A 72,089-nucleotide genomic window follows, 5' to 3' on the forward strand; every position below is an offset into this window, starting at 1 on the left:
CATTAGAAGGTATGTCACCACACCTGATCACGGTTGCAGGGAGAATGAGCCAGAGCTTGTGCATGGTAGGCAAGACTATGACATGAGCTGTACCTCTATCGCTGGGATGTTTACTAAGATTGTATTTTATTTTTCTCTTGTTCAATATTTTGTTCCAGCTGAACTATCTTCACTTCCCACGTGCTAAGCACCTGTGCTTTCTGTTTGCCGCAGGTGAACATTCTGGATTGACTTTGCTTTCTCTTTATTTTCTGAAGGTAAGAACATTAACTTTGGGGCTGGAAAGATGCCTCAGTTATTAGGGAACTGAATACTTTTCCTGAGGACCTAGGTTCAAATTCCAGGATGAACATGGCAGCTAACAACTGCCTTTAAGTCCAGTCCCAGAGATTCAACACCTATTTCTAAGCTTCAAGAATCCCAGACATATTTGTAGGCAAAACACCACACATATTAAAAAAAAAAAAAAAGCTCTCAATAACAATTGAAACAGAATGCTAATTCCCCATATTGCTGAGCTGCTTCTTCAGGCCAACCACTGCCCAGGCCAGGCTGACCAGGGCGGGGCTGTTCCTGCAATCAGCACCGGGGCTGAAAACCCAAGTATTCTGAACTAGGATGAGCTTCAGGCGGCTACTCACCCAGCACAAGTCCTACCTGGAAAACAGAACCTAAAACTGCCGGTCACAGTAATACACTGGATATATATGAAGTGTTAAATAACAGATTAGGAGTTAATAAATGTCACCGTGAATTACAAGGTCACCCATTTTCCCACACTTGTGGTGTTACATTTGTGAAACAGTAGTGGCCTATGAACATCACACACTCGGAGTTATAGTTAAGACTGAATATATTTTCCTAATTTTTTTTTTTCTGTTTTGTGAGATGGGTCTCAACTATGTGGCTCTTGCTGGCCTGGAACTCAATATTCTTCTGCCTCAGTCTCCCCAGATGGGATTACAGGTGTGCAAACCTGGCTATTTCCCTGATTTGGGGGAATAGTTCACTAGCAATGAATCAAACAAACAGGATTTTTTTTTTTTTGGAATTTTATTAAAATTAACACAATACTATTTTTTTCTTTTTTATTAGGTATTTTCTTCATTTACATTTCAAATGCTATCCCCAAAGCCCTCTATACCCTCTCCCCTCCCTGCTCCTCAACTCACCCACTTCTGTTTCCTGGCCCTGGCATTCCCCTGAACTGGGGCATATGATCTTCACAAGACCAAGGGCCTCTCCTCCCATCCTCTGCTACATATGCAACTAGAGACACAGCTCTGGGGGCATACTGGTTAGTTCATATTAACACAATACTTTCATTTGTACTTGAGAATACCAAGCCCTAGAAAGATAGTTTTTACCTGTGTACTATCCATTCTTCTGCCATACCTGGTAGAATATGCCCAAGGAAGCAGGACCATCAGACTTGCTCTGTGGACTCCTTTCAGCGGTTATGGTCTCCACATTGGATTCATCCATTGAAACTGAGAAAGAGTTGTTCACGATGGATACCTGAGCAGACGGGGGTCTCATCTAGAAGGACTGAGCCTACTTGGGCAGAGAGGCAGGTTCACTTTGGGACAGTAGGACATTGTGACATCAGCAGTGACGGTCTGAGTTTCCTATGATGACCCACCCAGTCCAAGCTGTCACTTGCTCCAAGCCCAATCCTCTACCATGAGTGTGAAACAGCTAAAGTCAGCAGATCCGCAGGGACCCTGAGGTGACAGACTGGCTCTGGTGAATATTCCTATTTTCTATTTAGAAGGTGACCCACACAAAGTATTACTTTTTATTATGAATTGGATAATGATGCCTAATTCCCTGAGGTTTTCCCTTTGTCCTGATTAAGGATTCCTCTTCGAATGGTTCAGAATGTGGAGGAAAGAGTCCCAGGCAGTCATTCCTTCAGCTTCACTGGTAACGTTTACTGGGGCAGGGGACAGCAAAGGCTTTATTTCTAAGCCTACTCTTATAATTTTGGTTTGAATTGGGGCCTGTGGCCACCACGGATTCCACGTAAGGCATGACGTCTAATCCTTAAAAAGGCTTCTCCCTTAAACATGTATCATTTGGAGGCTGAAAGTACAGAGGCACAGGTGTGCTGAGCACATGTGAGGCCCGGAGTTCAATTTCCAGCGTGTTCACACACACATACACAAATGCTATAATTCTGCATCAGAAACCTCTACATGGTATTTTATTCATGCTAAAATATGGTGCACCAGTCAAAGCCAGTACACATTTGTGGATCTGCAAGCCTGAGTACATACAGTAAGCCCATTTTATGTAAACACAGGACTGAACTGCATCCACCGACATGAGTGAGAAGCAGACTCACACCTCAGAACTGCAGTTGCGTATATAGAGCTACTCTGCAGGCTTCATTTTAGATAAATGAACTCCCAGAAAGGCTAGCAACCGGGCCTTTCAGATTTCTTCTCTCTCTGCTAAACACAGATTCTAGAATTATAGACTTGGTTTTACATGTTTCAGAAAACAGAGTTGCACTGATTCTTATCAGTGAGTGTTTACCTTAACATGAAAACTTGAAGCTTTTGCAGCATCATTTTCTAAATTGGTCTACCTTGGAATGTCACCTATCTACAAACACTATGCCATTATAATTATGGGTGTAAAAAGAATGTATGTATGCGTGTATGTAACATTAGATTTTAACCAGATGTTTTCATCTTTTTTTTTAACTGAACCAAAATTACTGCTATAAAAAATGTAGTTTTTAAAATTATGTATTTGAGGGGCTAGAGAGAGCTCAGTAGGTAAGAGAACTTGCCGCTTAAACATGGGCACCTGAGTTCAGACGCCAGCACCCACATACCTGTTGGGCACACTAGTCTGTAACCTCAGTACTGTGGGAGTGAGGCTGCCTGTAGCTTCCCTATCCAGGTTCAGGAGGAGACCCGGAGTGATAGAACACTGTGTCTCATCTCCTCACCGGCCTCCACATGCGTGCAAACGGTATGTGCACACCTGCACACAGCATAGCCACGCACAAACACACATTTCTGTATTTGAAAAAACAAACTAAAGTATTTGAAACAACATGTTAATGAGTACCTTTCTGTTAATCAAATATTGTAACTTATGCTTTATCTTCAGGAACCTTCCATTTAAAAAAAGTAACCAGGACAATTTTCGCAAACATGTTTATCTCATACAATCTCATATAATAACAAGAGTTAATGCTCTCCTATCATGTTTGGTTCCGTAACCTGGAAATGTAGATGGGTACAACTGCTGTTGCACTTATCATAAGAGCATGTATAAAATATGCATCAGCTAAGGAACATTACTGTCCTACTACAAAAGTGAACAGTATGGACACTATTGCTATTATTGTAACTTTTTTGAGCTAGACTGTTACCATGTGTTGTTGGCTGAGCTGGAACTTGTCATGTAGACCAGGCTGGCCTACACTTACATCAGCCTAGCAAGTGCTAAATTCAAAGCATGTGCCACTACACTGGGTCCAATTGTTACTGTGTTCTGTTAGAGAAACATTCCACTACTGAGCTGTATACCCACATCTCTATGCAGTCTTAAGACCAAGAAAGAGCCATTAGATTATTTTCTTTTAATTTATACAAATGCTACTGTGGTGTGTGTGTGTGTGTGTGAGAGAGAGAGAGGGAGAGAGAGAGAGAGAGATCTGCTTCTTACCCAACACTGAAAACTCAAGGATAAGCTGGCTTAGTGGGTAAAACAATTGCTGAATACACATCAGGATTTGAGTTCAAATTCCCAGAAAGCATGACAAGCAGGGCACATAGTTCATGCGCCTGTGGTCCCAGTACTACAGGGAGACGGAAGGTAGACACTGAAGAATCCCCAGAAGTTCAAGGGTCAGCCAGTCTGGCATATCAGGTGGAAAAGCAACAGGGAACAGCTTTAAACAAAGTTGATGGCATGGGCTGACACCTGAGGTTGTCCTCTGACCTCCATACAAATGTTATGGCTCCAATGGCCCCATATAAAAACAAAACAAACAAAATTACCTCAAAGATGGATGTGATCAGGTCTTCCTCTGCCCTGGCCTTGGAGGCAGATGATTATCAGTTGATGTCCTAAATCTAATCTAGGGGCCATAAAATTGCAAAGGAGATGCCCCCATTGCAGAAATCCAGAGTAGGAGATAAACTGTAGTAACCGAGAGAACACATTATAAGCAGATTGTCTGACTCTAGTTCCTAGATTTACTACTTGCTGTGTGACATTAGGCATGTTACTTACCCACTCTGTATTTCAGTGCTCCCGACAAAATGGGTATAGCTGCAACCTGAAGTTTGCTTGAGTGTTAGAGGCTTAGACAGTACAATACATGGGGGGGGGGGGTGTCCTCACTCCTGTGACCTAGTGTGCCAGGGACAAAATAAGACCAAGCGAGGAAACTTGGCTCTGAAACAGGAGCTGCATTGAGTGGGGGTCATGACAAAGGGAGTAGAAAGATGAGGGAGAGACCTGCCTATGACTCCAGACAGGCTCATGTTAGGAAAGTTCTCGGAGACTTTGAGGAAGAGACTTCAGTCTGCATTGCAGACAGACACCTCAAGTGTAGAAGGAAAAGTACAGAGAAGATGGGATGGGGGGCATACTTGCCTGCAATCCCAGGCAGCACTGCTGGCTGTTAGCCTGGGCAACATAAAGAAACCCCATCTCAAAAGGGGATGGAGAAAGGAGGGTCCCAATGAGAGATGAACCCTTATTAAAGGGCAGAGGAAGAATGCGGGTTTACTCAGGTGATGAACTCGGCGAGCTTAGACTAAGGGAGATGGGCAGTTCTGATATTTAGCTTATATGATGAAAAAGCAGGGGAATGCTGGTTTAGGGATACAATTTTGGCTTTGTAGAGCTTTGGGGGGGTCTGTGGAATGAGCAGAATTTGTGCTTAGGGCATGCCACTGCAGAGCTTTAGATAAGATTTTGGACTCACTGGGATGTGGGCAGGGTCTAGGAAAAAAGAATATATGAAGAGATTCAGGGATGGTTCCGGTAAGCCCACCACTGAAAAGCCAGAGTCTAGCTAGCAAAGAAAAATGATAAGTGAAGGGGAGAAGACTATAAATAAATCAAGTCATGAAAAAATATGGGAATTCTAGGAGGACGTGTTCAAATTCAGGAGAGAAAGAGGTCAAGTGGAACTAAGAATCACCCCTTGGAGTTGGCACTTAGGAAAAAAAGAGCTTTAAGAAAACCTACAAGCTATTGTTGCAATAGTCTAATGAAGTGTAGCAAGAGACTGAGTCCTCTTCGTTAATATTTTAAGTTGCTAGGCTGAGTTCCTAGAGAATATCCACAAGTGTGATCTAGTTTCACCCTTGCTACTTGGTATTTTCTTAGGGCCTAGTGAGAAGATGCCACATCAGCACACACACACTCACATTGATAGTGTAAAGAATGAACGGGTGACAACAGGTCTGCAGTGCCAAAGATCAGCCTCTGCAGGGCTCTGGGAGCCCCCACCACGTGGCTAGTTCTAAGCAGTAGCAGGAAGCCCCGAGGAGGCGTGACAACACAGTTGTTTTAACAGAAACTTTAAGATTGTTAGCTTCTAGGGGTGATCTGGTGTTATTTGCCGGTGGTAAAGGGAGACCCACGTTTGGTGATGTAGATGCGGATGACATATATGAACCTGGGCAATCTTGGACAGCTTTTTCCAAGTGCCGTACCTTTGTTTTATTTCCTCTCTCTGCAGGGAGTACTGTATTTCCTTCTCCTTGCAGCACACACGCGTCTTCTGGCCCACAACTCAGCAGCCAGGCTAGGTCAAGCTTGGCCCGTCCACCAGGCATGACAGTGGCTCTAGGCGCAATAGTCTCCCGGATTCTTCCAAAAACTTACCCGGGAACTCTGACGTGGAGCTATTAGGAGCGCACGGAGGACAGGACGCGGCCGTGACGAGGGCGCCCTGAGTGGGGGCGCAGGCAGGGCCCCGGCGCTTCGTCCTCACTGTGCCCGCGGCCGCCCGCCGCGCGGGTCTCAGCGTGTGTCCGCAGCCCGGGCTGCCGGGTCGCCCGGCCGCTCGTGCCACGGATGCCGGCAGGCCAGGCCGCCCACCCCGGGGCCCGCGCCCTCCGCCTCCCGCGGCCCGGCCGCTCCGCGGGCCGCCGCACTGCGCATGAGCGGGAGCCCGGCGAGCCCGTGAGAGGCGCCGCCGCCGCCGCCGCCGTCCATTCGCTGCGGAGCCGGAGGAGGAGGGGAGAGGTCCGGAGGACACCAACATGGTGAGGCACCGCGGCGCCGTGCTGCCCGGCCCGGGCCCCCGGCCCCGCCGCACTCCGCTACCGCTGCTCAGCCAGCGCCCAGCTCGGCCCGTCCCTCCCCGGCGCCGCCGCTACGCGAGGGCCGGGCAGCGGAGCGCGGCGGGGCCTAGTCGCCGGAGCGGGGCCGGGCGCCGGGCGCGGAGGCGTTGGGGGACGGCCCGCGCCCCATTGTGCGGCCGGGCGGCGCCTGGGCAGCGGGCCTGGCGCTGCCTGGTCCCGGCCGGGCCCCTCGGTGCTGGCGGCCCTGGCGAGCCGGCGTCGGCCTTGCCGGTCCGTGCTGGCGCCAGGCGCCCGGGAGTTGGGGCGGCTCGGCTGAGGCTCGGTCCCTGCGAGGGGACTGGGAGGCTCCGGGCTGCGGACGGAAGTGCAGCCGGGGGACCCGAGACCTGCTGCCTTCCGAGCGCCTGCTCTATGTGCTTGGGGTGGGAGGAGTAATTGCTTTATTATAGCAGTTAGGGACCATTTGTGATTCTTAAGAAACAGTTTGTCAAGTTGCTCCTCTCCTGGTTTTTGTTTGGGTGAGAAAAAGTCACGGAAGCTGGAAGACGCTGTGGTGAGCTGAGTCCTTTGTCATTAAGTACCTGGCGCTGCTGGTCACTGCTTTTCAGTTTGGAAGTATAAAGTCACACCTTGTTGAAGTTCCCGGCTGGCTGCTGGGAGAAGAGTAAAAGTGATGAGGTCCCTCGCTCCGGAGAGCTGAAAGGCTTCTTTGGGGAGGGTGTATGCCCAGTCTTGAGCCGTGGGGGGTTGATTTTCGCTCAGTGACACTTATATGGCCCCAGCCTTGGTGTCATGTGTTGATTATGTGTTTAGGTCCCAAGAGAGTCAAGATTTCTCTTCTGTGCTTACGTTCGTAAAACTTTATATTTGTAAGGAAGTTCAGGTTAGCGTTCGGATTGAGAGTACAGTAAAAGTTCAGAGACCCAAGAGAGAGTCTACAGGTTCTCCTTTAATTATTTGAACAGGCCTTGGATATTACTCCTGAACCCCCAAGAGTTTCCACTCTCTTACTGGGGTGTTTTCAGCAGGCTGAAATAATAGAGTGCACGTCTCCGATGGACATTCATCACGAGTATGTATGCAGTTTCCCATCAGGTACCTGCCCTCGAACCCAGTGCCTGCCAGTGCTCATTGGGAATATAGGGTTCATGCTGTTTCAGTGAGAGCTCACTTTGGGTTAGGACTTGTAGCCTTCTGTTCCTTTGGTTAATATTAAATCAGCTCATTTTGGAGCTTAGCCATACATCATGCAATCGTACTAGTTGTGGTTCCTGTTTGTTAAGATGTCCTTAACTTAAGGCACTTTCTATGCCTTTACTCATTTTCTGTCACATGTACTGTCTTGGTATGATCTTGTTCGTTTAGAAAGTCAATATGGGTCCATAAGAATCTTATAGTAAAAATATTTCATTATAAATTTATAGTTGTTTTCCTAGACGTTATTAAATAATTTGGTGAGACTTGTTAGGAGTTTTGTTTTTGGTATGTGTACCACAACTAATTTCTACAACACAAATTATTTTTATGTTTTAGGAAAGACATAATAATAGATTATCTCACATATTTTTATAAGGGGGAGGGAAAAAAAGCCCCACAAGCTACCTACCTCTCACACTCACACAGAGACCAAAAATAGCCCAGGGCTGGGATCAAACCTAGGCAGGGTTTCATGCTTGATGGGCAAGTGTATTTTAAGAAGTATTCAAAACATCTGAGTTTTTTCCCTTATTTATTAGATGTCAGGACAGGGTTTGTTAACTTCTAGAGTTCTACCAAGTTTAATAATTTTATGATTCCAATGATTTTTTAAATGTGTAAGATATATGTAGATGCTGTAATTTATTAGATTTTTATAAATTACACAAGCCTTTAGACCTACAGTGTCTTAGATCACTTGATATGTTTCCTCCCCCTTTACAGAAGTAGACATTGAGGCTCCAGAAAATTTGGAGGTTCAGGTTTATAAGATAGTTCAAAAATGTAACTAAGCCGGGCGTGGTGGCGCACGCCTTTAATCCCAGCACTTGGGAGGCAGAGGCAGGCGGATTTCTGAGTTCGACGCCAGCCTGGTCTACAAAGTGAGCTCCAGGACAGCCAGAGCTATAAAGAGAAACCCTGTCTCGAAAAACCAAAAAAAAAAAAAAAAAAGTAACTATTTTCTCCCAGTCTATCCTTTCTTGGTATTTGTGGTACATATAAATAAGTCTTTAAAAATCACATGAACTTTAGAAGAATGGTTGAAAATTGAATTTAAGATTAAATTATAATAAAAAGGAAAATAACTAGTACAGTAACTATGTTAAGTAGCAAAATTAAAATTAATGGGTTGCTAATTACTGCCTTAATGAATTTAAAATGTGTAGACTTTGAAATGTATACTTATATTTTCTGCAAGTAGCAGGCCCTAAAATGCAATGTGTAAATCTGTCCTGGGTTGTCTTTTAGGATTTGTTGCATATCTTCCGTATATCCACAAGTAAAGTTAAAAGAAGGTCTGATTGCTTTTGCTATTCATTAGGTATCTGCCATGTATCTCACACTGTGAGATATATCTGTATGGATCAGACAGAAACCTGGAAAAGTCAGACAGAAATCTAGGAAAGTCAAAAAATAAACATTGTATATATTTCTTTCCCTACAGTTAGGTGATACATGTTATGGGGGCGAGACAGTATCAAGGGAAGGGGATGATCACAGGATCACTAGGGCAGGGTGGTGGAAGTGTGGATACAAAATAACAAAATCGTGTTGGCAGGACTGAGAGATAACACCTGAGCTAATCGGGAGTCGAAGACTAAGCCTTGCAGAAAGGATGGGAAGAGCTTTTGTGAGGCTGGTAGCCAGAGAGCAGTGTGCGGCATGAGTTGAAGAGGTCACTAGAGCAGAGACGGGAAGTAATAGGTTGTGCTTTGCCTGGCGAACATTGGAAAGATACCAGAGTTTTCTTCCAAGAGAGACAGGAAGCACTGCGTGCTAAACTCTGAGTTACCGGTCTGGCAGTTTTTCTTTGTCTCAGGTATCCTGTTACAATATGATAGTCATTTTAAGGCAGTCTTTTACTTACAAGACTCTCATTAAAGTTTGGGTATTTTTAATGTGGGCTATGTATACAGAGTTTTGAATTCTGTTTCACAATATAATGGTAACACACCATTTCCCTCTAGCTGTTCTAGGGGTAATTAAAAAACCATTTTCTTAAATTGTTGGATGTTTTGGTGATTTGGTACATCAGTGAGTGTGTGCAGAAAACTAGGCTTTTAAGGAGAGAAGAAATTGAGATTGTGAGAACATAGTGCCTGCTAGTCTGACAGCTGATAACGATGTATCCTACTCCCACTGTGGAGTAGGCAGCATCACCACCTCCTGTCAGCAGAGCTGCAAATGTCTTGGTGGTTCTTAGCGATCTGAGCAAGAAGATCTGGGATGGGAATGAACAGAGACTACACACAGGGTCCTTAACTCCATACTTGATTCCTCCTCTAGTTCTCACTCCCCCCCCCCCCCCGTTTTACAAAAAGCAAGCAATATTTCACTACTGATATGGAATCTCTGGCTAGTCTGACTCTAGTTTCTTACATTGAATACAACCTAGTTGCTTCTATTTTAAATCAAATGATCTGATATAAATATTAAATATGTAATTGAAAATTAAAACTTTTGGTATATGGTGAAAAACATTGTAAATAAACTGAGTGTGGGTTGTTTTTTCTTTTTAAGTTGCAAAAGAGCAGGACTCACTCGAGTCTAGTGTCTTTTTATTTGGGTCTTTTAGGTTGGGGCATATATAAAGACAAATCAAGGGAAGCCCTTTTCACACACAGCTTTTGAGGTGCTAAGGCTTGTGCATGGTAAACAAGTATTCTGCCATTGCCTACAGCCCCAGCCCCAGCCCCAGCCCCAGCCCCAGCCCCAGCCTCAGGAAAGTCTCTCTTTAAAGGACATTTCAGTGCTGGGCATGATGATGCATACTTGTAATGGCAGCATGCAGGGAGGTGAGACAGGAGGATCACAAGTGGGAGTTCAAGGCTAGCCTGGCAACATAATGAGTTCGGAGACAGCCAGGGCTATATAGTAAGACCCTACCCTCAAAGCAAGCAAACAAATGAACAACAACAAATCAAAACATAAATAAATAGCACTCACTATGTAGTGTTCGGGCCAAGGTGGTGTCGGCCATGACAGTTGATGAAGAGAAACAGTACCAAGTGGGATTCAGTTGCTGTGTGGACAGAAACAAGTCCCTGAGTGGCTACGTGATTGCTTTGACACACTACTTAAGGTTCATACTCCTCAGCCAAGAGCAAGCACCCCAAAGCCATTTTCAATACATTTGTAAAATGTTTTAAAATTGTGGGTCTGCATTGTAAAAATTTAAGAGATTTACTTTTGAACAGTAATTTTCTAAAAAAAAAAAAAAAAAAAAGTATTGAGTTACACTTTGAATCCCTCACCATTGAGCACAGTGATCAGTTGAAGTATATACTAATTACCTCCTTGTTCGGTTGCTGCATTTTAATTTTTATTTACCACTTATGGGACTGAGTGTTGGTAGAGTGCTTTATAAAGCCTTGGGTTTCATTCCCATGACCCTATAGGCTGATGGTACATGCCTGTAATCCCAGCATACTAGAGGCCTAGACAAGAGGGTCAGAAGTTCAAGGGCATCCCTAGCTTTGTGTGGGACACATGAGCAGTCCCCGCCTTACATTTAGAGTGTTTACTGCATTATAAGTATTGTCTAAGATTTGAGTAGATAAGGAATCTTAAAATTAGATTCTACTTTTTAAGGATCTTTATGAAACAAATACTATTGAATTTAACTGTAGTATTAACTGTTGAATGCTAGCCATTGTAGTTATCTATAAAAATTTAAAAATAGTCAGTTCTTTGGGCTCCCTTTTCTGTCTTTTTCCCCTCTTTTTTTCATAGAAAAATATTTATAGAAAGAGAAAAAAATTTTCTAATATTTTTATTTTTGAGATGAGATTGCCAAGGCTAGTTTCCAACTCTTGGGTTCAAATGATCTTTCTATATCAGCTTCCCAAGTGGCCGGAGCAAAATACATCATTACACCCAGCCTGGAGAGGAAAGTTAGCTATTGTGGTTGGTTGCTAGATGGCCAAGCAGTTAAGTTAGGGAAGCTCAATTGAAAAGTTATCAGCAAAAGTAAAATTGATGGAACTTGTTTCTGTCCTTTTACCATATGTAACTGGAAGTTAGTAAAAATAATTTTTGAATAGTCAAACATGTTTTGTTAGGAAATCAAGATGTTATTTCATTTTCAACAGCAGTCATCTTTTGAGTAATCTAACAATTTTAAGGAGTAATGGGGAGAAAATTAAATGTTAAAACCTGTGAGGGTCAGGTGTGATTGAGCAAGCGGCTGACTTTGATAGTGGGGGTGATAAGACAGGGTTGTGTGGACTCAAGATGACTCAAGTCTGCAAGGTGAGGTCTCGGCCAGCCTGCCCTACCTACAGTGTGAGCACAATCCTGTCTCAAAAAAACCTCGAGGAACACTCTCTGGAGCCATTTCGAATCCTACAGATGAACTTTCTGACTATATCATTGTACATAACGCTCTGCTCAGTAGCAGGACACTGCATACCTCTTAATGACTTAAACTAGTATTCCTGGTGCAGGAAAGTAAAAATGAGTGGTGACCTACACAGGCCTAGTAGGAAGTAAGTATTCTATACTGCAGATTATACTGTAATAGAATATTCTGTGTCCAGGCTCATTTAGCTTAGTGTTGGAAAGTGTACCCAGTTCCTTAAGTTTTCTTGCCATAACCTGTCCGTCTGTATTTTGTGTCATTGGAATAGGAAACACTGACTTCTAGTGGCTGTAAGCCTTTCTGCCTCTTTATTCAAAGCTATAGAGTACCATCTGTTTAAAAATAGACTGTCATGGAGCCATAAATACACTTTTCATCTTGTTTTATTATTTGTCTTAAAAATAACCCTATCCATTTACCAGCAGAGTCCTAAATAGATGCCGTAAGTTCCTGTATTAGCCTGGGGACTGGTCTGGGAGTCTGTAGTTAGAGTGGGGACTGGTCTGGGAGTCTGTAGTTAGAGTGGTGATATTTACACGTTGAGAAGGGAATGTCTGTGGATGGAGAGAGTGCTTCCCTCCACTCCCCGCACTTTCTGTTGAATCAGCGTTTGCACTGCTGTAACCTGTGTTCACATGAGGATGTGTGTGGAATGAGTAGAAGAACTGTATTCTTTGAAGCTAGGCACCACACTGTCAGTACCAGTTCTGCTCCTTTTGGTGAGTGTAGATGCTACTCTGAGACAGTGATTTCCTGTTCTTTAAGATGGGCCCGGTGAGACCAGTTTTCATAGTCCTTATATGTAAATGAAGATGATCCATCGCCTCTAAACCCAGCCTGGGCAGCTGAGACAGGACTGTCTCTTAGGTTTCAAGCTAGCCTGTGGCCACAGAGGGAGATCTTAGATCTCCCCATTGTCTCCCGACCTCCCAAAAAGAGAAGAGAAGAGAACGTGGCTAGCATAAAGTTTGAAACAGTAGTAACTCAAACACACACAAGCTGTTAGGTTAGTTAAGGTTAAAGGTTAAATTAATTCAAGTTAAGTGCCTAGAACTGTAGTACTTGGTTTACTGAAGCAGGGATTAGCTTTCTCCAACCAGATCCTACTGCAATTAGGACGTACAGGGTGGGATGGAAACCTTGCTGTAGCTGGGTGTCAGCAGACTGCTTTAGTGCACCTCTGCAGGGAAAGGAAAGAGGGACAGTTTACTCTCACCTTAGTCTCACCTCCCTGGAGGAGAACTTTGTCCCCAGGTGAAGGTCAGCCCGTGCAATTAACTTTCCTGCACTTTTGGCCCGAGATCTATGGAAAGGCCATGTGTAGTTGAGTGCTTTGAGAATGAGTAACCCTGAACTGTTTACAGCAGACTTGGTCTTACATAAGGAAAAGTAGCTCACTAGACCAAAGCTAGCATTTAAAAATCTCATGGGAACCTAGAAATGTTAAGCACATGCTAAGCACATAGGAATGGCCACACAGAACTTTTAAAAAGTGTATTGCACTTATTTACTTATGTATGGGGCACATATTGCCACAGTGCACAATTGGCCGTAGGGCAACTTGTGGGAGCTGTCTTCAGGCTTGGTGGGGAGTGCCTTTACAGGCAGAGACAGCCCACTGGTGCCTATGAACCTTTAATGATAGTGTTGCATGCTCGAAAAAGTGATTTGTTTATTTGTTTATTTATTTTTTTGAGTCAAGAATCTCACTAAGTAGCCATGATAGCCTGGGACTTCCTATGTAGACTAGCCTGACCTTGAACTCACATACAACTGCCTTTTGTACCACTACACTTGGGCTCATTAAGGTATTCTGATATTTTGAAACACTGACTCTTGTAAACAGGAGATCAACTAGAATTGCATTTTAAAAAATTAATTCCAGACCGGGAGAGGTGACTCTCTAGAGGACCCAGGTTAGGTATTCACATAGCAGTTCACAGTCATCTGTGACTCCCCTTCTAGAGGATCTGATGGCCGCAGCCAACCTCTGCAGGCACTTGGTGTGCTTGCAGGCAAAACCCTGGTACTCACTTTTAAAAACAAGAAACGGTGGGCCTGAGTATCCTAATGGAGTTGAGATGGAAGCTGAACTTAGGGATAAGAAGATGAACATTTTGGGAAATAAATGAATGAATCTTTTTTCTTCTTTTACAAATACCATGTCCTCATTAAAGTCACTTCTGTTTTGAAAATTCGAGGTGTTAGTTGGCCTGGAAGCCTTTTTCCATGGGTACCTGGTTTTTCTTGGGGAAACATAATAGGAGCACTTTCTCGGATTAACTCTCACTACTTCTTCCTGTAGGTAATCCTGGACTTGTGGTAATCTAGTCACTGGCTTCTGGGAATTCATTGGTAAAATATGCTTGAAAATTTGCTTGGCTAGATCCGAAATACTTTATTTGATTTTTTTTTTTTTTATTCAGATAAAGCACTCATTTTGATGCTTGGGATTAAATTTGCAGTGCATACTTTACTGCTAAGCCACACTCTTTTATAAGAAAAGATTTTTTCTTAATATGATTCTTAAATCTATTGAGTTAAAAAAGGAGGGAAGGGGACACACAGGTTTAAGCGCCAGTGGCACGTGTTCACAGTCTAGGTGGGTTTTTGTTTTGTTTTGTTTTGTTTTTTTGGTAAAGCAAACAGGTGAGTTTTACTGTTCAGATTATGGAACAATTTCAGTTTTTTCTCCTCCACACCCCACCCCTTTCATTCCTCCTTTTTGGTCTAGAATAAAAACAAGACTTACTCAGCCTGAGTATTACGTGCCCTTGCATTCATACCACTGCTGACTCTTCTTGGACACTTGGTAATGTCTAAGTGGCCTTAACCCCGGGCGATTGATGGTTGTGCTGCTACATTGTATCTACCAGCCACTCTGTTCTAGCAAAGGAAGTCTCATCTCCACCACTGGCTGCTGAATCATTGAGGCTGGCTCACGGAAGAAGGTGTCCACTAGGTTTCTAAGAGCAATAGAAAAAAATCTGTTGCCAGGTGTGGTGGCACATGCCTTTAATCCGAGCACTCAGGAGGCAGAGGAGCTCTGTGAGTTTGAGGCCAGCCTGGCATATAGAGCTAGTTCTAGAACAGCCAGAGATAGACAGAGAAACCTGCCTTGAAAGACCAAGTTTAAGAAAAAGAAAAATCAATTTTTCTTCCTCTTCAGTTTTTTCCCCAAATCCTCTTGTCTCCTGCTTCCAAGAATTCTGTTTAATCTAGTAACCCTTTTCTTCTTCTTAGGTTGGCAAACTTGATACCACCTGTGTGGCCTGGGGAAGGAGCTGGGAATGTTGTAAATGGCCTGAGCAGGGGCAGGTGTAATTTAGCTGGGAGAGCCGGCAGCCTGTGGAAGCAGGGCACCCTCCTGGAGGGAGATGACGGCTAAACTGCACTAGGAGCAGAGCTGGAAGGAATGCTGTCAGCTGTTACAGGAAGCGCAGGCTGCTTATCAGACACTGCAGAACAGGCAGACACTGGACCGCTCCTGACCCTCCAACCTGCTCCCCTATCAGTTGTGTGCCAGGTGCTGCTCATTTGTTTTTAGGAGGTTTCACATGAGTAGCTCTTTTTTAAGAATATTTTTATTTCCCCAAAGAACAAAATTTTATACTTGAACCAGACAAAATCGTTAATTGTATTTAAAACTCAGATGTATAGCATGAAAGGAAATAGTTTGTGTAATGTTGATACTTAGGTGGATAAGGCAGTCTTCTATCGTTTCCCTCACCATTTTCTAATACCTAGCTTTCTGTTAGGAAGCCATCAGTACAGTGGACAGTTCTTGGCTTGTAGAAGCCATTTACATTGTGCCTTTTAACCTTTAAGTCCTGTCTTGAGCAGTGAGCAGTACTGGCCTAGTACAGGGAGGCTGAAGTCCCAGAGAAGCCAGGTGGTCTTGCTGCCTCCAGCTTTAGAGAATGGAGGGAAAGCTACCTAAGATTCTATCAGGGTTAATTCACAAGTACTTGCCACGTTCACTTTTTACATTGTTCAGAGACCCAGTGACACCCAGTTACTTTAAAAGGGTGTAAACGTGTCAGATTCCCAAGCAGAAAATAGGCTGTGCTTCAGAAAATTTCTAGGTTGAAATAAAAATGGATTTCTTGTTTACTTTCAGTTAATTAACTTTCAGGAATTTAAATTATTTCCTTTTTGGTTTAATTCATTGGGGTTGCCATTGAATAATGCATTTAAAGGATACGAATATCTTAGGTCTCTGTAGCAGCGGTTCTCAACCTTCCTAATGCTGGGAGCCTTGTTGTGATAACCCCTAACCATTAAGATATTTCTGTTGCTACTTCATAACTGTAATTTTGCTACTGTATGAGTTGAAATGTAAATGGTTTTGAAGATAGTTTACCCAAGTAGTTGTGACCTGTGGGTTGAGAATCACTGGACTATAACTGAGGTGGTATGCAGAGCTGGCGGGTTCATCAGAGTACAGGAAGCTAGTCTGTTACAGTTTTTGTTTCATTGAAGCATAGATGAGACTCAAGGGCATAAATGTATTTTATGTTGTGAGAAAGTTTGTTTCTGTCATTGAGTGTGCAGCCTTCTTTTCCCTCTGTGATAGTGGTGCAGCTTCTATCTTCGAGAGTCTCTCAGAGATACTCAGAATGTCCATCAGGCAGGAAGAGTCATAGAAAAATCAGGAGAATTTGCATTCCTGAGGCTACTTATGATTTCTCATTTCTTCTATGAAAGCTGGCTGATTTTTATGAACAAGTTACTTAGCCTTCTGGGTCTGTTCTCTCTTATGTTCAGTCATGAAGTTTGTGATCTGTCACTTTGGGTCAGATCAGAAGCTCAGCGGTTCTTAGTGGCATTGCTTAAACTGCAGAATACTGTATCTTTAATGTGTTTGATCCTCCACTTAATTGCAGTATTAGAAGAGCCCAAGTATTTTTGCTGAGAAGACAGAATTGGGAACTAACAGGAGGAAGAATACAATGGGCCTTGCACAGGAGACTGGCTTGGGAGGGAGGGCGGGTGGGCAGGGGCCTTGACAGCAGGAGAGTAAGTAGAGAGCCTGCTGACTGTCTTATTTTGCTTTGGGTTTCAGTCAGAGAAGTGGATCCTTGTCAGCATAGGGCAAGGGAAAGGGGGAAGAAGGGGAACACAGAGCCTCTTGGGCACAAGCATAGTGAAAGGGAAGAGAGTCTTAGTGAGAGACAGGGGTCTTAGGGACCAGTGAAGTGGCTCAGCTGGTAAAGAAAGGCACCTGCTAGCCCCCAAGTCTGATGGCCTGAGCTCTGTCCTGTGTCAGAAGGGAGAACTGTCCTTTAATCTTCACATTAGCATCTTGACATGCATGTGCCCTTAAGTGCACATTTGTGTGAGTGTACACACACACACACACAGACACAGACAGACACACAGAAACACAGAGAGGGGAGAGGAAGAGGAAGGGAGGAAGAAGAACACACACTAAATATATAATTAAAAGAACCTTTCTAAAGGTTGGATATAAGTAGGCTAGATGCTTCTTATTTGAGGGAAATGTGAGGGAATTCTATTAAGAGTTACATGTTTTGTAAATACCAACTAGGAGAAATGTAGGATGTTCATATTCCATTACATTCTTGTTTGCTGGACAGCACAAACCAGGCAGGTAGTGCTGCACTGGGCATTAGGACTGCAGCCATTGCCTGCTTAGTTTCCCTTCCCATGGTGCTTTGGCTCCGTCTGGATGTCTTCTGTGATGGAAGGAGGCTGAGCCCTCTTGTTCTGTCTCCATGCTTCTTAGCTTTCCAGAATTCTACCAAACTTTGTCTTTCCGATATTTTTAAATTGTTTTGCTGATGATAGATCACAAATAAGTCTTAGTAAAAATGTTTCCATGTTTTGTGGGGAAAAAACCCTTACTAATGACTACAGTTAGCTACATTGAAATGTGTAGTGATGCTGTATAGTTTCAGTTTGTTTTCTGGTTCTCCTAGAACAAGTTGAAATCATCGCAGAAGGATAAAGTTCGTCAGTTTATGATCTTCACACAATCTAGTGAGAAAACTGCAGTAAGTTGTCTTTCTCAAAATGACTGGAAGTTAGATGTTGCAACAGATAATTTTTTTCAAAATCCAGAACTTTATATACGGGAGAGTGTAAAAGGATCGTTGGACAGGAAGAAGTTAGAGCAACTGTACACTAGATACAAAGGTGAGTATTTGATTCGGTGTTAAAAGTCATGCCTTGTTCTGAGAAGTTGTCTTCCCAGATGGGGGAGTTCAGTGTGCTCCTGAGAACTACAGCAGATCCTGGAACTAACAAGATCTTCCAAGAGAACTCATTCTCCTTTCTACTTAACCTCTTCTTGGCCTCTCCCCCATTCTACAGTTTGAGAAGGGAAGATTGGAGGCCATTTTTCCTAACCTGGTGTTTGTAAAACTTGCTGAGCCAGGTTTAAGAAAGTCTGTATAATAACGTTTGGTAAAGTAATGTTCTTTTAAAAAGCCGAACAACTGAGATGAGTGGCATAAGCCTTCATCTCAGAGGTGAAGGCCGTCAGATTGAAGAGTTCAAGGTTAGCTTAAATTGTAAGACTATCTTGGAAAAGGGAAAAAGCAGAAGAAGAAAAAAAGGATAACAGTTTATCTGTTCCTTATTCTCCTCAGGATAATGTATACGTAATAGTCCAGTATGGATACATACATGTCTTTTATGTTCTTACGCAGATATATAGAGTTATTTTCAAAATTTCCCCTAAATGGGATTATAGTATATCCATAATTCATGCTCCAAAGTGTTGCTACATACCCAGCCTGATTTACACTATTGTCACCACCAGATATTTTACATCTTTTTAAAATTATTTATTTATATTCCATCTGTTGCCCCGTCCTGGTTCCCCTTCCCACAGTTCTTCATCTTATCCTACCTCCTCCTTGCCTCTGAGAGGGTACCTCCTCCCAACTCCCCACCTCATGACCAATCCCCCTCCTTAGGCACATCTTCTCCCACTGATGCCAGACCAGGCAGTCCCCTGCTATATATGTGCCAGGGGCCTCAGACCAGCCTGCAGATGCTGCCTAGTTGGTAGCTCAGTTTCTAGGAGCTCCCTGGGGTTCGGGTCAGTTGAGACTGTTCGTCTTTTTATGGGGTTACCCTCCTCTTCATCTCCTTCAATCCTTCCCCTAATTCCTTCATAGGGGTCCCCAACTTCAGTTTAATCCATATATTTTACTTTTTTTAAAAAAGCAAATCATATTTGGTAGCAATATAGATGAGCCTCTTTCTTCATATCTGTCTATTTTTTTAAAAAATAGTTTTCCTTTTATAAACATCAGATACTTAAACTGTTGAGATTAAAGGTTGAATTGTATATTTCATTTTATTAAAACTTAAGCAATTGTGGTAAAATGAATTTTGTTTTAAGTAAAAAGAATTTCTAATTTAACATTGCTTAATTTTGAATACTTAATAAAATAAGGGTGCCTTGACTTAAAAGTCTCTTGTCCCTGTATAAGGATGTCTGATTTTATTTTGTGTGTGTGACATTTTCACATAGATAAGTGTGTGTGTGTTCTTTGTTTGTTTTGTTTTGTTTTGTATACAGTTCTTACTATGTAGCTCTATCTATTCACTGTGTAGACCATGCTGATCTTGAACTCACAGAAATCTGCCTGCCTCTGCCTCCTGTACTGGTACTAAAGGGGTGTGGTACCAAGCCTGTGGCTGCATTAGTGAGATTTTTAAAAATTAACTATCCAACTACTTTTACACTTTCCTGTACACTTTAACAGTACTACTTAGGGGTGCACTGACATAGGCTGTTATGTGGGGAAACATCTGTGAAAATAATACAACTTCATGTCTCTGGTATATTGTGATTTGTTTTAAAATAGAAATTAAAACAGTATCTTTTGTTATGAGTGTAACAAAGGATGGCACTAATTTTATTCTGTATTGGTGTTTTTAAAGACCCTCAGGATGAAAATAAAATTGGAATAGATGGTATACAGCAGTTCTGTGATGATCTGGCCCTCGATCCAGCCAGCATCAGTGTGTTGATCATTGCATGGAAGTTCAGGGCGGCCACACAGTGCGAGTTCTCCAAACAGGAGTTCATGGATGGCATGACAGAGTTAGGGTGAGTATGTGACTTTCCGAGGAGACGAGGCGCTCTCTAGGAGATGATGGAGCTTTGTCTTCAGTTTTGTCTTCTGCTTTAAATGGAAATTTAAGTTTTTACTAGCCTACAAACAGTACTGAGTCTGTATGTTGTCTCCCTGGTATTTTCTGGGTTTGCCAAATGCCTGTATAATTTTGTAGCCTTCTCTAACTACATTGTTCTAGTCGTTTCTTCCTACAAGTCACTAGTATTAAAATTATCTGACATTAGTATTTAACATAACAAAGTAAAATGAACACTTATTTTCTATTTTGAGGCTGTGTATTCTGAAGTGATAAAAATGTAGATTTTAATAACTAGAGGTTCTATAGAAATATTAAGTGCTTTTGGCTCTGCTTACTGCCTCGATGGCTGGTTAGTGAACAGGTTTGCATAAGTAGATTGAAAAGTGAGGAAAAGGTTTGCTGGCAATTGCTAGTTGACTCTCAGGACTGCAGAAGTAATCTGAAATCTGGGCATGGTGGAATCCCAGCCCTTGGAAGGCAGATGCACGAGGGTCAGGAGTTAAGGTCATCCCCAGCTACACAGGAGCTCAAGGCCAGCTAGGCCTGCAGTGTGAGAGCCTATCCAAACTAACGAAACCAAAAGCTAACCTTGACCGAGCTGGGATTCATTCCCAGAACTCTTTTGCCTGTCTGTTTATAACCATTCTGTGAGGGAAATAGTTTACTGACCAATAAGAGCTGAGAAAACCAGGTGATATTCTAGTCGGGACTAAAAGCAGAATTCTGCTTACTGAGTCAGAGGGGCTTTGGAAAGCTGGACACAGTCAGGACACAACCTCTTCAGTAATTTGACCATAGAAAATTTAAAGAAGTGCTATACCATGTGTAACCTGAATGTGTGAAGAGGTGGCAGTAGTGTTGCCACCCCTGGGGCTTCATGAAATGAGCCAACCAGTCAGGTCAGAATTCAGTCCCTGGGAAGAAGCAGGGCAGCAGGAGCAGGGTGCCTGCTCAGAAGCTGCTACTGTGGTGGATAAAACTGGTTAGAGGGCAGGGGTAGGGGGATGGGGCATGGGGGCTATTGTAGGAGTTATCAGCACTGGGAGATAGCACTGGGACCTTTCGGACACTAACACCATTTCCCTCTACTGACAGCAACCTAGGTAAAATTCTCCTTTCTCCCCTGGCCTTTTAGCCCTGTAGACCCTGTTGTCAGTAGACCCTGACACTGAGGGAGCTGGCAAGAGAAATGATGTCCAGAGGTTTGTGACTGGCAACTACAAAGCAGGGCAGAGCAGGGTGGGCTTACATGAAAGACAATAAGTTAGTAATGTGCCCCACCCTGTCTTCCAGCCCAGCCAGCTTGTCCTATGCCTGCTGGGCTTTGCCATCAGAGACACATCTCACTAGAACTATGGAAAAGCAATGTCTCTGCTTATGGAAAACATAATAACAGTGCATCCTATGAAATGTTACAGAGAATATAGAAGGAAGATAGAAAGCAGAAATGTTTAGAGGATAGACTGAGTTGATTTGTTTGTGGAATCTTTAAGATATAGGACACTTCTGTCCTAAGTCCATTGCTAGGAGGAAAGTAATTTGGTACATGTTGAAAGCTTTGTAAACATAGGGAAAAACCCTAATTCTGCATTAAATAATTTAATTGAAGGTACTACAGGTCTTAGCTAGTATTTATTAAAAGCAAGTTTTCAAGAAGAACACATCCTTAGCAAGAGGCCTAGTTTGGAAGCTATTCCTTGGTCTACCTGCAGTGCTGGCTGTCCCTACCGCAGTGAAAGAGGCGGATATGGAGCTGAGTTTGTACATTCTTGTCTATTCGTGGACACAGAAGTGGAGTCTGCAAGTCAGCGTGTCGAGAGTTTGGTGAATTAATATATTTAAAAAGCATAGCCAATTTCTTTTAGAAGCAGTAACTGTAGCATTCCATCATTGTGGACTTTGTCATCTTTTTGTGCCAACTCTAGACAAGAGTTCCCCTTCACCCATGGCTTTGTGAAGCTTTAGTGACTCATAGTTGACTGTGTTCACAAATTATTGGTTGAAAGTTTCCAAGAAAAAAATCCCTAAGTTTTAAGTTGGGCATCATTCTGAGTAGAGATGTAAGATTTTAAACTGTCCTGCTGTCCTGCCTGAAGAATAAGCTGTCTCTTTGTCCGGCATGGCCCCACTGTACTCTTCCTGCTTGTTAGTCATTTAGTGGTTTTCTTAGTTACCACAGTGGGTTAGCATCAACCTTGGTCTCGTGACCAGTACTTGTGTTCAGGTGACCCGGAAGTATAAGGGTAGTGATGCTGGCAGTGAAGGCGTGCCAGAGCGCATTGCCGTTTCAGTAGAGAGAGAACACGTGCATAGCCTTCCCATTACTGCATAGCTATTTTAATATTAGTTCCGATTAATCTCTTGCTCTGTCTTTTCTGTAAGCTGCACTTTGTATCCCAGCTATATATGTGTAGGAAGAAGCCGTGTGTGTGGGGGTGGGCATGGTGCGCTCCAAAAGTTCAGGGTCAGTGAGGGACTTACGTAAACAGAGGAAGTCCCACCTATCTGATACTTTAAACATAAGTTTTAGGAAACAAATGCAAGCCCTCATAGGAATAATTAAGTTAAGTTTTTAATTTATAGCGAAAAGTTAACCATTTATAAACTTAATTTTATAATGTAGATGTGACAGCATAGAAAAACTAAAGGCCCAAATACCCAAGATGGAACAAGAATTGAAAGAACCAGGACGATTTAAGGATTTTTACCAGTTTACTTTTAATTTTGCAAAGAATCCAGGACAAAAAGGATTAGGTAAGAATATTTTAAAATTATATTTGGTATTTTACATATATTTAAATACATTGATAGTATCATTTTTGCAATAGAAAATCTTGTGGTCTGAACATAATGTTATGAAAATACCAGCTTTGGAAAACAAGGAGCACTGAGTAGTTAGGGAACTGTGGGCATGGTGCAGTAGAGGGTCGCTTGGATGTCTTACAGGAACCACTGAATTGTTAAAACACAAAAGCTCTAGCTACACAACAGAAGTGGCCCTTAGGATTTCACTGGCATTTGTTTATAGGCTCTTTCTGTCCAAAGAGGCTCAAGAAAGTTTTAGGGCCTTAGGATCTACAAAGATACGTTGCAAGGTCACTGTGTCACAGATACAGGGCACAAAGTCTTCATTTCTGGTTCTTTTCTTTTCACATTTGCAATCTGTAAGAAAGGGTGAAAAGAAAATGACCGTGACTAATATTCTTACTGGAAAAGCAGTGAACAGTGCAGAGCATCTTTGCCCTGTGGTATCACCTCTTCTTAGGAAAAGTTGACATCAACCAGTTTGTACAAAGTACAGTGTGCATTTGTTTGTTTGGGGCTGTGAAAGTAAAAGGTGAAATGGAATTTACAAAGTTCCTAAAAAGCTCAGACAACAGTAGACAATACAGAGTAGTTAAGAGAGGGTTCTAAAGAAGAAGAGGAGTAACTAAAGCCAGAGAGATTGGAAGGTGCTTTCTAGGCTTTGGAGAGAGCAGTGGAAGGCTTGTTACATGGCTGGATAAAGAAAGGCAGTGATAATGAAGGGCTGGGGGCTCCCACACTTAAAGATAAGTTGAGGCTATGCAAGAGTGGAGGCATTGATTTGATTTTAGAGAGACAGGAAGTTGGTAAGATACAGAACAGCTAAATTAATAATCATAGGCTTCTTTAGAAAATGGGACAAAAATGTTTTGAGTTGGATGGAGTATGTGAGAAATGGGACCACGGGGAGTTTTTCCATGACAGTGATCCTGTTGAATGTGAGCTTTTAATGTACCTGATGATAGTGGGCATCTTCTGGGTATATGCCCAGGAGTGGTATACCTGAGTCCTCCGGTAGTACTACGTACAATTTTCTAAAGAACCACCAAACTGATTTCCAAAGTGGTTGTACCAGCTTGCAATCCCACCAGCAATGGAGGAGTGTTCCTCTTTCTCCACATTCTCCCCAGCATCTGCTGTCACCTGAGTTTTTGATTTTAGCCATTCTGACTTTGTAAGGTGGAATCTCAGGGTTGTTTTGATTTGCATTTCCCTGATGACTAAGGATGTTGAACATTTCTTTAGGTACTTCTCAGCCATTTGGTATTCCTCAGTTGAGAATTCTTTGTTTAGCTCTGTACCCCATTTTTTAACAGGGTTATTTGATTCTCTGGAGTCCAGCTTCTTGAGTATATATATATATATATATATATATATATATATATATATTGTATATTGGCCCTCTATCAAATGTAGGGTTGATAAAGATCTTTTCTCAGTCTGTTGGTTGCCGTTTTGTCCTGTTTGACAGTGTCCTTTGCCTTACAGAATTTTTGCAATTTTATGAGGTTCCATTTGTCAATTTTTGATCTTAGAGCATAAGCTATTGGTATTCTGTTCAGGCAATTTTCCCCTGTGCCCATGTCCTCGAGGCTCTTCCCCACTTTCTCCTCTATTTGTTTCAGTGTATCTGGTTTTATGTGGAGATCCTTGATCCACTTGGACTTGAGCTTTGTACAAGGAGATAAGACTGGGTAGATGTGTATTCTTCTACATGCTAACCACTAGTTGAGCCAGCACCATTTGTTAAAAATGTTGTCTTTTTTCCACTGGATAGTTTTAGCTTCTTTGTCAAAGATCAAGTGACCATAGGTGTGTGGGTTCATTTCTGGGTCTTCAGTTCTATTCCACTGATCTAACTGCCTGTCACTGTACCAATACCATGCAGTTTTTATCACAATTGCTCTGTAGTACAGCTTGAGGTCAGGCATGGTGATTCCACCAGAGGTTCTTTTATCCTTGAGAAGAGTTTTCACTATCCTAGGTTTTTGGTTATTCCAGATGAATTTGCAAATTGCCCTTTCTAATTCTAGAAGAATTGAGTTGAAATTTTGGTGGGGGTTGCATTGAATCTGTAGAGTGCTTTTGGCAAGATGGCCATTTTTACTATATTAATCCTGCCAATCCATGAGCATGGGAGATCTTTCCATCTTCTGAGATCTTCTTTAATTTCTTTCTTCAGAGACTTGAAGTTTTTGTCATACAGATCTTTCACTGACTTGGTTAGAGTCACACCAAGGTATTTTATATTATTTGTGGCTATTGGGAAGGGTATTGTTTCCCCTAATTTTTTCTCAGTCTGTTTATCCTTTGAGTAGAGGAAGGCCACTGATTTGTTTGAGTTAATTTTATATCCGGCTGCTTTGCTGAAGTTATCAGGTTTAGGAGTTCTCTGGTGGAATTTTTGGGGTCGCTTACGTATACTAACATATCATCTGAAAATAGTGATATTTTTACTTCTTCCTTTCTAATTTGTATCTCTTTGACCTCCTTTGGTTGTTTAATTGCTCTGGCTAGAACTTTGAGTACTATATTGAATAGGTAGGGAGAAAGTGGGCAGCCTTGTCTGATTTTAGTGGGATTGCTTCCAGCTTCTCACCATTTTCTTTGATGTTGGCTACTGGTTTGCTGTATGTTGCTTTTACTATGTTTAGGTATGAGTCATGAATTCCTGATCTTTGTAAGCCTTTTGTCAGGAAAGGGTGTTGGATTTTGTCAAATGCTTTCTCAGCATCTAAAGACATGATCATATAGATTTTTTTTCTTTGAGTTTGTTTATATAGTGGATTATGTTGATGGATTTCCACTTATTGACCCATCCCTGTATCCCTGCGATGAAGCCTACTTGATCATCATCATGGTCGTTTTGATGTGTTCTTGGATTTGGTTTGCAAGAATTTTATTGAGTATTTTTACATTGATATTCATAAGGGAAATTGGTCTGAGGTTCCCTTTCTTTGTTGGGTCTTTGTGTTGTTTAGGTATCAGAGTAATTGTGGCTTCATAGAACAAGTTGGATAGTGTTCCGTCTGTTTCAGTTTTGTGGACTAGTTTGAGGAGTATTGGAATTAGGTCTTCTTTGAAAGTCTAATAGAACTCTGCACTAAACCCTGGGCTGTTTTTGGTTGGGAGACTACTAATGACTGTTTCTATTTCTTTAGGGGATATGGGACTGTTTAGATTGTTTATCTGATCCTGATTTAACTTTGGTACCTGGTATCTGTCTAGAAAATTGTCCATTTTATCCAGTTTTTTCAATTTTGTTGAGTATAGGCTTTTGTAGTAGGATCTGATGATTTAATTTCTTTAGTTTGTTATATCTTCCTTTTCATTTCTGATTTTATTTGGATACTGTCTATGTGCCCACTATAGATAGTCTGGCTAAGAGTCCATTGATATTAAGAGTTTATGTATCGTGCTGATTTTCTCAAAGAACCAGATCCTGATATTGTTGATTCTTTGTGTACTTTTTTGTTTCTACTTGGTTGATTTCAGCCCTGAGTTTGATTATTTCCTGCCATCTACTCCTCTTGGGTGCATTCACTTCCTTTCGTTCTAGAGCTTTCAGGTGTGCTGTCAAGCTGCGAGTGTGTGCTCTCTCCAGTTTCTTTTTGGAGGTCTTCAGAGCTATGAGTTTTCCTCTTAGGATTATTTTCATTTTGTCCCATAAGTTTGGGTATGTTGTACCTTCATTTTCATTAAATTCTAAAAAGTCTTTAATTTCTTTATTTCTTCCTTAACCAAGTTATTGAGTATTGTTCAGTTTCTGTGTATATGTGGGCTTTCTGTCATTGTTATTTGTCGCGTTCGCTCTCGACCAGCAAGGACGACATGACCACCAGTCCTTCTAACAGCAGTTTATTCAGCAAACTTCTTCTTTCTCTTCATCTATATCTCCCCCGAACCCTAGGCCTCTCACTCTTATATACTCTGAGTTCCCATCCACTCACAGCAGGCCACGTCACCTCACCAGGTATGCAGCTTCAGCTAATCAGGGCAGCAGGGGCATATCTGTAGATTGCCCCCTGCAGCAATGCCCCTTACCCGTCCTTGGGAGACAAACAGCATTGGTTTGATCCCTGTCTTAGGTTGGTGACATGCCCAGGGAGTCTTATCACTGACTACTTCTCTATCATGCCAAGCCACACCTGGGGTGATTGTCCTGTTTGCATGCGGCAGGTGCATCAAAAGGCCAGGATGTTGATTAATCTATGGCCAGATCTTGATTGCTGCAAGCAAGCCTCATGGGTGAAGGTAGAGGTCTGATCCCCAGTGTGCAAGCATAGGGGCCCTACACAAAACCATCCCTTGGGCTCATCACCCAGAGAGGTCTTGGCCAGCTCTTTCTGGGGGAAGGGAACTAGGACACTGAACCTTCATGCAATCAGATGTGCCTTCCACAGGATGTCAACAGCAAGCTATCCTCTGTGCAGTGCTTAGCCTCACAACCTATGGCATAACGCAGCATTATTTCTTTAGAGCGGCAAACCGAATCTAAGGAGATTGTCCCACCTCCACTGTGGCAAAAGCCTACGCTACCATGGCGAAAGTGCGGGCCTGCACACGCTGCACCTAACACATGTGCCAAACACACAACACACACACTATTACAAGCATACATCCCAGGGCTCCCATCAGCCCTGGGGCAAGGGATCTTATAAACAATAAACACAAAAGGAGGTCACAAACAGGCGTAACCTGAAAAAAAACATTCCTTCCTCCAGCAAATTGAAATACAGAAGTTTCAAACACATTAGAACCATTCCAATAAAATTTGCATTATCCCAGGCCCCTCCCGCCACCTGGCTTAAGGGGGAAAGATCAGTGCAACTACCATTCACCCCACATAACAACCATACATATAAGGAGCACTGCCCAAGGTGGAAGGGAATCAGGAACACTCCTACAAAAAGGAAAGGGGAGCCCATCTAGGTTGGGAGGGTATAGTGCCAATGCCCTTGGATATACTGGCAGGCCACACCCCTCAAATCCAGGTAGCATTAGCTTTAGTAGATACAGCTGAACACAATCACTCATCTGTGAAATATTTTGAATCATCTGAAAACAACAATCCCTTTAGCTGAAGCAGCATAGAAAAAAGACAATTGTAGTGAAGCATTAGATGTAAAGAATTGAGGAAACACTTGAATGCATCAATGACATGGAACATTTCAGGAACACAGCCCCAACGTAGCTCTTCAGTTCTCACTAGCGGGAGCATTCCCAGCCACAGGAACATCCACGTCCTCACAGCTCCATCTGCCCTGACTTGCTCTGGTCAGCCACTCTGGGACCTGCAGCTGTTGTCGATGATCCTGAGGAAACACAAACAGACCCTCTCTCACAAACCAATTGAGAGCGCTCCTCTCTTACCTGATTCAGTGCCTCATTGCCTCTCTGGAGTTCTGCAACACCTTCAACACTGGTGGGCAATGATTTCCACACGCTTATGGCAATCTGATTCACCTGCTCAAACACCTGCACTGGATATCCTGTCTGTTGTGCAAAGCGACCTTGACTAAGCAGCATATCCCTATCCCATGCTGGATTTCCTGCAACAGCGTTAGCCGCTGCCTGTTCGTTTGCAAATTCAATAAGGAAGGCTTTCCAATCTAAATACTGCCCAGGTGAAAGGCATGCCTTTACCAAGCCTGCCCAATCAGACAGCGTCATGCAGTGTCTATTCAAGGCCTCTACTTGAGCCACAGTATAGGAGGCACTTAGGCCGTATGCCCACACGGACTCAACCAAATTCCTGATTACTTTGAAATCTAGAGGCTCATGATATCTCTGCCCTGTTTGGTCGGTGAAAACAGGACATCCCAGCAAGGAGAACCTAACTTCTTTCCAAACCTCCGGACAGAAGGTCCGCCCATAGACGGCTGTCGAGGAGGCATAGGGAGGGGGAGCAGAAGCTAGTTCACCTTCCTCCTCCACCTCGGCTCTTTTGTTTTCTCCTTTCTGTCCACCTGATAACACTGTGTCTCCTTTCTTTTTCTTTTTAAGCCCTTCTCCTCTTCCGACATACTCTCTTGTTGCTCTGTAAGGATTTTCTGACCTGTCTTGACTGCCTGACAATTCAAACAGTAACAGAGTCCATATATCAGAACAAACAAGACCAAAACTATCAGTCCTACCCACAAAGGGTCAATGGGAGAAAAAAGCATAACTACACAGCGAGGATCTATTGATCACTACACTGAGGTTATCATAGTTCCTTAACTTGTCCCAAAACCGTGAACCTTAACTTGTCCCAAAGCCGGGAACCTTAACTTGTCCCCATGGTTTCACTTTTACTTTGTGCCTGCTTCCTGGCAACTTTATATTTGCCTCTATTTTATTCGAGGTCCTTCCCAAACTCCTGGGGTCGTAAGTTTCACTTACCGTGAACTTACCCTGCCAGCAAACACTGACTGCTGAAAGTTCTAAACTCATTGGTGGGGGAGTCGGTTCCCCGTACGGGCCACCAATTGTCGCGTCTGCTCTTGACCAGCAAGAACGACAGGACCACCAGTCCTTCTAACAGCAGTTTATTCAGCAAACTACTTCTTTCTCTTCATCTATATCTCCCCCGAACCCTAGGCCTCTCACTCTTATATACTCTGAGTTCCCATCCACTCACAGCAGGCCACGTCACCTCACCAGGTATGCAGCTTCAGCTAATCAGGGCAGCAGGGGCATATCTCCACCAAAATGGATTCGCCAGTATCCTGGTACACCTGCACAGCTCTCATGATGGTTGTGGCTTATTTTCAGGTGTATGAGGAAGTCAGGTGCAAGTCATAAGACTTAGCTGCAGTCCCTGGTGCCTTCTTGGGACTGCCGCCACACCCCCTCCTCACAGTTATTGAAGACCAGCCTTAGTTTGTGGTAATCTGATAGGATGTATGAGATAATTTCAATCCTGTTGTGTTACCAATTATGTGGTCAATTTTGGAGAAGGAAGTATATTCTTTTATTTTCGGTTGAAATGCTTTTTAGATATCTGTTAAATGCATTTGGTCCATAACTTCTGTTAGTTTCAATGTGTCTCTATTTAGTTTTTGTTTCCATGATCTGTCCATTGATGAGAGTGGGGTGTTGAAATCTCCCACTATTATTGTCTGAGGTCCAATGTGTGCTTTGAGTTTTATAGAGTTTCTTTTATGAATATGGGTGCCCTTGCATTTGGAGCATAGATGTTCAGAATTGAGAGTTCTTCGATGAGTATGATGTTTCTTTCCTTATCCTTTTTGATAACTTTTGGTTGAAAGTTGGATTTATTCAATATTGGAATGGCTACTCCAGCTTGTTTCTTGGGACCATTTGCTTGGAAAATTGTTTTCCAGCCCTTTACTCTGAGGTAATGTCTGTTTTTGACACTGAGGTGAGTTTCCTGTATGCAGCAAAATGTTGGGTACGGTTTACCATATCCAGTCTGTTATTCTACATCTTTTTATTGGGAAATTGAGTCCATTGATTGTTGTCCATTGAACAGTGATTGTTGTGTCCCGTTATTTTTGATGTTATTTGTATTTTTGTGTGGCTGTCTTCTTTTTGGTTTGTTAAAAGATTATTTTCGCCAGGCAGTGGTGGCGCACGCCTTTGATCCTAGCACTTGGGAGGCAGAGGCAGGTGTATTTCTGAGTTTGAGGCCAGCCTGGTCTACAAAGTGAGTTCCAGGACAGCCAGGGTTATACAGAGAAACCCTGTCTCGAAAAAACAAAACAAACAAATATATATATATATATATATATATATATATATATATATTATTTTCTTGCTTTTTCTAGGGTGTAGTTTCCCTCCTTGTGTTGGAGTTTTCCACTTATTATTCTTTGTAGTACTGGATTTGTAGAAAGATATTGTTTAAATTTGTTTTGTTATGGAATATTTTGGTTTCCCCATCTATGTTAATTGAGAACTTTGCTGGGTATAGTAGCCTGGGCTGGCATTTGTGTTCTCTTGGGGTCTGTATGACATCTGCCCAGGATCTTCTGGCTTCCATAGTCTCTGGTGAGAAGTCTGGTGTAATTCTGATAGGTCTACCTTTATATGTTACTTGACATTTTTCCCTTACTGCTTTTAATATTCTTTCTTTGTTTAGTGCATTTGGTGTTTCGACTGTTATGTGATGGGAGGAATTTCTTTTTTGGCCCAATCTATTTGGTGTTCTGTAGGCTTATTGTTTGTCATAGACATCTTTTAGGTTTGTGAAAGTTTTCTTCTATAATTTTGTTGAGGATATTTACTGGCCCTTTAATTTGGGAATCTTCACTGTCTTGTATACCTGTTATTCTTAGGTTTGATCTTCTCATTGTCTCCTGGATTTTCTGGATGTTTTGGGTTAGGAGCTTTTTGCACTTGGCATTTTCTTTGACTGCTGTGGCAATGTTTTCTATGGTAGCTTCTGCGCCTGAGATTCTCTCTTCTGTCTCTTGTATTCTGTGGGTGATGTTTGCATCTGTGACTCCTGATCTCTTTCTTAGGTTTTCTGTCTCCATGGTTGTCTCCCTTTGTGATTTCCTTATTGATTCTGTTTCCATTTTTAGGTCCTGGATTTTTCTTTTTCAGTTCCTTCACCTGTTTGGTTGTGTTTTCCTGTAATTCTTTAAGGGATTTTTGTGTTTCCTCTTTAAGGGCTTCTAGCTGTTTACCTGTGTTTCTTTAAGGGAGTTATTTAAGTCCTCCTTAAATTCCTCTTTCATCATCATGAGATGTGGTTTTAAATCAGTCTTATTGTTCTGGTGTGTTCGGGTATTCAGGGCTTGCTGTGGTGGCAGAACTGGGTTCTGCTGATGCAGCGTAGCCTTGATTTCTGTTGATTATGTTCTTGCCCTTGCTCTTTTCATCTGGTTATCTCTGGTAGTTAGCTGGTCTTGCTGTCTTCTCCTTCCTGGAAGCCTGTGTGTCAGTACTCCTGGGAGATTGTTTCTCTCTGGGAGCGATTTGGATATGGAGAGCTGTGGCACACACAGGTCAGCTCCCCAGTGCAGACAGAAACTTGAAGGATCCTGTCCCTGGCTTTTCCTTGGTTCTTGTGTCCTGATGGCTCTGGGCAGGACCCTCTTGGGACAGGAATTTGAGCAGAAGTGGTGGTGTTACCTATGCTCACAGGTGTGTCGGCACTCCAGAGAGACTAACTCTCCAAGATGGTATTTGTTTATGGAGCGCTGTGGCACAGGATCAGCTCTGGGTGCAGACAGAAACCAGAAGGCTCCTGTCCCAGGCTGCTCCTCAGTTCCTGTGTCCTGAGGGTTCCAAGTGGGTCCCTTGGAGCAGAGATGTTTCCGCACTCCTGGGAGACCAGCTGTCTGCTGGCGTTATTTGGGTATGGAGTGCTGTGGCACAGGGTCAGCTCCACTGGAAGGATCCTGTCCCAGTCCGTTCTTGGTTCCTGTGTTCTGATTGTTCTGGATTTTAAAGATCTTAACCTTATTGTTTAATTATTTACTCTTAAGCCAGCTGGAGTAGTACCTGTCTATCCTAGCACCCAAGGCTGAGGCTGGGGGATTGTGAGTTCCAAGCCAAGCTCCATAGTGAAACCTTAGCTCAGAAAAGAACTTGCTTAGAAATAGTTTACAGTGTTCTTTGTTGTTGTTTTGTTTGGGGTGGGGGTGGAGGAGTTGGTGTCTTTTCCTATGTGGCTTTGACTGGCCTGGAAGTTGCTAACTCAACTAGACTGGCCTCATAAGGATCCTCTGCTTCTGCTTCCCAAGTACTGAGATGACAGGTAGCCATCACACCTGGGCAAATTGATAACACTCTAGAGAGCATTTCCTCAGGTGGTTCCCATGGCAACCCTTTGCACCACATGCATGCTATACTAGGACACTACCAACAACACTACTGCCCCAGGCCTCTAGGATGTGTTTTAAAATGGATTGTCATGATTTTTTTTTTTAATTCAAAACTGTTTTAACGTGTCCTTTTTCACATCGTAATTTTATCCATCTTGGAAGAAGCACCTCTGTGTTACTGATGTTTTGCTCTGTGTTGTTGTTACTTTCTTTGGCGCTCAAGGACCATTTACTAGAATTTGACAGAAAACAGTAAAACAGAACAATGTGGAGAAGCTTCAGTTCCTGGTGGTGCCTGGAGGAAGGAGAAAACTTCCTGCTTTTTTGAGTTAGCATCGGCAGTGATGATGTAAAAGTCAGAAGCTCTAAAAAGCGGGGTTGGTTCTTCAGAGAAGCCTGGTGTTAAGGCAAGCATGCTTAGGATTTTGGCATTCCGCAAAGAAAGGGGAAAGAGAAAAGTTCAGCCTCTGAGGAAGAGCTCAGAATGTAGGCAGCAGGCTCAGCATGGGCTGAGAACAGCCACACACGTTTCATTGGATTTCATTCCTTCTTCATTGCTTCTTCTTTTTTTAACTTAAACCATGCATTTATTGATTGATTGGGGTGGGGGAGGGAGAGTGACAAGGAGAGGGAGAACGTGTGTGTGTGTGTGTGTGTGTGCGCGCGCGCGCACACACGTGCGGACACATGTCATGACACGTGGAAGTCAGACAACTTGAAGGAGTCAGTTCTCTCCTTCCACTCTCTGTGTTGCAGGGATCAAACCGTAGACCTCATCAGACTTCCATATTCGCTTACCCATCTCACCAGCCCTATTTTACTCATTTCTGTCCTGATCTTTATTATCTTTTTCTGTCTACCAATTGTAGCTTTGCTGTGTTCTCCCCCTCCTAAGGTCCTAAAGTACGTTTTTGAGTCATATTTAGAGCTCTGACTTTTAATATTTATTTTATTTGTGTGTGTATGTGTTCTCACACACACACACAAGGCACTTACGTAGAGGTTGGACAACTTTATTTGTATGTGTGTTTGCACACGCCATTCACATAAATATACACAGTCATATATGTAGAGGTTAGACGACTGTGGGAATCATTCCTTCTGGCCCTTTAGGTGGTAAGGGTTATACTCTGGTCTTCATTCAGGTCTTCAGGCTTGGTTGGCCCAGGACTTTACTCTTTTTTCGCCCTGTCCTGTCTGTATTCTTTGATTTTTCAGCATGGACACTTCTTGAAGCTATTAACTCTCCTCTTTGGATTGCTTTCACTGACTGTAGCCCATGGGTTTTGGTATGTTAAGTTTTGATTTTCATTAAGCATTCTTAATTTTTTAAACTACATTGACCCTCATTCAGTAGTGATTTGTTCCTCATCCATAAGTCTGCCTATTTTCTGTCATTTCTCTTGCTGTTGATGTTAACTATTTCCATCATGATTGGATAGAATAAAAGAAATGGTTCGCTTGTTTTATGCCCTGTTGTGTGATTATTCTTTAGAGTATGTCATGACCTGCTAGAACAGTATATATATACTGAGGTTTTTAGATGAAATGTTCTCAAGGTCCCGTTAGGTCCGTTGATTAATTTCATTTGACTTATATTTTTGTTTTGTTTTGTTTGTCTGAATGATTTTGTTGGTGAGAGTAAGATATTGATTTGAGCCACTATTGTTGCATTGAGATTACATCCGTGTCTTCAGATCCAGGAGAGTTTGTTCTATGAAGCTGGTTTAGAACAATACATTTAGAATTATGTTTTCTATAAAGGGAGGAAATACTACCATATTTATTTTACGGATTCATTATTTCCCCGATACCCAAACCAGGTAAAAAGGCAATGATAAGAGGAAAACTTCATACCAGTTTCTTCAATGAACATACGTGAAAAAATTGTTAACATACTTTCAGACAGACCAAATTCAGGAGCACGTTAAAATTGAAGGTTGATTCATCATATGCAAATTAATAAATGCAGTAAGTCATGTAAATAACTTAAGGACAAGGTACAGAAATGAAGAAAAGGCATTTGACAAAGATCAGTGTGCCTTCATGATTTAAATGCTGGAAATATTAGCATTGCCATAAAATAATAAGTTATTACTATAAATTTGCAGCCGATGTTATATTACATGGACAAAAACTGAGAACATTTCCTTTAAAATCATAAATGGGGCAGAGATAACTACTGTCATGTCTCATGTTCAGTATACTGCTCGAAGTCTTAGCAGTAACAAGAGAAGAGAAAGATGTAAAAGGGACAGAGTAAGAGGAGGAGGAATAATGTATCCCTATTTGTAGACAGCATGATTCTGTACCTAAAAGGCCCATAACAATCTACCAGAGAAATCCTAGATCTAACGAACGCTTTGGGTAAAGTTGTAGGATGAAAGAAAAAAATCAGTGTAAAAAGAGAAAGAAATTGGGGAAAATGCCTCATTAATAATAGCTGAGAAAAAAAAAATACCTGTGAGTAAATTTAGTCAAAATAAGGAAAGACTGCCCCTTGAGTAAATGCTTCAAGGCACTGGAAAAGGACACCAAAGATCCTAGGGTGGCAAGGCACATCCCATGATCCTGGACTAGCAGAATTGAGTCTGTGAGAATGGCCATATCACCAAAAGTAAATCCATATGTTCAGTGTGATTCCCTTCAAAACCCTCATGTCCTTCACCGAACCAGAAAAAAGAAAAAACCAACAACCAAAAATTCATGTGGAACCAGAAAAGACCAGGTCTGAGCAAAGCAGTGCTAAGGCAAAAGAACACAGCTAGACATCCAACAACGACTCCGCTCAAAATCAGCCATAGTGGAGAGACAGTCTGCTGCTGTTGTACAGACTGGAGACCAGTGGGGCAGAGCAGAGGCCCCAGAAATAGTGTCAAAACAGTTCAATGAAAAACAGGTGGTCTGTTTGGCCAAACTGGATGTCTATTTGTAAAAGAATGAGATTAAATTTATATTTCCCTGTACAAAAATCAACTTGAAGTAGTTCGCAGAACTTAATTTAAAACTTGAAACTGCTAGAGGAAAATATGGAGAATGCACTTGAAGTTAGGCATGAGTTTTTACTAAGCAGCTCTCTGGCATCACATGGACTATCCCCACAGTTTAACACATGCTACTACATTAAAGTGTTTCTGCACAATAAAAGAAACATACATCCCACAAAATGGGAGAAAATCTAACCAATTATACTTCAGAAAGAATTTACAAAGAACTATAAAAATTAACACTAGAAAAAACTCCTAAAACTGCCAGTTAACAAAAGGTTTTTAAAGAAGAAACAGGTAACAAATGTTTTGAAAGATATTGAACATCCCTTGTTATCAGAGAAATGCAAATTCAAAGTAAGTTGATCTACCATCTTACCTTAGAATGGCTATCATAAAAATAAAGCAGTACATGCTGGGAAGAATAGGGAGAAGAAAACTTCAATTCATTTCTGGTGAGTGCAAGGCTGTGCAGTTACGAGTTCAGCATGGGAGGTTTCTCAAAAACTTAAAAATATTGACTGTCATATGACCCAGCTGTCCTGCTTCTGGGCGTATCCTCATGTCCTCCACAGAAAATAATACATATCCATGATGCCTGGTGCTCCTCATGTCCTCCACAGAAAATAATACATATCCATGATGCCTGGTGCTCTCATTCAGACCACCAAGGAGGGTAGAAATGGGTGACGAGGAAGGATGAGTGTGCAGAAGGGTACATGGGACACGAGAGGGTAAAGAGACTGGGTGACAGGGAAAGAACATCTGCCATGGTATCTAGTATATTGTGTGCTAACTTAACAAATAAAAGCACATATGTGTAGTAAAGCATTATTTTGAGTTGCTCCCTTATTCAGTATGAATTTATCTCTTCTAATTGTGCTTTGAAGTCTATTGTATCAGATATTACAATTATTATTGAAGGTTGTTTATCTATTCATGTCATTTTATTCCCCCCACCCCCACCCCTGAGTTCCTTATTTGCTTATCTACTGTTCTATTATGGTGTTTCTTTCCTGGATGGCTCTTGTAGACCAAAAGCCCAGTTGTTTATTTTGCATATCTGTTCTGTCAGGCTCCCTCTTGAGTATGTCATGTATCAGCATCTCAAGACCTCAGCCCCTTGACTCTTAAAAAGAAACAGCAAGCACAAGCACAGACAGTAAGATACCTAGGTGGTACCCTACCCTGAAATTACTATTCTGAACATACCTGGCCCTAAATTAGCTCTGTCCCAGCTGACCTTGAACTTAGAAATCTACCTACCTTTGTAAGCATAAGCAAACAAACAAAAAACAGTTAGCTGAATGGGATCTTTCCCTGTGATCACCACTCCCTAAATCTCTTTATCTCTTTCCTTAGTATTTTTCTGACCAGCTGGCTCATAGTGCAGATACCTCTGTTCCTTTAGATCTATGAAGCTCCTTGTACAATTCATATTGCATCCTTATATTTTGCATACTTGAGAAATTATATAATTTTGAACTCCTTTTTTCACCATTCTTCCTCACAGCCTTAAGGGTTGTCCTGAAAGTCACAATGTTCTACCATTTTGCTGAGACATAGGCATGCTCTTGCCCCCAGACTCATGCTGCCTCTGATTATCATGGAGTTGTTAACCTTGGCAGAGAAGACATTCCTTGAAGGAAGAATGTGAAAATATGTACACTATTATACAAACAAGCCTTATGCCCACAGCAACCATCAACACTGTGGAGGCCCATGCCCTGCTGGCTCTGTTCCAGGGGCAGGAAACCATGCCACACTGTCCCTTACATGGCCAAGCTGGACTCCGGCAGTATAGAATACATGTATGTGTAGTCTCTTTGAATTTAGGTAGTTTATTTGTATCCTCCAATTTCAGTAACTGTTGTAAATGTTGTTATAATTATTGTGGGATGTCCTGCATGCTCTTTCCTATCTGTCATTGCACCTAGGTTGATTCTGCACTACTATAAATAAACATGAAAGTGCAGTTGTTTCTTGGGTAGGTTTAGTTAATTTTCTTTGGATATCCAGATGTTGCCTTAGAACATAGGGCATATGATAGATCTTGGTGTTTGTTTTCTCCTTTTTTTTTTTTTTTTTTTTTTTTGTTAATGTGTGGTCTTAGGATGGCTTCAAACCCTTTGGGATTAGAGATAGGTGCAGCCATGCCTAGTTCCCAATTTTAGTCTTCTGAGGAGCTTTACCCCCTGTAATGGCTGCAGTAATTTACAGTCCCAGTTTCTCTTTCTCCACATCCTTGCCAATATTTGTTGTTTTTTTTTTAAATGAATATGTGTATACAAGTGTTTATAGTGTGTATGAGGGAGGCAGCATTGGATCCACTACAGCTGGTTGTTACAGGAGGTTGTGAGCCTCCCAAATTGGGTACTGGGAACCACATTTGACTCCCTGGAGGAAAAAGAAACAGCCACTGAGCCTCATGTATTTTTTGATCTCTGTCTTTTCCAATTAGAGTTATGAGTTGAAATTTTTGAGAACTATTTTTATGTATTTGTTGGCCATTTGTATTTCTTCTTTTGAGAAATATATATTCAGACCAATGCCCCCACCACCCAGGTTTTTTTTTTTTTTTTTTTTTTTCCTTTTGGAATGTTTTGTTGCTATTGACTTAAGTTCTCTATTTAGTTTTGTAATTAGGTTTTGGTCAGATAACCAGTTTACAAGTGTTTTCACTCTCATTTTGCAATGATGCTAAAGTTTCATGATTTGAATTCTGCTTTAGCCTTTTGTGTTTTTTGAGGTCTCATCCAAAAGATCAACGTCTATGCCAATGTTTTCAATTATTTGTGTGTGTGTGTGTGTAAGAGAGAGAGAGAGAGAGCAAGCACAGGTGCATGCATGCCATGGTGAGCAGGCAGTCAGAGGACAACTTCAAGGAGTTAGTCCTTACGTCTACATTTACGTGGTTGGGGCTTTGGGGTCAGGCTGTCAGGCTTATACAGCAAATGCTTTACCTGGCCCAGGTTGTAGTATTTTTGTTCAAGACTGCTTTGGCTATTCTGATTTTATTGTTTTTTTGGATTTTTGTGGTCTTGGGGTTGAACTTGGTTCTTGCACAAGCTAGACAGTAGTATACCACTGAGTTGAGTCTTTATCTACCCTCTTATTCAGGGTATGCTTCTACATGAGTTTTAAGGTTGGTTTCCTAGTTCTTTGAAAAACGTCATTGAGTCTATACATCATTTGGTGATTTGGGATATTTTGAGCAACATTAATTCTTCTAGTGCAAAAACACAGAAGATCTTTTCATGTTTTTTGTTTCAGTTTCATCATTGTCGAGGCCTCTCTCTCCTATGGTTAACATTAGTAACTTAATTGTATGATCTGTGAATCGGGTTGTTTTTCTGATTTCTTTCTCAACAACTTTATTATTATTCTTTAAAATGTAGCTCACAGCTTCACTGAATCACCATTTTCATCAATTCAAATAGTCTTTGGTGACGTCTCTTTCAGAAGATGTTGGTTTTGATTACAGCAACCAGTCATAGCAGGTTACAGAGTTTATGTGTTCTGTGTGGACACAGTCCTTCAGGATGGAGGCAGCATGCAGCATCAAGAAGGACTGAAACCAGGAGTCAAGCATGAGTGCATGGAGGATCCTAGTTAAGGGTGGGCTGGGTGATAGCATGATGATGAATTGACAGAACTAGATGGTGCAGTGTGTTCATAGGCCCCATGCTGTGTGCACACAGGCAGAAGTGTAATTTGGAAGTAGTTTTTGTGATTTAAGGTACCAGACTGCTCTTACTGGAAAATGGCATCCGATATTAGAGTCCTTTGGGATCAGCTAAAAGTCACAGAGTACAAGGCAACTGAGGCACATATTCTTCCTTATGTGTGGTACCTAGCCAACAAAACACATGTGAACACACACACATACATGTGTATACACACACACTTATACATACACACATACCACACGTGCATGCATGCATATATACTTGCATGTGCGCGGGCACACACACACACACACACACACACACACACACAGATTCAGTATAGAAAAGAGGAAGGCAAAGGCTAAATATAGGGTGTGAGAAAAGAGGGCAGGTGATGGACACGAGTTATGAAAGGGATCATAATCATTTTTAGTTCTAACTCTGTCATGGATTTTTAACTTTTGGTGATAGATAAGTGCATAAAAATATATTCATCGATTATAGTGTAAAATCCAGTGTGAAGCTCCACAGCTTCAGAATAGGTAAGTCTAAATGCATATGAGTGCGTTGAGGTGTGTAGACTTCGGATAGGCTTCATTTTGGTGTGATTTTTTTTTAAATAAATATTAAAGCTATAAAAATACTCCAGCTGTAAAGAAAAAAAATGAAATTTGCAGGTAAATGGATAGAACTAGAAAAGATTATCCTGAGTAAAGTAACCCAGACCCAGAAAGACTACTTACTGCTGTGTTTTCTCTTGTTTGTGGATCCTAGCTTCTAACCTTACACCGTAGTAAAGAATTAGAATCAACCTAATTGTCCATCAACAAATGAATGGGTAATGAAGATTCAGGGTGTGTGTGTGGGAGCGGGGGGTAGACAGAGAGAGAGAAAGAGAGACAGAGACTGTTGAAAAAAATATATAATCAAAATGTACTGAAAATGATGCTGTTAGGATGTATATTATGCAAGGTCATACACCCTCAGGGGAAAACCCTTAGAGCCCCGTATGTTCTAGAAGACACAGTTGTGCAGCAGATGCCTTGAACCTGTTGCTTCTGTATGCTTTCCACCTCCTCTTCAGCAGTGTCCCCTGAGACTTGGGGGTTCTGGTCTCTTGTGGCTGTATCAGGTGCAGCACCCCACATCAACAGCTCTCTACATTTTTTTGATCAGTTGTGACTGTCAGTAATGGTCTCTCTGAGTGCTACAAAAAGAAATCTGTGGATGTAAAGATAAGTTTTTAAAATGCAGTTAGGAATCACTCAAGTTTATGGCTCTTCTCTAAGATCCGTGACCTCACCAACCACAGATGACTAAGTTGACAGTATCAGGCATGATTTCTGTGTAGTAGGTGAGCCACAAGTCTACTCAGACTGCTGTCAGTTACTCTCAAGATAGAAGCACCACTATTGCACCTGTAGAGACAGCATGCCATGCTCTCCTGTGGTTCATACACATCACAGCTGGGCAAGAGGATCGATTCCTCTCTCCCTATGCAGTCTGTGTATTATCTTCTAACTGAAATACTGGGCCTCAAAGAGGTGGCTTCCACGTCAAATCCAGCTTGAGTCTTCCAAGTCGTGTACCCACAGTATTGCTGTCTTGAGCCCTGGGGACTGACCTTCAGCCTCCTGGAGAAGGCCACGGGCAGTGGCTTACATCATTTGGGAGTCGTAGATGCCTCTGACGAGCAGTTCCAAAAGAAGGTTTCTCATGCCTAGCCTGCTGCTGGGATTTTTGTTAGACAATGTTTGGCTCTTGACAGGAGACATTATCACTCCAGGTAGCATAACTTAAACTGTGTCTGTGCGTGTACACATAGACATATATAATGTTGAATTTTAAGTAAATATAAAACAATATGATTCCCCATGACTATTTCGAGTATCTTAGTTATTCATCCCTCCTCCCTCTGCTTCCTTCTCTGTTCTCCTCCCTCTTCCCTCTCCAGTTAGAGCCCCTCCCCCTTTTATCATGTTTCTCTTTCACATAACCTGTATCCTGTGATGACTCTTTCTAAAGCTTCTTTCCACCCCACCATCCCTTTTGTCTTTCCTGGTCTATGCAATTACTCCAAATTACATATTTAGATCTAAAGATTTGGTGCTATGAACTGTAGATTTGAGAGAGACAACATTATGCTTACTTGTGATGGTTTATATATTTATATAGGCCCAGGTAGTGGCATTATTAGGAGGTGTGGCCCTGTTGGAGTAGGTGTGTCACTGTGGGCATGGGCTTTAGGACCCTCACCCAATCTGCCTGGAAGACAGTATTCTAGCAGCCGTTATCTGAAAGATGTAGAACTCTCACCTCCTACTATACCATGATGCTGCACCTGGATGCTGCCATGTTCCCACCTTGATGATAATGAACTGAACCTCTGAACCTGTAAGCCAGCCCCACTTAAATGTTGACGTTGTCCTTGTAAAAGTTGCCTTGGTCATAGTATCTGTTCACAGCAGTAAAACCCTAAGACACTTTCCTTTCTGGTTCTGGATTACTTTATACTTACACCACCCCCATCCCCATCCCCACACATGTTCCATCCATTTACTTACAAATTTTATGATTTATTTTTTCTTTATAATTTTCCATAGTGTTTATGTACATTTTTCATTACCCATCCATCAGGTGAAGACATTTTGGTTGTTTCCATTTCTTCACTGTTGTGAACAGAACAATGAATCGAGCTGAGCAAGTATCTTTGGAGTAGGATGTTGAAACCTGTCCTAGACAGTGTTCTATTGCCATGACGAAACACCGTGACCACAGCAACTATTATGCAGGAAAACATTAAATTGTGTGTTGCTTACAGTTTTAGAGGTGTAGTTGATTATGCGCATAGTGGGAAGCATGTGGGCACACAGGAAGACTTGGGACTGGAGAAGGTGAGAGTTCTATGTCTGGACCCACAGGCAGCAGGGAGAGAGATACTAGGCCTGGCTTCAGCATTTGAAACCCCAGAGCCCACCCCTAGTGACACACACTTCCTCCAACAGGCCACACCTCCTAATCCTTTTCAAAGGTTTTCACCAACTGCAGACCAAACATTCAAATGTGAGTCCATGGTGGCCATTTTTGTTCAAACCACCACAGATCCTTCCAGGTTTCTATCATTTGTGATTTTCAAGTGATTTCCTAGAAATTATCTGGGTTTTCTGAGTCAGTGAATAAGCATTGAGTTTCTTTTTATATTTCGGAAAGTGTGAGCAGCATTGCCCAGCTTAGTCTTTACTGGTTTTCGGGGCTCCTTCAGGGTGTTACATGGTGTTGACATCATAGCTGAAAGGATTTGTAAGGTTCCTGCAGTGTACTTTATCCAGTCCATCTCTCTTAAAAGCTTCAACTGCTTGAGTTCCTTGAAAAGATCCAACTTGTCTTTTCTGTTGCAGAGCAGGTCAGAATTTGTCACAGTGGCTGTTGGCAGGATTACTCCATTAGCCTGCTGTGTTCATGTTCAACTAAAGAGCCTTTTATGTTGTCATGGGAAAAAATTTTAAAAACCTAGGTTATTAATAGTAGTATATAATTTTTAAATTACTTAATTTCCCCATGGTGCTGGGGAATGAACCATGTCATGAATATGCATCTTATGATAGTGATGTTCTGGGGCAAGAGAGCAACAGACTTACACGCTTAAACAAACAAACAAAACCAACACATGGTTCTTTGTAGTTAGACATGTTAGATATCAACTGTGGAGTGTAAGAAGTTTAAGATTAGAAATTGAGTGATCCTCTGCATTTTAACCAATTGGTGTGCATCTTAACTGGGGCAGGTTTGTCCTCTAGAATGCCTTTCACTATATAAGAGACATATTGGTATCTGATGATAAAGTCTGGGTACTCCTAAGTGGCCCATGCTGTATATACACAGCCACTACCGCAAATAGTTATTTGCCTCAAAATGTTGGAAAATTCCAGGCTGAGCCTGGGAACCTCCACATGTGAGTACTTAGCGGTGGAAAAGTGCGTGACTGCACCTGCTTATCCGCATCAGAACACCCTGTGAGATAAGCCAGACTACTCTCCCCCAGAGGCCCTGCCTGGAGGCTCACTGGAATGGAAGCAGGCTACAAGTATGGACTTGCGTCTTTAAGAAGAGTTTAATCTATGACATTCAAACTGCATATGGCTTTCTTTGTTTCACTGTTATTTTGCAGGGACATTTATTCAAAGCATTAAAGTTCATAATTTATTTTTAATATTACAGATCTAGAAATGGCCATTGCTTACTGGAACTTAGTGCTTAATGGAAGATTTAAATTCTTAGACTTATGGAATAAATTTTTGTTGGTAAGTTAACATTTTCTGTAGTTTCTGTTTTCTCTGAAGATTAAACTGTACTTATTTTAATTTATTTCAAGGCATCATTAATTTCAGCATGTCATAGACATAGAATGAGAAATTTGATTACCGGAATTTCATTTTACAAGTGTTAGATTTTCTTATGTTTTGCAACTGCTGGACTAACTTTTTCCAACTGTTTTCATAGTTTAAAGACTTCTTGTTTTTGATATCTTAATAGGAGCATCATAAACGATCAATACCAAAAGACACGTGGAATCTTCTGTTAGACTTCAGTTCAATGATTGCAGATGACATGTCCAATTATGATGAAGAAGGTAGCAAAGGATTACTTGCCTTGCCTGACCTTTCATCTACTGTTTCCATGGAAGTGATCTTCCTTTTCTAAGTTTTTACACATACATACCCCACCGTGTGTGTGTGTGTGTGTGTGTGTGTGTGTGTGTGTGTGTGTGTGTGTGCGAACGCGTGCTAGAAATTGAACCTAGGCTTTAATTTGCTAAGCACTTGGCTGTAATACAGAAGTGCATTTGAATGCCTATTCAGAATTGTTTTTTCCCTCTTGGCCAACTGCCGTGAAGGAGGATGAGATAAAGTCCTAGCCTAGGTACAGAACATTTGTGGTGTCTGGACTCTAGTACCACACTATTAAAGGAGAAAAACAATCTTACCAGGATTTGTCCACTAGAAAGGCATAAGGATATTCACTCATCTCAGCATGTTCAGTTTATTTTAAGAGTTACATTCTCTGTCTTTAAAAAAAAGATTTATTTATTATATGTAAGTACACTGTAGCTGTCTTCAGACACCCAGAAGAGGGCACCAGATCCCATTACAGAAGGTTGTGAGCCATCATGTGGTTTCTGGGACTTGAACTCAGGACCTTTGGAAGAGCAGTCAGTGTTCTTAACCGCTGAGCCATCTCTCCAGCTTGAGTTAACATTCTCTTAATGTTTTTTTGTTTGTTTGTTTTTTGGGTTTGTTTGTTTTTTGGTTTTTTTTAACTCATTTGAATCTAGTGAGGTTGTTTTTTGGTTTTGGGGTTTTAGGTTTTGGGTTTTGTTTTTTTTTCCTGTAAATCTTGTCTGGAAACTCAGAAAGTGTGCTGGATTTGTATAATTTGAGACAGCTTCAGCTGCCTGGTCTTCTTACTTGCATTTGGCCACTGTTCATAAACTCTTGCCATTTCTCTGTGTGCACAGTGTGCCGCATTCAGTAGCATATCAGTTAATCCTTCCCAGTTGCCTAGTTCCTCACGAGACCCGACCAATTTGAGTGCCTATTCAGAATTGTTTTTTGAAATTTTTGAAGTCTTTGAAAACCCTCCTGTATACTCCACATCCTCACCACCATCCCGGGACTCCCGGGACTGTGTGGCTGACCCTCCGTCTCCTTGTCATTATACTCTTTACTAAGCAGAGGTGCTCGTGAGGGAGGGACTAGACAGCTTGTCACAGTATCACTAACTAGACTGCCTGACTTTAATAAAACTCTCTGAAAACCATTCTACTACTGTATTATTGATGTATTGCTCAGAAGAGATATTTCCAGTGGCTAAGCAATAACCCCATTTTAGAAAAATATATTAAAGACAGGAATAAATTAAGACAGAATAATACTTTTAAAGAGTGATCACTGGGAGTAGATAAGAGTAACATACTCTAATTCTTACAAGAAAGCTATAAAAAAAAAGGATTCTATCGACATAATAGCTTTGATTCTGCTTTTCTCTGTTCCCTTTCCTCCCATATTTTTTTTTCTTTTTCTTTCTTTCCAGGAGCATGGCCTGTCCTTATTGATGACTTTGTGGAATTTGCACGCCCTCAAATTGCTGGGACAAAAAGTACAACAGTGTAGCACTAAAGGAACCTTCTAGAATGTACATAGTCTGTACAATAAATACAACGGAAAATGCACAGTCAATTTCTGCTGGCTGGACTGAACTGAAGATCAATCCTCATAGTTCAAACTGAGGGTTGAGACAAAACTTTTAAGGATACATCTTGGACCATATCGTACTCCATTCTTCTACTGGTGGTTTGGGCTTGTCTTCTAGTCTGGGCCACTCTAAGCATTTATATTTCCGACATTGTGGATTTCATCTTACACCTGTGGACCGCCTTAGTCTGTCTTCCCATAAGTCATAGCAGCTTGAGACCGTCTTAGGCTGTCTTCCCATAAGTCATAGCAGCTTGAGACCGTCTTAGGCTGTCTTCCCATAAGTCATAGCAGCTTGATGGTGATTACTTTGAGATTTCCAGTCTTGCATAAAGCACAATGCTGTCTTCATCAGAACACAGTTTGGCATAAGAATTAAACATAATAATGAACACCACAACAATTTATAAAAACTTCTTAAGTATATGCTGTGGGCTAGTTGCAAAGACTGTGCTGGTAGCACTTCAAATGAGAGTGATTTATCTGAGTGTACCGCATCTGAAATGGTGTTTGCTTGGGGGAATTTAATTTTCCTGGCAAACTACATGTACTGTTGGTGTGAGTAGAATACCTGATACAAGAAATGTCAAAACAACCAACACATGAAAAAAAAAAGGATAATCTGGGGACTCCCTGAAATATGTCTTGTGTTTCAGACGCTTACAAAGGTTCTACAGAACAGGTCTGTGGTTATCTTACCCATGTTTATACAGTATCCTGCAGTGAACTTTTATTTAAAAAAATATTGTAATGAGATCAAATGTTAGACTTCACACTCGTGCATCACACACCACATAATCGGATTTCATTATGCTCTGAAATGCTTCTATGCCTTTTGAATAAGTTAAACTATTTCATTTGTTTTGAATGTTTTGGATTGCTATACAATATAATATTCTAAATTTAGGCATGAGGGTTTTAGGTTTGTTTTTTTTTTTTAATTTTTTGTCATCGCACTATGGAACACAATGCAATTCACTTAATTTATAAGAAGATAGTAAGATTTAGATTTTGGAAATCGTTGTGATGAGCCGTGAAGTTCAACCTTTCTCCCATGGCACTGCTCTTTGAGGTGTGGTCCAGCCGTGCTGGCTGCTGACTGTTGAGATGGCTTACTGCTAAATCACTGTGGTTGCCAAGTCTACTTCAGAAGCAGAGATTGTCAGACAGGCGAGCACTGGAGCAGATACCAATGGCTTCTGTTCTATAAATTATTTGACTTTTGACTGTTTTTGTCTCACTTGCATTTGCTATTTCCACATTACAGCAGAATGCAGTCTTGATTGGTTTTGTTTTTTGTTTTTTGTTTTTCCATGACAGGACTCATGCCTTGCTCTCCTGCTGAAAATGCTTGTGTCTCTGATAACATACTGACATGTGAAAGGGGTATGTTCATACAGATTTCCATGAGGAAGTTAAAATGATGAACTAAATGCTGAGTGCCTGGTCTTCAGTAGGAGCAGATTTTGCTTCATGTATCCAGGTCCTCTGCAGGGTACCAAGGAATGTTCTTCAGGATAGCGGAACAATTTATGCAGATATGGAAATGATTAAAACTGCTTTTTAGTCACATGATTTGGAAAATGCATAGAAAGCTTACCTTACAGATATATCATTAATCCAATCATAACTTTAATTTAGGAATGCATTTCTACCAAAAGAAGCTTAGAGTAAATTTCTATTCACGTTACAGGGATTGGTCATTAAAAGGAAAAGAATCTTGCTGTTTTCAGTATTTCTTGATTTCATTTTTGTAAATATAAAGAACTTCAATTATGAAAAAAATTAAAGATATATGTATATATATCTTTAAAAGTTTTACAGACCTATATTGTTTATTCCCTACATGGAACATTTTGAGTTGTGGTATTGTTTTCAGATTGATTGATTCAGATATGATTTGTTTTCAAATGAGACTCCATTAGCTTCTTTCCCTGCCTCATAAATTTTTTTCCATAAAAATCTTGATATTTGTGTGTGGCCTAATGCTTTGGGTTTTACAGATTTTATTTTTAAATGCAAGACTTTTTAACAAAATAGTGTTTGTCATCAGTTTGGTACTAAACATTTACAATTACTGTGTAATTATAAACAAAAATATATAAAGCTTTTATTATGTAGCAAAAAGAGTTAAGGTTGTTCACCATGATGGCATCTTAGAATTAAACAAGACTATTGCTAGGGCTCCAAGAGAAAATTGATTTAATGTGTTTATTCTGAGGGTGACTGTCTGGTTCTAGGGAATGTTTTGTACTACAAATGCTTACCCTGTTGGGGGCGGGGCGTCAGCGAGTCTTCCAGAGGAAGGGCACACTCACTCACACGCAGCCAGCTTGCTGGCTTCGGTTCATGGGGTTCAGTCTTTGTGTGGGCCAGGTCTCCAAGCTGATTCTTTTCTTTTCAGACAGAACCATAGGGAGAGTTTACTTTTTGCCAAATGTCAGAACAGGTACACATTTTTAAATGTAATGCTTTTTAAATAGTAAACTGTATAAAATGAGAAGTACCCACATATAAAAATACTTGAGGTCAAGGTTCTCTTGAGTGACTATCATCTGCATATCTCTGTAAGTTCAAGTGTGTCATTTCCAATCCCTGTCATATTACCCACAGAGGCAATAAAAGCTTCAGTAAATTTGCCATGACTAAATCTTCTCCCATATTATTTCAGTGTTTTAGTGTTTCACATAACTAGCCTAGACTTGAAGACTTTTCATGGCCGAGCGCTGTAATGGCACATCTGGGGGAAGAGAAGCTACGCCACGTGTTTGCTCCGTAATGTTTACAATGTGCTCAGCTGTGTTGTTTATTTAACTGCGTTAGTTGTATACTGCGGCACTGTGAGTGCACCCCTCATCGTACTTTTTAAAAGTTTTAGTGTCGGTAAATTCACTCAGTGAAGCCATCGGGAGCCTTTTATTATGTAATCTCTTTCCTGAATAATTCTTAAACAAGGTTGACTTTTTTTTCCCCCCTCAAGGATCTGAGTGCAGAGTTATTTTTTTATTTTTTCTTTGGTGATAAGTTTTGAGCCATTCCATGCCCACCCTGCTTGTGTGTTTAGGTGTGCTGCTGTTAAGGACTGTTTGGAAACCTGTCATTTTGGCATACAAATAGGAGCAAGTTGACCTAAGAGAATAATTTGGGGATGAAAAATGGAAAATGGTGTTGGGAAAAGTTATGCTTGTTTACAAAGTATGCCCTTGTAAAACGAATGACCTTTTAGTGAGCATTTATGTGGCTCTGAATGTTAAATTGTGTCTTTAATAGGAAATATTTACCTGACATCTCTGGGCTTTTTGTTGTTGTTACCTTAAACTTTTAATAATATGGTTTATATTGAATGCTGAGATGTTTTGATAAGAGTTTTACCAAATTTGATAATGTAATGATAAATGTTTTAAAATGTGAACTATTTATCATATATCTTAGTAATTGAACTGTGGTTTTTATATGACAGATGATGAATAGGGTCAAATTATGGCTCATCCTTTTATTGATTATAAACTTGAGTGTATTTCTGAACCCTTTTATTGCTTCCATTTTTATAATCATAGCAGTACTTTTTATTTCATAGGAATCTAGTGAAGTTAATTTCTGGTTTCCATTGACTCCATTTGGTTAACTGAATTGCTTTATTTGTGCCACTCTCTGGAGGCAGAACAGATAAGCTTGGAACTGTCACCAGTGGTCTCCTCAGGGCACTCTTGGCTTCTTCTTTTCTGTATTGCCTGTTTGGAAAGTGTCATTTGCTGTAGACCACCTCTTGGACAACTTTGCCATGGGCTCATGGAAGGAATGGGTGCTAATGCAGCTTTTGACTTCTCTTTGGTTGATTGTTTTTCAAGATTTTTTTATTTTAAATTATGTGGCTGGAGGTATGTGTGGTGTGTGCATATGATTACAGGCGATGAAGGCCAAACGGATGCATGGGATCCCGGACAGCTAGAAATGCAGACACCTGGAGCCACCTGGAGCAGCTGAGAAGCAGAGCAAGCTAAGCTACCCGTAATCTCTCCAGCCCCAGGTTCATTTGGAAAACAAACATCATCAAAAATACCAGCATAAAACCTCTCATAAACAGTTAGATCATGGTGAAAAGAGCAGACTTAACATGGCCTAAAGGGTAATGGCTTTACCTAGGGCCGGTAAAAGAGAAGTAACTTTGTAGTCACTCACTTTTGCTTTTGTTGTTACTGTTTTGAAATGGGGACTCTTGAACACCAGGCCATTCTCAGAATCACTGTGTAACCAAGGATATCCTTGAACATCTGACCCTCTAGTCCCCATCTCCTGAGTGCTGGGATTACAGTGTGTACTACCACACCGGGTTTATTTGAAGCTGGGGATCAAAGGTGGCATTGTGCATGTTAGACAAGCAAAGTGCCAACTACAAAGCTACATCCCCTACTCTTTTAAACTGAAATTTAAAGATGTACTTACTTGTCTACAAGGGTTCTCTCCCTTCACAAGCAAGTTACTTTCAGTTTAATTTTTTGCAGTTATACTGTCCTTTGGTTTACAGGCTGTGGTCAGGGTGTTTGAGTTGTCCCATGCAGACAGCCCTATTACACTCTTACTGTTTTGTGGGTGATTGGTGGTGGTGGTGGTGGTAGTGGTTTGGGGTTTTGTTTGGTTAGTTTGGTTTTGCTTATTTTGTTAGTGTGGGTTTTGAGACAACTGGCCATGAACTCATAGAGGTCCAGCTGCCTCAGCCTCCTGAAGGCTGGGGTTAAAGGTGCATGCCACCACACCCTACTGCTTTTCTCTCTTCCAACTGTTTCATAGAGTTGTTAGAATTCAGTTCTTTAACTTTGCTTTGATACTGTGTTTTTGAAATGGACCGTGCTATAGCCCAGTGTTGCCCCAAATGTAATTCTGCCTCTCAGCCTCCCAGATGCTGGGATTAGAGGCCTGTGATACAGTGAGCAGCTTGGCTTGACTTTCTTCCTCCCTTTTATGGGTATGGGTATTTTGCCTTTATGTATTTCTGTGTTTCATGTTCAAGGAGCCCAGAAGAGGACGTTGGATCCCTTGAGACTGAAGTTAGATGCTTGTGAGCACCATGTGGCTTCTGGAAATGGAATTCAGGCCCTAGGGAAGAACAGCCAGTCTTCCGGTTCCTTAGGTTGGCTCTTAATATTTGAGTTTTAAAATGTTTTGTGTTTGCTTTTGAGATGGTCTCGTTCAGCCCCAGGTTGGCCTTGAACTCATGGTGTAAGTGAGGGTGATCTTGAACACCTGACCCGCCCATCCACCTGCCTCTGAGTGCTGGAATCAGAGGCGAGGTTTATGCAGTTTTGGAGATGGAGCCCAGGCCCTCCGGAAGCACTGACCAGCAGAGCTACACACCTGTCCCTAAGATGTGCTATTGGTTGTCTGAGAAGGTAACTTTACCTCGTTGGCAAATCTGGAGGCCAATGCCAAGACACGGGGATGAAAAGAAAAAGCCAACATCCACTTAGAAGCAAGTCCTTCTCTAGGAGAAAGCACTCATCGAGTTCAAAGAAAATGGAAAAGTTTTGAACCAAAATCAAAACTTTGAAAACAAAGTTTGATTTGAAACAATTGTGTGAAGCATACAAGAACAGCTTAACAAACATGGAAGAGGAAAAACTACAACTGTTTTACATCTAGAAAGTATCATTGTGTGTAAAGGCATATTCAATATAAATCAGAAAACTTTATTTCAGGTTATAAAATAGAGAAAACTTTTTATCTAATGGAAAAATTGAGTGATATCAAGCAATTTTTTTTTCCAGAAGAAAATAGAGATCAAGATTGGGGATGGATAAGTTTAGAGTAAAATGTCTAAGATGGCCAAAGTGCTGACTGTGCTATGGTAAACAGAGCTAACATGGCCACCTGGGCCAAAGGTCTATGCTGTTGTAAACAGAGGTGATGTGGCTGCCTTGTCCCTCAGCAGATGGTAGCAACTATGAATGGCATATTGATGTAGGACCTGTACAGGCAACATGCTTTCAAGCAAATGTAGGTTGTGTCCTAAGAGTCATTAGAATTAAATCTCTGGACTGCCTGCCATGCAGAGCATTAACACTCTTCCTAAGCATTTGTTTTGGTCGCTCTTCATAAAAATCACAAGAGGCTGAAGGCACAGTCAGTGGTAGCATTGGTACCAGTACCAAACATGGCTTCTTTGAAGTATAATCCCTGCACCTTCATGGTTCACTCACCCAGCAGATCCAACAGCTGCATCCTCACAATCAGGTTTTAGAACAAGACTCCCTGACTGGAAATGTCCCCTCAGCTGCTCCTGTCCCTCCAAGGACTTCTGCTAATCTCTGTGCAGTCATTTCCTTTCAAGGGAGAATCATACAGTTTGTAAGCTTAAACTGTTCTTGGGGTGAACCCTAGAATGTGGGTTAGCTCCTTGGGCTACCGAGTGCTTCCGTTCTGGAGTAAACCTGACTCCATCTTCTTTTTTTTTTAATTTTTAATATTTTTTATTACATATTTTCCTCAATTACATTTCCAATGCTATCCCAAAAGTCCCCCCATACCCTCCCCCCCATTCCCATTTTTTTGGCCCTGGCGTTCCCCTGTACTGGGGCATATAAAGTTTGTGTGTCCAATGGGCCTCTCTTTCCAGTGATGGCCAACTAGGCCATCTTTTGATAACATATGCAGCTAGAGTCAAGAGCTCTGGGGTACTGGTTAGTTCATAATGTTGTTCCACCTATAGGGTTGCAGATCCCTTTAGCTCTTTGGGTACTTTCTCTAGCTCCTCCATTGGGAGCCCTGTGATCCATCCAATAGCTGACTGTGAGCATCCACTTCTGTGTTTGCTAGGCCCTGGCATAGTCTCACAAGAGACAGCTATATCTGGTTCAACATCCTTAATCAGGGAAATGCAAATCAAAGCAACCCTGAAATTCCACCTCACACAGTCAGAATGGCTAAGATCAAAAATTCAGGTGACAGCAGATGCTGGCGAGGATGTGGAGAAAGAGGAACACTCCTCCATTGTTGGTGGGATTGCAAGCTTGTACAACCACTCTGGAAATCAGTCTGGCGGTTCCTTAGAAAATTGGACATAGTACTACCAGAGGATCCAGCAATACCTCTCTTGGGCATATATCCAGACGATGTCCCAACCGGTAAGAAGGACACATGCTCCACTATGTTCACAGCAGCCTTATTTATAATAGCCAGAAGCTGGAAAGAACCCAGATGTCCCTCAACAGAGGAATGGATACAGAAAATGTGGTACATTTACACAATGGAGTACTACTCAGCTATTAAAAAGAATGAATTTATGAAATTCCATCTTCGTTCTTATTTGCAGTAAACACTTAATGTTCCTACTTGGTGTTTGTTTGTTTGTTTTAGGATGATGATGCTATGAATGTCTGTCTTTGTGTGGATTCATTTTCACTTCTCACAGTTTCAAATTTGGAATTGTGGCTGTATCACTTAGAGATGTTCTACCACCACACAGGTGTTGCTGGTTATCCTGGTCCTTGTCTTTCCTTCATATGCATGCTCATTCTGGTTGGTTCTCTTATCTATAGGATGTGCATTTGCCTCTACCTCCCGAGGGCTGGGATTAAAAACATGTGCCACCACCACCCAGCAAGCTATGTTCAAGTCAGTATTTATGCATGCGGTATAATGCATGCAGGACCCATACATTACATGTGTCTTCATAAATCTCTTCACCTATACCTTGTAATTTGAGATATCTGTCATGGCTTTAACTTTTATATGCAATTTCCAAAATTTATGATGAAATTTTGATATACTTAGTAAAAATATCCTAATTTGAACATACTTTGAACATCAATGAAATGTGACATGAGAAGCTGGTGTAGTTAGGTCAGCAGACTTGAAACAGCCAGTGTAATGGACTCAGAAAAATAATTAGTATTGTATGTGTACATGATGTATTTGGGGGGGGTGTGCATGGGGTCTGCACATGGAGGACAGAGAACAGCTCTGCAGAGTTCCTTCTCAAACCATTGCATGGGTCCTGGAGATTGAGCCCAGGTCATCCGGCTTCCGCAGCAGTCACCTTTACTCACTGAGCGCCTCACTGGCCCAGAAACTCCGAGACCCAGTTTTCCAAATAAATGAAGCAGTCACTTCTGTAAAGTTTCTTAGTTTCTAACTGTCCACTTAGCATAAGGAAAGGCACTCAACATCAATAGGGTAATGTAAATAAGCCCGCAGAGGAGCCACTTCTTAGCAGGCATCACTCTTACCAGAGTTGAACAGTAGCTGAGTTATCACTCAGTGACCGCCCATGCTTTGCACATGTGATATCCTGGGTCTGATTTGTTGCTGAGGCTTAGAGAAGTGAACTGTTGGATATTGTGGGTGGGATTGCAAACTGTTGCACTGGTACAGGAAAAAAGATGGTCTTTTCCTGAATACATTGAATACAGAATTAGCATGCAATCTTAAGAATTCTCATAGGTATACTCAAGAGAATGGAAAACACCCGTTCTACAAAAACGTACAGAATATTAGAAGTATAGGAGCTAACAAGAAGCAATGCAAGTAACCACCCGGCTGATGAAGGGATGTGCACCTACACAGTTCGACGGTGCTCGTCGAAGGGATGACGAGCTAACAGAAAGTTCCTTTAAAAATGTCCTTAGCGAGACAAGATAAGCTTCACCACCCGCTCCACCACCACCTCCACAGGTCCCCGGGCTCTGTGCGGACTCCCAGCCAGCTGGTCCGGCCTACTAGCAGCGCAGCTGGCATCTATGCAGGTGCTGGGGGCTCCAGGTCCTGTATATCTGTGTCCCACTCTGTCTGGGATGGCGGGAATGGGTGGAATCCAAACCGAGAAGACCATGCAAAACCTGAACCACTGCCTGGCCAGCTACCTAGACAGGGTGAAGAGCCTGGAGACTGAGGAGACTGGAGAGCAAAATCCCAGAACATCTGGAGAAGAAGGGTCCCCAGGGCGTCAGAGACTGGAGCCACTACTTCAAGACCATCGAAGACCTGAGGGCTCAGATCTTTGAGAATAATGTGGACAATGCCCGCCTTGTCCTGCTCATAGACAATGCCCATCTTGCCACGTTAGTGTCAAATATGAGAACTGGCCACGCGCCAGTCTGTGGGGAGTGACTTCCATGGACTCTGCAAAGTGATAGATGACACCAATACCACAAGGCTGCAGCTGGAGACAGAAATTGAAGCACTCAAGGAGGAACTGCTGCTCAAGAAGAATCATGAGGAGGAAGTCCGAGGTCTGGAAGCCCAGATTGCCAGCTCTGGGTTGACTGTGGAAGTGGATGCCCCCAAATCTCAGGACCTCAGCACGATCATGGCGGACATCCGCGCCCAGTATGAAGCGCTGGCTCAGAAGAACCGCAAGGAGCTGGACAAGTACTGGGCTTAGCAGATCGAGGAGAGTATCACAGTTGTCACCACCAAGTCTGCTGAAATCAGGGACGCTGAGACCACACTCACAGAGCTGAGACGCGCCCTCCAGACCTTGGAGATTGGCCTGGACTCCATGAAAAAACAGAACAACAACTTGGAGAACAGCCTCGGGGATGTGGAGGCCTGATACGAGGCACAGATGAAGCAGCTCAATGGGGTCCTTCTGCATCTGGAGCCAGAGCTGGCACAAACTCAGGCAGAGGGGCAGCGCCAGACCCAGGAATATGAAGACCCGTTGAACATCAAGGGGAAGCTTGAGGTGGAGATACCCACTTACCACCGCTTGCTGGAAGATGGAGAAGATTTCAGTCTCAACGATGCCCTGGACTCCAGCAACTCCATGCAAACTGTGCAGAAGATTGTGAATGGCAAAGTGGTGTCCAAGACTAATGACACCAGGGTTCTGAGGCACTGAGGCAGAGAAGGAGGGAACCCCTGGGGATTGAGGGACCAATGAAAGTTGAGAGCTCACTGGAAAAAACAAAAACAAAAAACATCATTAGCTATTAGAGAAATGCAAAATATAGTTTAATGTCTATCATAAAACAAACTGCAACAAGTTGCTGGTGAGGATATGGAGAAGTAACCCTTACTCACGATTGGTGGGAGTAAACTAATACAGCCATTGTGGAAATCTGTAGAGATCTGTAAAGTTCTACGTGAGCTGTGTGTACCTCCTGGGTATGTACTCAGAGGACTCTATCCCACCACAGAGAATACCACAGTTTATTGCTGCTCACATTGAACACATCCATAGATGGATGATGAAACTATGGTACAAATGCACAATTGAATTTTATTCAGCTAAATAAAAAAATTGACAAGGAAATGGACCTAGAAAATACTGAGGTAACCCGGGGTCAGAAAGAACTGTTCTCATACACAGCCTTAGCTATTAATTTTTATACACGTGTATATATGTGGATGTGAGTATAGCTAGTAGCTATAAAACTAGAAAGGAGACCATGAGCGGGAAAGCAGGAGGCTGGTAGATCACATGATGTGAAAGCTGAGAGGGCACTGTGGAGGTGGTGGGTGGGAGATGCTATGGTTACTTTACACTCGATGCTTTGTGTGCTACAACACAGATGACCTTGACATCATGGTGGGTACAAGGACCAGTCTTAAAGGGGGAAAGCTATGATTCCATTTGTAAGACTTGTCTAGAATAGGCAAAGTCACCGAGAAGGATTTGTGGCTGGAACACTTGGTGGTTGCAAGATTAGGCTGTGATGAGGACATTCTGAAATTAGATGCCTATACACACTGAACCTTATGCCGTACATGGGCACATATATTGTACTTAATTCGATTTTTTTCTAATAATATGCAGGATTGGTGCACACGTGCCTTCAATTCCCCCTCCAGAATGTTCCTGTTAAAGACTTGTGTCTTCCGAATCTTTGATGAAAGGAGCTTTGGCTGGAGTGGAGCCTGGCTGATGTGTTCAGGTCTTTGGAAGAGGTTGGCCTGGGACAGGCGACACTTTGCTGCTGTCCTACATGAGGCTTAGTTACATTCAGCTGCATTCAGTTAGGGGTCCCCATGCTGTACCTCCTCCCTTGAGCAGCACAGAAGAGGTGGCAAGTAATCCCTGTGTCCTACTGTTACCTGGGGACAGTTGACACAAACAGTAAGAAGCCAGAAGTCTACATTAAGAGTTCTTTGAATTTCTCTTCAACCTTACCTGCTTTATCCTCAGCTTCTCAAAGCATTGCAGTGTGTGTAAGGGAGGGTTGAGTCTGCACACTTTGTGAGCACAGCAGGGGTAAGTTGGGATGATCTCCCTCTCCTGAGAGTGTAGGTATCTGCTTTAGGCTTTGCAGTTTGGCTGACTCCATGCCTGCAAACTCATCTGCACTGGAAAGCTAAGGCTCTTGTAGGAGGCAGTCAGTCCATCGCTCTTGAGAACTCAGAAGCTCACATGACCAGAGCAGTTTGGGTTTGGTCTGTGGATCTAGAGCTGGCTCCTTGAGGCTGTGTCTGCTGTTGGAGCACACATTGCTCACAGGCGGTTAGGAGATCTCCCACAGCAGTATCCTTCTGGGGCCTCAAGGATGCAGCATGAGGCAGGGCTTTGTAGATCACATGGAGTCTATTTGAGATAGACACTGAATTTTCCATCTTGCCTTGTTTCTTCTTATTGAGTTATAAGAGACTTTTAAAATACATCCTGGGTGTGGTCCTTTATTTTGGATATATTTTGTGTATAACTTTTGCATCTGCTGTCTTTGTGCTTGTGTGTGTGCCTGTACATGGGGGTGTCTACATTTTCTTACTCTCTGTCCCTTCCACCCTCCTCTCTACTCACTGCTCCCCTCTCTGCCTCCCCCTATCTCACCCCTCCTTCCCCTGACCCAAAACTGATAAAGATCAGTCATTAAGTGTTGTGTTGTAACTTAAGAGATTTTTGCCTAACTGAAGGTCACTAAGATTTCCCCCTAGTTTTCTAGGTATTTTATAGTTCAGACCATTAGAGTTTTATGGTTCAATTTAAGTTTGCATATGGTGCAAGAGTCTAGATTCCAGTTCTATTTGATCAGGTTACACCCTCCCCCCATTTAATTCTATTGATACCTTGTCAATAGACCAGCAGCACAACACATGGGGCTTATTTCCCAACTCTGTTATGAAAAAATTAACTAAGTACAGAAGCACTTCAGACACTTTTTACTACTATTGGAGTGCGGTAGTGTGCCAGCACCCAGGGGAGCAAGGGCAGGGGAGCAGCAAGGACAGTGTCCCAATAAGCCATGCTCTGAAGCCCAACATCAGGAATGCTGTTCAGGAGCCTGGCCTTAAATCTATACATTAGTTTGAAAGAAGATTATCATTTTAAGTATAAAGAAAAATTTATCCCAGAATAATATATATATATATATATATATATATATATATTATTTGCTTAGATCTTTAAATTTCCCTAGCAAATTTTATGACTTCCCCTGTAAGTCTTGCACTATTTACATTTTTATGTCATTGCGAATTTTTAAATTTCATGTGTAATATTTTGTGACTAGTATATAGATAGATTAAAATGGAGTATTGTCCATTTATCCTGAGTCCCATGATGTTGCTATACACCTCTATAAATTCCTATCTTTAATGAATCCTTTACAATATACTACATACATCATTATGCCATTTGCAAATGAAGATATAATTCTTTTTAATTCACATGGATTTATATTTTGTCTTATTTTACTGGCTAGTATAATGTTGAATAGAGGTGGTAAAAGTGCCCTGCCTTTTACCCAGTTTTAGAGAGAAAACATCTGTGTCTCACTATTAAGTCTGATAAGTGTTTTAAACTCCATTTTTCCTGGTTAGTGCGGGATTTTCCTGAGTGTGTTTTCTTTTTTTTTTTCTTTTTCTTTTTTTTTTTTAAAGATTTATTTATTTATTACATGTAAGTACACTGTAGCTGTCTTCAGACACCCCAGAAGAGGGCGCCAGATCTCGTTACGGATGGTTGTGAGCCACCATGTGGTTGCTGGGATTAGAACTCTGGACCTTCGGAAGAGCAGTCGGGTGCTCTTACCCACTGAGCCATCTCTCCAGCCCCCTGAGTGTGTTTTCAATGTCTGTTTAGATGTTGACTGTCCTGTTTGTGTATGTACCACACTGATTGGCTTCTTTTTGGATATTAAAGCACTTGCGTTTCTGGATCAAACACACTGATTATAGTGTGTCTTTCTTTTGTGTCTTGTATCAGTTTGCAAACATTTCTATTATGACATAGTTTAATGAAAGTCACCTGCTTAAAGTATACAATTTCAAGAGTTTTTAATATTTCCGTGCAGCTGCACAGTGATCACCGTGATTAAATCATTTACACTGAGGAGACGAGACCTCAGCCTCTTCCTCAGGGCCACACAATGTCTGATGCATAGCCTGCTGCTGCAAATCCATCACTCATGTACATTTCTTATAAATGAATCATAAACACTTGGTTTTGTGGTTAGAATTTTGATTAGTATAATGATTCCAAGGCTGCTTATATACTGTAGCAAACATCAGTACTTCATTCCTTTTTATGTAAATAATATTCATTATAAAGATATACATTGTTTATATAGCTGTCAGTTGATTGATAGTCTGGGTTTAGTTTGATAATAGGTTAAATAATAGTGCTATCTACATTTATATACAAGTGTTTGTTTAAATGTTTAGAAATATACTTAGGATTCTCTAGTAAGTCTGTTCAACTTTTTAAAATTTTATTTCAAATGTGTTGGCGTTTTATCTGCGTGTATGTCTGTGTGAGGGTATCAGACCCCCACCCCCACCCCAACTGAAGTTACAGACAGATGTGAGCTCCAATGTGGGTGCTGGGAATTGAACCCAAGTCCTCTGGAATACCAGGCAGTGCTCTTTACTGCTGAGTCATCTCTCAAGCACCTATGTTCATTTTTTGAAAAGATTTATTTATTTAGTATACAGTGTTCTGCATGTATATATGCCTGCATACCAGAAGAGGGCACCAGATCTCATTATAGATGGTTGTGAGCCACCATATGGTTGCTGGGCATTGAACTCAGGACTTCTGGAAGAGCAGCCAGTGCTTTTAACCTCTGCGCCATCTCTCCAGCTCCTGGTGTTCAACTTTTAAATGTCAAATTGTTTGTGACCCATGATGAAGCATGTAGTTTAAGTGAGCTGTAGAAATGATTGGACAACAGCAATTCACACATAAGAACCAGAGGTTAGAAATGGCACACACTTTGTCCCAGTATTTACTAGAGCACATTTAGAACTTCTTAATATTGGCCTATCAGTTTCAGATATAGCTTATAAAATATCATGCACAAGTCCATGAAAGTCCTTCCTGAATTGGTATGTTTTTCTGCAACAGTCCTTTTGGGATGTTGATGAATGTCATCTCTAATTCATACCTCTATAATGAGTGATATGAGTTTATGTATATATACATATATATATATCACTCTATTGTGTATATATCACTATATATATCATACACACATATCTATATCTATATATCTAGTAATGAAGGTTTCTGACCAAGTTTGTTGCTGAGGCATTTATTTTGTTTATAGAATCAGTCTGTAAAGTTCTGGGCTCTTGAGTACATCCTGGCAGATTTTTTTGTTTTGTTTTGTTTATTCTTACAATTATTATATTTTATTAAATATTTTTTATTACATCTCAAGAATTTTCCTGATATTTGGTTTCCCCTCCGAAAACCGCCTATCCCTTCCCTCTTCCCCCTTCCCTCTGCTCACCAATCTACCCTTTCCCACTTCTTGGCCCTGGCATTCCTCTACACTGGGGCATAGAACCTTCACAGGACCAAGGCCCTCTCCTCCCACTGATGACCAACAAGGCCATCCTTTGCTACATATGGGCTGGAGCCATGAGTCCCTCCATGTGTACTCTTTGGTTGGTGGTTTAGTTCCTGGTAGCTCTGCGGATTTAGGTTGTTTCATATTGTTGTTCCTCCTATGGGGCTGCAAACCCCTTCAGCTCCTAGGGTCCCTTCTCTAGTTCCTTCCATTGGGGATCTTGTGCTCAGTCCAATGGTTGGCAGAGGACATCTACCTCTGTATTTGTCAGGCACTGGTAGAGCCTCTCAGGAAACAGCTATATCAGCCTCATGTTAGCAAGCATTTGTTGGCATCCACAATAGTGTCTGGGTTTGGAAACTGTATATGGGATGGATCCCCGGGTGGGGCAGTCTCTGGATGACCTTTCCTTCAGTCTCTGCTCTACACTTTGTCTCTGTAACTCTTTCCATGGCTATTTTCTTTCCCCCTTCTAAGAGGGATGGAAGTATCCACATTTTGGTCTTCCTTCTTCTTGAGTTTCATGTGTTTTGCAAATTGTATCTTGGGTATTCTGAGCTTCTGGGCTAATATCCAATTATCAGTGACTACATACCATGTGTGTTCTTTTGTGATTGGGTTACCTCAATCCATATGATATTTCCTAGTTCTATTCATTTGCCTAAGAATTTCATGAATTCATTGTTTTAATAGCTGAGTAGTACTCCATTGTGTAAATGTACCACATTTTCTGTATCCATTCTTCTGTTGAGGGACATCTGGGTTCTTTCCAGCTTCTGGCTATTATAAACAAGGCTGCTATGAACATAGTGGAGCATGTGTCCTTATTTCATGTTGGAACATCTTCTGGGTATATACCCAGGAGTGGTATTGCTGGGTCCTCGGGTATTAACATGTCCAATTTTCTGAGGAACTGTCAAACTGATTTCCAGAGTGGTTGTACCTACCAGCTTACAATCCCACCAGCAATGGAGGAGTGTTCTTCTTTTTCCACATCCTCCCCAGCATCTGCTGTCACCTGAGTTTTTTATTTTAGCCATTCTGACTTGTGTGAGGAGGAATCTCAGGGTTGTTTTGATTTGAATTTCCCTGATGACTAAGGATGTTGAATATTTTTTTTCAGGTGCTTCTCAGCCATTCTCTACTCCTCAGAATTCTTTGTTTAGCTCTGTACCCCATTTTTAATAGGGTTATTTGGTTCTCAGGAGTCTAACTTCTTGAGTTCTTTGTAAATATTAGATATTAGCCCTCTATCAAATGTAGGGTTGATAAAGATCTTTTCCCAATCTGTTGGTTGCCGTTTTGTCCTGTTGACAGTGTCCTTTGCCTTACAGAATTTTTGCAATTTTATGAAGTCCCATTGATCAATTCTTGATCTTAGAGCATAAACTATTGGTATTCTGTTCAGGAAATTTTCCCCTGTGCCCATGTCCTCGAGGCTCTTCCCCACTTCTTTTTCTATTAGTTTCAGTGTATCTGGTTTTATGTGGAGTCCTTGACACACTTGGAGATAAAAATGGGTCGATTTGCACTCTTTTACATGCTAACCACCACTTGAACCAGCACCATTTGTTGAAAATGTTGTCTTTTTTCCCACTGGATGGTTTTAGCTCCTTTGTCAAAGATCAAGGGACTATAGGTGTGTGGGCTTATTTCTGGGTCTTCTATTCCATTGGTCTACCTGCCTGTCTCTATAGCAATACCATGCAGTTTTTATCACAATTGCTTTGTAGTACAGCTTGAGGTCAGGGATGGTGATTCCCCCAGAAGTTCTTTTATTGTTGAGAATAGTTTTCGCTATCCTGGGTTTTTGGTTATTCCAGATGAAATTGCAAATTGCACTTTCTAACTCAATGAAGGATTGAGTTGAAATTTTGATGAGGATTGCACTGAATCTGTAGATTGCTTTCGGCAAGTTGGCCATTTTTACTATATTAATCCTACCAATCTATGAGCATGGGAGATCTTTCCATCTTCTGAGATCTTCTTCCATTTCTTTCTTCAGAGACTTGAAGTTCTTGTCATACAGATCCTTCACTTAGTTAGAGTCATACCAAGGTATTTTGTATCATTTGTGACCATTGTTAAGGGTGTTTCCCTAATTCTTTCTCAGCCTGTTTATCCTTTGAGAAGAGAAAGGCCACTGATTTGTTTGAGTTAATTGTATATCCAGCTACTTTGCTGAAGTTGTTTATCAGCTTTAGGAGTTCTCTGGTGAAATGTTTTGGGTACTTAAGTATACTACCATATCATATGCAAATAGTGATATTTTTACTTCTTTCTTTCCAATTGTATCCCTTTGACCTCCTTTTGTTGTTTAATTGCTCTGGCTTGGACTTTGAGTACTATATTGAATAGGTAGGGAGAGAGTGGGCAGCCTTGTCTAGTCCCTAATTTTAGTGGGATTTCTTTAAGTTTCTCTCCGTTTAGGTTGATGTTGGCTACTGGTTTTCTTTATATTGTTTTTACTATGTTTAGGTATGGGCCTTGAATTCCTGATCTTTCCAAGACTTTTATCATGAAGGGGTGTTAGATTTTGTCAAATACTTTCTCAGCATCTAAAGAAATGATCATATGGATTTTTTTCTTTGAGTTTGTTTATATAGTGGATTATGTTGATTGATTTCCTTATATTGAACCATTCTTTTTTTTTTTTTTTTTTTTTTTGGTTTTTCGAGACAGGGTTTCTCTGTGTAGCCCTGGCTGTCCTGGCACTCACTTTGTAGACCAGGCTGGCCTCGAACTCAGAAATCCGCCTGCCTCTGCCTCCCAAGTGCTGGGATTAAAGGCGTGCGCCACCATGCCCGGCATATTGAACCATTCTTGCATCCCTGGGATGAAACCTACTTGATCATGATGGATGATCGTTTTGATGTGTTCTTGGATTTGGTTTGCGAGAATTTCATAAGGGAAATTGGTCTGAAGTTCCCTTTCTTTGTTGGGTCTTTGTGTTGTTTAGGTATCAGAGTAATTGTGGCTTTGTGAAATGAGATGTGTAGAGTTTATTCTGTTTCTATTTTGTGGAATAGTATAAGGAATATTGGTTTAGGTCTTCTTTGAAGGTCTGATAGAACTCTGCACTGAACCTATTTGGTCCTGGACTTTTTTTTTGGTTGGGAGACTATTAATGACTGTTTCTATTACTTTAGGGGATATGGGACTGTTTAAATTGTTTATCTGATTCTGATTTAACTTTGGTACCTGGTATCTATCTAGAAAATTGTCCATTTCATCCAGATTTTCCAGTTGTGCTGAGTATAGATAGGCTTTTGTAGTAGGATTCTTTTTTTTTTTTTTTTTTTTTTGGATTTCCTCGGTTTCTTTTGTTATGTCGCCCTTTACATTTCTGATTTTGTTAATTAGGATACAGTCTCTGTGCCCTTTGGTTAGTCTGGCTAAGGGTTTATCTATCTTGTTGATTTTATCAAAAAAAAAAAAAACAGTTTCTGGTTTGGTTTATTCTTTGTGTACTTCTTTTTGTTTCTACTTGGTTGATTTCAGCCCTGAGTTTGATTATTTCCTTCCTTCTACTCCTCTTGGGTTTATTTGCTTCTTTTTCTTTCTTTCTTTCTTTTTTTTTTTTCCTAGAGCTTTCAGATGTGCTGTCTAGCTGCCAGTGTCTGCTCTCTCCAGTTTCTTTTTGGAGGCACTCAGAGCTATGAGTTTACCTCTTAGGACCGCTTTCATTGTGTCCCACAAGTTTGGGTATGTTGTGGCTTCATTTTCATTAGATTCTAAAAAGTCTTTAATTTCTTTATTTCTTCCTTTACCAAGTTATCATTGAATAGAGTATTGTTTAGCTTCCACATGCACATGGGCTTTCTATTGTCTGTGTTGTTATTGAAGACCAGCCTTAGTCTGGGCTGATCTGATAGGATGCATGGGATTATTTCAATATTTTTGTATCTGTTGAGGCCTGTTTTGTGACTGATTATATGGTCAGTTTTGGAGAAGGTACCATGAGGTACCAAGAAGAAGACATATTCTTTTGTTTTAGGATAAAACGTTCTATAGATATCTGTTAAATTCATTTGTTTCATAACTTCTGTTAGTTTCACTGGATCTTTGTTTAGTTTCTGTTTCCATGATCTGTCCTTTGCTGAGAGTGGGGTGTTGAAGTCTCCTGCTATTATTGTGTGCAGTGCAATGTGTGCTTTTAGCTTTAGTAATGTTTCTTTTATGAATGTAGATGCCCTTACATTTGGAGCATAGATGTTCAGAATTGAGAGTTCATCTCGTAGATTTTTTTTTCTTTGATGAGTATGAAGTGCCCTTCCTTATCTTTTTTTGATAACTTTAGGTTAAAAGTCAATTTTATTCAATATTAGAATGGCTACTCCAGCTTGTTTCTTGGGACCATTTGCTTGGAAAATTGTTTTCCAGGCTTTTACTCTAAGGTAGTGTCTTTGTCCCTGAGGTATGTTTCCTGTATGTAGCAAAAGCTTGGGTCCTCTTTATGTAACCAGTCTGCTAGTCTGTGTTTTTTTATTGGGAAATTGAGTCCATAGATATTCAGAGATATTAAGGAAAAATGGTTGTTGCTTCCAGAGATGGAATTATGTTTGTGTGGCTATCTTCTTTTTGGTTTGTTAAAAGATTACTTCCTTGGTTTTTCTAGAGTGTAGTTTCCCTCCTTGTGTTGGAGTTTTCCATTTATTATTCTTCGATGGGCTGGATTTGTGGAGGGATATTGTGTAAATTTGTTTTTGTCATGGGATACTTTGGTTTCTACATTTATGATAATTGAGAGTTTTGTTGAGTATAGTAGCCTGGGCTGGCATTTGTGTTCTCTTAGGATCTGTATGAAATCTGTCCAGGATCTTCTAGCTTTCATAGTCTCTGGTGAGAAGTCTGGTGTAATTCTAATAGGTCTGCCTTTACATGTTACTTGACCTTTCTCCCTTACTGCTTTTAATATTCTTTCTTTGTTCTGTGCATTTGGTGTTTTGACTGTTATGTGATGGGAGGAATTTCTTTTAGGGTCCAATCTATTTGGTGTTCTGTAGGCTTCTTGTATATTCATGGGCATCTCTTTCTTTAGGCTAGGGAAGTTTTCCTTTGTAATTTTGTTAAAGATATCTACTGGCCCTCTAAGTTGGAAATCTTTGATCTCTTCTATACCTATTATCCTTAAATTTGGTGTTCTCATTGTCTCCTGAGTGTTTTGGGTTAGGAGCTTTTTGCATTTTGCATTTCTTTGACTGTTGTGTCAATGGTCTCTATGGTATCTCCTGTGCCTGAGATTCTCTCTTCTATCTCTTGTATTCTGTGGGCGATGCTTGCACCTATGACTCCTGATCTCTTTCCTAGGTTTTCTGTCTCCAGGATTGTCTCTCTTTGTGATTTCTGTATTGTTTCTATTTCCAATTTTAGATCTTGGATGTTTTTTTTTTTTCAGTTCCTTCACTTTTAGTTTGTGTTTTCCTGTAATTCTTTAAGGGATTTTTTTTGTGTTTCCTCTTTAAGAGCTTCTAGCTATTTATCTGTGTTCTCCTGTATTTCTTTAAGGGAGTTATTTATGTCCTTCTTAATATCCTCTCTCATCATCATGAGACATGATTTTAAGTCAGAGTCTTGTTTTTCTGGTGTGTTGGGGTATCCAGAACTTGCTTTTGTGGGAGAACTGGGTTCTGATGATGCCAAGTAGCCTTGGTTTCTGTTGGTAAGATTTTTGCGTTGCCTTTTGCCATCTGGTTATCTCTGGTGTTAGATAGTCTTGCTGTCTCTGGCTGGAGCTTGTCCTTCCTGTGGGTCTGTAAGCATGTGTCAGCACTCCCCCTCTCTCTCTCTTGAAGCAACTTTTGTATGGAGGGCTCTGGAACAGCCCAAGCTCTGGGTGCAGATGGCAACCGGAAGGATCCTGTCCAATCCACTCCATTGTTCTGTGCCTCCTGTGCTTCTCGCTTCCCTGTACAGACAGTTATTGGAGAGAAAGTGGCTATCTCACCTCCATGCATAGCATGCTGTAGAACAGCCTCAGCTACTGGGTGCAGATGGTGAACCATGGCCCGTGCTTTAAGGAAAATGAAAGTGAACTTATCCCTCAATGATGCAAAAACAGCAGCTTCTGATGGTGGAGCAGAGACCAAGAGAATCGACACTTGCAAAGACCACTGAAGAGCTGGTGGATTTTCGTGAGAAGAACAGAATTTCTTGGATTCACCAAGCCATTGCTGGCACTGATGAAGGTCTCAGAGGCACTAGTGGCAAAGTAGCAATCACGACTCTTCTTGTATGACCCTAATTTGAGGAAGAGGCAGAACTCAAAACAGGATCTCACAAGACTTTAGCAGGTGGCACTGCAGCTCTTCCCAGACTGACTCCTGGCTTGGAATTGTGACAAGTGTAACTCTCAGGAGTCAGAGACACAAGTGATGCTTTTGAAGTATGAGAAAGAAGATGCCATTTTTACTACAGTTGAGGTTCTATAGAGAATCGGGTGGGTAATGTTGAAAGCACAGTAGAGCCGGGCAGTGGTAGCACACACCTTTAATTTCAGCACTTGGAGGCAGAGGTAGGCAGATTTCTGAGTTTGAGGCCAGCCTGGTCTATAGAGTGAGTTCCAGGACAGCCAGGGCTACACAGAGAAACCCTGTCTCGAGAAGAAAAGAAAGAAAGGAAGAAAGGAAGGAAGAAAGGAAGAAAGGAAGAAAGCACAGTAGATAGTGGTGTTGATACTTCAGTTTTTAGAGGCACATCTTATACCTGATGGAGGGCAATGGAAAATACATTGGCCAGCAAATCCTATCATATGGAGATACACATCCTGGACTTCCACGATGTGCCTTTAGGAAGTTTGCAGAACTTTTGAAGCTATTCCATGGGCGTTGACATGAGACCAGGGAAGTAGTGTCTAAACTTTATGTAGTACACCAAAAACACAAAAGGGTCTGGATTACATATTGAGCACGTAATTCTTGCTGTAAAAGACATGCTGGAAGCTGGTGCTGTAAGTCTTCACCTCGGAAAATATGAGGCTGCCAATGGACTATATTGCTGCAGACCCTGCAATGATCAGTCAGGTCATCATCCAAAACCAGCTCGAGGGTCCAAGCCTCCATGTGGGAAAAAAGACAGGAATGATGACCAAAAAGATTTAAAGAACTTTTTTTCACTATAGATGGAGGTTGTGCTTGTAGGGCAGCAATTGCCTGCATTCTTATTTCCTTATGCTGTATTTTCTGTTTTGATTTTCTGCTGAATGATAAATACACTGTTTAAAACAACCACCACCACAACAACAGCAACAACAACACCACTGTCCTCTTTTAACAGCTTCCCTCTTCTCCCCACCTGATCAACACTAACTTTTCTTTTTCTAGGAATTTACAATTTTAGATCTCAACATGAAACCACTCAGCTTTTGTCTTTTGGAATTGGCTTATTTCACAGCAGGATGCCCACAGAATTCCTTCCTGTTGGAGGATTTCTTTCCTATTCAAGGCTGAATAATGTTCCACACTATGCCTACTGCATACACAGTACATTTTGCGTTCTTATACATCTGTAGATGAAAGATGGTTTTCAACTCTTAGCTGCTTGGAACAGTGTTTCTATGAACCTAGGTGTACATATACCTCTTTGAGTCCCTGCTATACCTAGAAGTAAGATTGCTAGAAGATGTGGTAGTTTCAAAGTTTTTGAGGAATTAACATAATTTTCTATAGTGGTTTGACCACTTTATAGGCTTACCAACTATACACAATGTGCTATCCATTTTTCCAGTCTCTTGAATGCTTGTGGACACTTTTTCTTTGATTTTCAAAGTAAATATCCAAAGGGTGTGGGATAATATCTAAAAACTTTATTTTTAATTATGTGTATATGTGTGTATCTGTGCAGAGGTTTGCGTATGCATATTGTGGGTATCTATCAAGGCCAGAATAGGGAGTTGGGTTCCTTGGAGCTGTATTTCAGGTAGTTCATGTGACATGAGTATTGGGAACCAAACTTGGGTCCTCTAGAAGATCAGCAAGTGCTCTTAACCACTGAGCCATCTCTTCAGTCCCACATCGTGATTTTGATTTGTATTTCTTCAATGTTAAAGACTTTTTCATATCTGTTAGCTATGTGCACATCATCTTTGGAGATATCCAAGTCCTTTGCCCTTTTAAATTAAGTTGGTTTTGGTTTTGTAAAGTTGTAGCTCTTTCTATATTCTGGTTACTAACCGCTTAACAATACAGGATTTACAGGTATTTTTTCCATTCTGATGATGTGTATGAAGGCCAGAGGTCAATGTTGGGTGTCTTCTTCAACCATTTTCCTAATTTGTTTTTCGAGACAGAATCTCTGACTGTGCCTGGACCTCAGCAATTGGCTAGGCTGGCTTGGCCATCAAGCTCCAAGGATCCTTCTGTCCTTTGCCTGGATTATAGGTGTGTGATGTTATGCTCAAAGGTCATGAGTATTTTCAGCTGCTTTAGTTTTTAAAGTTTGGAATGAATAGGTGCCATTTCCCTTTGAATGTACTCAGTACCCTACTTAAAGGCAACTGACCATATACACAAGGGTTTGTTACAGGCTTCTTGATGCATTGTGCTATGACTGTCTTCATGCTAGTGTTGTTTCCATTGCTGTAACTCTGTAATATGCTTTGAAATCAGGAATTGTAAGTCCTCCAAGTTGTTTCTTCTTCTAAAAAATGTATTTTGATGATCAAAATCCATTTCTTTCTCTACTATGGTTGTAGCTTCAGACTTTGTACAGTGTGTAATGCTGATCTTCTGTCTAGAAGGTCTTGATGGGGTTCCACCAAGACCAGTGGACTTGGCCAGAACAAACTCCCATCAGCAGGTCCAGAAGCTGGTAGGAGATGGTTGGCCATTCACAAGCCTGTGGCTATTTCCTGGTCTGGTCAGACAGAAGCACAGCACCTGGGCCCTGGTAAGCACAAGGAAAGGATTCATATGCAATGCCTGGGAAGAGAATCAACATAAGGAGTGGCTCTTGGGCCAGCAGTGGGAAATGTATCATAAATCCAAGATGGCCTGGGGTAACAAAGCCTGCATTCTGGAAGTGTGGAGTGCTCAAACGCCACAGGGTTTCCATGAAGCATGCATTTTATTCTCACGATGGTTCTGTAAACGTGATATTCTTCATTTTCATATGGTTTCTTGAGGGGCAGGGAGGGGTTGGCTATCAGTGTAACTCAGACTGGCTTATAGCTCAACATCCTCCTGTCCCAGTCAAGCAGTGCTCTGAAATAGTCTAACAGGTATGTCCAACCATACTCAGCTTTTCTTTTTGAATTGTTCATTGTTAGTGTATAAAAACAGGACCAGTATTTCATATCTTGTACAAGTATGTGTTTATGGTGCATTATCGAGAGGGATGCATGGGAACTACGTGGAACATTCCTAGAGGCCAGAGGACAACTCTAGCTCTCTCTGCTATGTCAGTCCTGGGACTGAACCTAGTTTGCCAGGCCTAGTGACATGCTCCTTTGCCTGATGGTCATAGCTTGTTTTCTTCTGAATTCATTGTTCTAATGAGGTATGTATGTGTGACTATAGGATTTTTTTTTAAGTTTTTAAAAAACTGTGTGTGTACATAAGTACTCTGTCTGCATGTTTGTCTGTACACCAGAAGAAGGCACTAGATCCCATTATAGATATTTGTGAGCTACCATGTAGTTGTTGGAAATTGAACTCAGGATTTCTGGAAGAACAGCCATTGCTCTTAACCCCTAAGCCATTTCTCCAGCCCCAGACTAAGGCATTTAGAGTATTCTAGTAATATGTAAGATATCATTTGTGAACATAGATAATCTTCCCGATCTGAATGCCCTGGTTAGGTGTTCAGACCTTAATAAGAATGGCTGGAAGTTAACACCTTTCTCTTACTCTTGATTTTGGAGGAAAAGCTGACTTTCATCCTTCATTCAGTCTGATGCTAGCTGGGTTTTTTTTTCATAGGATTGTGGTAATTGTCTTACAGACTTCTCCTATTTATTTATTGGGTTTTTTTTTTTTTTTTTTTTTTTTTTTTTTTTTTTTTACAACAAACAACGAGCCGTTTATACTTCTTTCTGCATTAATTGAAGCAATGGTGTTTTTGTTGTCTTTCTGCTAATGAGCTCTTTCATGATCTTATCGTGGTGAAGCATCCTCTTCTTCCAAGAACAATTTCTATGTATTAGTTGTGTACCACCCTTCACTGTGCAGTTCGATATAGCTTCTAGTATCTCCTTCACAAGTTTTGTGTCAATATTGATCAGATAACATGTCAGCCTCTCTTAAACTCTTTACTGGGTTTGGAGACATGCCTGCATTAGTCTAAAGATAGCTGGAATTAATTCTTCTTTAATTGATTTTTGAAGAGGGAGTCAGATCTCATTACGGATGGTTGTGAGCCACCATGTGGTTGCTGGGATTTGAACTCCAGACCTTTGGAAGAACAGTCGGGTGCTCTTACCCACTGAGCCATCTCACGAGATAATTGATGTTTGAAAGATTTCAACCATCTATCTAGTCTCACCTTTTCTTTATGTCTTACATTGCCTCGCCTTTTCAAATGTCCCATGTCTTTGTGGTCTAGTGTTGGCATCATGTCTAGTCTTCAGCTGAGTTCTTTATGTTTTCTGGATATTACAACTCTGCCAGGTATAATTCCTATTGCTTGTTGAGATGTAGTACTTGTTGTTGTGGTTGTTGTTTTTCACTTCTGTGGTGCTAGAATAAGGGCAAGAGCCCAGGACCTTGTGCATGCTGCGTAAGTACATTTGTCACTGGGCTACATTCCAATCTCAACTTTGAAACACTTTTCCTTTTATTGAAAATAGACTTCTTTCTCTTAGGCTGGGCATGGTGGTATACCCCTTTAATGCCAGCACTCAGGAGACAAATGCAGACAGATCTTTAAGTTCAAGGACAGGATTACATAGAAAGATGCAATCTCAAAAAACCACAGAATATATCCTTATATCTCTCACATACTATATCTTTATCTCAGTTGCCCCTCCCTCTGCTCCCCCCACCAGTTCCTCCCAACCTCCTCTCCAGCTAGATACGCCACTTTTCTCTCTCTAAATAGAAAACAAACCAGCTTCTAAGGGGTAATAATGAAGCAAATATATACTATGTGATATAATAGGATAAAAGTGCATTGAAATTGGACAAAACAGACAGAAGGAAAATAGCCCAAGAAAAAGCACAAGAAACAGAGACCCACTTGTTCACATACATAGGACCCCTATAAAATCCCGAAACTGGAAGCTACAATACTCTAAGGACCTATAGGAAAAAAGAGGGAAGAAAAATATATAAGTAAAATAAAAAACTTAAACTGGAAAATAAGATAAGAAAAATTTAAAATAATAAAAATGAAAACTAACAAAGAAAGAGCCCTGACACGACATCATGAGAAGGAACCTCCAAAGACGCCACTGAGTCTACTCTTTGTTGTCCATCTGCTGTTACATGGCACACTGACTGTTCTAAAGGGTTGTTTGTTTCCCCGGTGAGATTTCCTTGGAGAAAAACTAATGTTCATTTGTAAATAGTTGTCAATTGAAGATAGCTTCTGGGGCATACAGGGGGAGGCTTTCTTCCCCTCTGGGCATAGCTGGCATATAGGAAAAGAATTCAAGACTTAGTCTGCACAGGTGAGAGTGTGCACCACAGTGCAGACAGCTTCTGGGACAGGCGGGAGCCACAGAGCTGCTGAGGCAGCACCCTTTTGGGGCCGCAGACATCCGGCACCCTCCCAGCCGGAGGACAGTGGTCCGCCCTGCACGGGAGCGCCATCTTGGATCCAGGATTCCGCCGAACTTAGGAACTTAGTCTGCACAGGTGAGAGTGTACACCACAGAGGCAGACACCTTCTGGGGCAGGCGGGAGCCACAGAGCCGCTGAGGCAGCACCCTTTTGGGGCCGCAGACATCCGGCACCCTCCC

The 72,089-nt window shown here is 41.4% G+C and overlaps 1 protein-coding gene and 1 pseudogene across 6 annotated transcripts; both read left to right on the plus strand.

The window, feature by feature from the left end:
• Positions 1-1,681: 1,681 nt before the first annotated feature.
• On the plus strand, positions 1,682-48,120 carry Dcun1d1 (defective in cullin neddylation 1 domain containing 1). Of its 6 annotated transcripts, XM_085835956.1 has the most exons (8): positions 6,570-6,840; positions 7,253-7,359; positions 17,787-18,003; positions 19,765-19,933; positions 22,604-22,734; positions 43,438-43,520; positions 43,753-43,849; positions 45,310-48,120. In XM_085835956.1, exons 3-8 carry the CDS (start codon positions 17,829-17,831, stop codon positions 45,387-45,389), a joined length of 735 nt encoding a protein of 244 aa, XP_085692082.1. In that variant the 5' UTR covers positions 6,570-6,840; positions 7,253-7,359; positions 17,787-17,828; the 3' UTR covers positions 45,390-48,120. The 6 variants fall into 6 exon arrangements, 5 of the variants coding, with proteins under 5 accessions (XP_021014436.1, XP_021014434.1, XP_085692082.1 ...); XM_021158777.3 differs by lacking the exons at positions 6,570-6,840; positions 7,253-7,359 and adding an exon at positions 1,682-1,746; XM_021158775.3 differs by lacking the exons at positions 6,570-6,840; positions 7,253-7,359 and adding an exon at positions 5,999-6,248.
• Positions 48,121-53,406: 5,286 nt separating this feature from the next.
• LOC110291112 (keratin, type I cytoskeletal 18 pseudogene) lies at positions 53,407-55,324 on the plus strand (annotated as a pseudogene).
• Positions 55,325-72,089: the final 16,765 nt, after the last annotated feature.

The sequence above is a fragment of the Mus caroli genome, unplaced genomic scaffold (genome assembly GCF_978045245.1).
Source record: "Mus caroli unplaced genomic scaffold, Mus_caroli_1 scaffold_3, whole genome shotgun sequence".
NCBI classification, from domain to species: domain Eukaryota; kingdom Metazoa; phylum Chordata; class Mammalia; order Rodentia; family Muridae; genus Mus; species Mus caroli.

Excerpts from the sequence above, each read along its gene's own strand:
- Dcun1d1 (XM_021158775.3), top strand. Across the intron at positions 18,004-19,764 it reads ACTGTACACTAGATACAAAG|ACCCTCAGGATGAAAATAAA; the intron begins GTGAGTATTTGA and ends GTGTTTTTAAAG. Across the intron at positions 43,850-45,309 it reads GTCCAATTATGATGAAGAAG|GAGCATGGCCTGTCCTTATT; the intron begins GTAGCAAAGGAT and ends CTTTCTTTCCAG.